At 36.0% G+C, this 72,089-nt stretch overlaps 1 long non-coding RNA gene across 1 annotated transcript; it reads left to right on the plus strand.

The window, feature by feature from the left end:
- Window positions 1-21,912: 21,912 nt before the first annotated feature.
- LOC129895906 (uncharacterized) lies at window positions 21,913-34,520 on the plus strand. The gene is made up of 3 exons (XR_008767878.1): window positions 21,913-22,000; window positions 28,331-28,393; window positions 34,298-34,520. It is a non-coding gene; the product is annotated as an uncharacterized LOC129895906 (long non-coding RNA).
- Window positions 34,521-72,089: the final 37,569 nt, after the last annotated feature.

Raw genomic sequence — 72,089 nt, forward strand, 5'->3', positions numbered from 1 at the left:
TTTGGATGGCCTGGTCACCAAGCCTAACTTCCGTACCATCCTCCTGAGGTATCTCACTGAACTTGCACTCTAAGTACTCTGTCTTGGTCCTACTCAGCTTAAACCCTTTAGACTCCAAGGTATGTTTCCAATCCTCCAGCTTAGCATTAACTCCACTACGAGTCTCATCAATTAGGACTATATCATCTGTGAAAAGAATATACCATCGTACCTCACTTTGAATTTGTTGCATCAGTCCATCTATCACCAAGGCAAATAGGAACGGACTAAGAGTTGAACCTCAATACAACCCTATCACAACTGGGAAGTGCTTTGAGTCCCCTCATACTGTCCTTACCCTGGTTTTGGTACCCTCATACATGTCCTTAATCACCATAATGTATGCCACAGATACATCTTTAGCCTCTAAATATCTCTATAGTATCTCTCATGAAACTTTATCGTAAGCCTTTTCTAAGTCGATGAATACCATCTGCAAGTCCCTTTTCCTCTCCCTATACTGCTCCACCAGTCTCCTCATAAGGTGGATGGCTTCTGTAGTTGAGCGTCCCGACATAAAGCCGAACTGGTTCTCTGAAATAGACACGCCTCTTCTCACCCTCATCTCCACCACTATTTCCCATACTTTTATAGTATGACTTAGAAGCTTGATACCTTTATAGTTGTTGCAGCTCTGGATATCCCCCTTATTTTTATATAGAGGGATCATTATGCTCAACCTCCATTCTTTGGGAATCGTTGTCATCTTAAAAATAACATTAAATAACCTGGTCAGCTACTCTAAACCTACCGAGCTCGTGCTCTTCCAAAATTCCTTAAGAATCTCATTAGGTTTGGTCTCTCTTCGCCAGTGCATCATATGCACAACGCTCTTAACCTCTTCAACCTTAATACTCTTGCAACACCCAAAATCATGACGCCTCCCTGTATGTTCCAAATCTCCCAACACAATCTCTCTATCTCCTTCTTCATTCAAGAGTTTATGGAAGTATGACTGCATCTTTGTTTAATGAAGGCCTCCTATACCAAGACTTTTCCATGCTTATCCTTAATGCACTACACTTGATCCATATCGCGTGCCCTTCTTTCCCGCGCCCTGGCTAGCCTGAACAATTTCCTATCCCTGCCTTTCTCTTCTAGTTCGGCATAGATGCATTCAAAAGCTACCATTTTTGCCATCGAAACCGCCGACTTTGCCTCTTTCCGTGCTATCTTATAAAGTTCCTTATTCTTCCACTCCTCCACCTCATCTTTTTTTTATATCAACTTCGCATACGCCATCTTCTTTGTTTCTAACTTCCTTTGTACTTCTTAATTCCACCATCTATCTTTTCAATACCGACTATGACTACCTTTAGAGACTCCCAACACTTCTCTTGATACAATCCTAATACAACTAGCCATCCTATCTTACATACTGTTCGCATCCCCACTACTATCCTAGGCCCCCATATCCTTCAATTTCTCTCCCATCTCCAGAGCGCTAGCCGTGTTCAAACTCCCCCATCTGATCCTAGGTTGTTCATCCCCGACCCTCTTCTTCTTCGTCATCTTGATACCTAAATCCATCACCAAGAGCTTATGTCGGGTCGTAGGGTTATCGATCGGTATGACCTTACAATCTTTGCACAGACCTTTATCGTCCTTCCTAAGGATTAAATAATCTATCTGAGTCTTAGCCACTGAACTACGGAAGGTTACCAAGTGATCTTCCTTCTTTGAGAAACTCGAATTGGCTATGACCAACCCAAAAGCTCTTGCAAAATCCAACAATGAAACTCCTCCTCCATTTCTTTTCCCGAAGCCAAAGCCTCTATTTCTATCTTTTAGGGGGATTTTGATAAAATTTTAGGGTACAATAATATGTCTCCCTTGAGATCATTCATCCTTGAATGATGAGTAAACCAAGGATGGACTCGAGGAATGAATAAAAAATCAAGGTTCAATCATTGAACCAATCAAATGTTCTAAACAATCAACTATTCAAACTCAAGGATGGACATACCAACAAACCCACGTATGTGGCAAAATATGGGGATGACTTGTTGCTAGGGGTGAAAGGGTACCTAGTGGTATGTCAAGATATAATTGGTCATGAACATCGTAAGGTGCTTCTTTTCACAAATCCCAGCATACCCTAGAACCTCCCTGCGATCATTGCTCTCTCTTTGCGTAAATGAACTACGATTCACATACTTTACCATTTCTTGGGTCCTTATCTCTCAAAAATTCCTTCTAGTAATAGCCAGGAGATAGAAAGACCAGTGCCTGGCCTACTATTATAGACCAAAGATTTATGCAGTCCTTGCGTGCTTGCTTTACATACCGACATAGAAGAATTCGATTGAGAAAACTCTGATAATTACTTTTATAGTAGCTCAATTAAAGATCTTCCTATGATCCCGATTCCCAAAGGAAGCAAGAAAGGGTTCTAGCCTCCGTACAATCTCCACTTTTAGGGGTTCCGGCAGAGGTCTAGGATTCGAGTCTTGCTGCCACTTATTAATAATGGAGGTAGGAGAGGACATTACCTTCAATATCCTCATCGATGGGCATGAATAGATGCGGATATTTGGTCTTCATATCTTCCTCAGCTTCCCATATGGCTTACTTAATGATTTGATTTCTCCACAAGACTTTGACTAAGGCTATCTATTTGGTTCTCAACTTGCGAACCTGACGATCAAGTATTTTGACCAGAATCTCTTCATAGGACATGCTATCTTTAACTTCAATACTATCAATGGGGACTACCAATGAAAGAACTCCCAAGCACTTCTTCAACATCAAGATGTGAAACACCAGATGAATAGCGACTAATTCTAAGGGTAACTCCAACTCATATTCTACATTACCAATCCTTCTCACAATCTGGTAAGGACAAATATATCGGGGACTAAGTTTTTCCTTCTTCCCAAACCTCATAGCACCCTTCATGGGTGACACCTTTAAGTATATCCAGTCATTCACTTCAAACTCCAAATCCCTCCTTCGTACGTCAGTATAAGAATTCTGGCGGCTCTGCACTATTTTTAGCCTCTCTCGAATAACCTTCACCTTCTCCATAGATTGGTGAACAAAATCAGGCCCAATTATCTCACTTTCACCAACTTCAAACCACCCAATTAGTGATCTACATCTCCTCACATACAAAGTTTCATAGTGAGCCATATGAATACTTGCATAATAGCTATTGTTTTATGCAAACTCTATGAGATGTAAGTGATCATTCCAATTACCTTTGAAGTCAAGTACATATACCCTCAACATATCTTCTAATGTCTGAATGGTGTGCTCTTCCTGGACATCTGTCTGGGGATGAAAGGTTGTACTAAGATTCACCTTTGAACCAAGTCTTTTCTGAAAAGATCTCCAAAACTAGGAGGTAGATTGAGCTCATATATTCGAGATAATAGACAAGGGAACCCTATGTAATCTGACAATATCCCGGATATACAATCTTGCGTAATTCTCTGCGGTGTCAGTTGTCTTAACTGCCAAGAAGTGTGATGATTTGGTCATCCTATCCACAATTACCCAAATCGAATCATGCTGCTTATGGGACCCCAAAAAAACTGTAATAAAGTCCATATTAATCATCTCCCACTTCCACTCCAGAATCTCTATATTCTGAGCCAACACACATGACCTTTGATGCTCAACTTTAACTTGTTAACAATTCAGGCACTAAGAAACAAATTCAACAATATCTCTCTTTATTCCACTCCACCAATAGACTTTTCTCAATTCATGATACTTCTTTGTAGAACCAAGATGAATACAATATCTAGAACTATGATCTTCGGCCATAATCCTTTCTCGACATCATCAACATTCGAGATATACAATCTATTCTGGTACCTCAACACACTATCTCCCCCTTTGGAGAAAACCATTACCTTCTGTTTGTGAACAACTTCTTTCAACTGAAGTAGGACAGAATCTTGGTCTTGTTTTTTCTTTCAGCTCTACCACTAGAGATGATGCAAACCTATTTTGAACATGAACTCCACCTTCATTAGACTCCATAAGATGGACTCCTAATTAATCTAAGCTATGCACTTCCTTGGCCAATTCTTTCTTTCCTTCCTCAACATGGACATTGCTACCCATAAGACAACCTACTAAGAGCATCAACAACAATATTAGCTTTACCTGGGTGATAGAGAATGCTCATTTCATAATTCTTGAGTAACTCTAGCCATCTCCCCTGCCTTAGGTTGAGCTTTTTCTGACTGAAGACGTATTGTAAACTCTTATGGTTAGTCAATACATCAACAAGGACTCCATATAACTAGTGGCACCAAATATTAAGAGCAAATGCCACAGCTGCTAGCTCAAGATCATGAGTTGGGTAACTTCACTCATGATTCTTAAGCTGTCTAGAAGCATAAGCTATCATTTTTCCCCTCTATATCAACACACAGACCAAACCAACTCTAGACACATCATAATAAATTACAAAATCCTTTGTTCCATCGGGAAAAGTCAAAATAGAAGCGGTGGTCAGTTTGGTCTTTAATTTTTTGAAACTCTCCTCACTAACATCGGACCATTGGAACGTAGCCTTCTTTTGGGTTGGCTTAGTTAATGGTTATGATATGGATGAGAATCCCTCTAGAAACCTTAGGTAATAGCCAACCAAACCCAAGAAGCCTCTTATATAAATTGGGGATGTGGGTCTGGGCCAATTCTTCACTGCCTCAATTTTCTAGGTATCAACCCAAATACCATCTCCAAATATAATGTGGCCTAGGAAAGTGACTGATGCAAGCAAAAATTCACATTTGGAGAACTTTGCATATAATTCCTTTTCTTTCTGAGTTTGGATGACAACTCTAAGGTGATAGACATGCTCTTCCTCACTCTTGGAGTAGACTAGAATATCATCGATGAAGACAATCACAAACATATTAATATATGACTTAAACACCTGATTCATGAGATCCATAAAAGATGTAGGTGCATTAATCAACCCAAAGGACATGACCAAGAACTCAAAATGGCCATAACGAGTACAAAAAATTGTCTTTGAGATTTCATAGTCCCTCACCTTCAACTGATGGTAACTTGATCATAGGTTTATCCTTGAGAAACAAGTAGCAACCTGAAGTTAGTAAAACAATTATCTATCCTGGGGAGAGGATACTTGTTCTTTATGGTGACCTTGTTTAGTTGCCGATAATCAATGCAAATTTTAAGGGACCCATCTTTCTTTCGCACGAATAGGACAAGAGCGCCCCTGGGTGAGGCATTTGGCCAAATGAAGCCTTTACCTAATAAATCTTTCAACTGTTCTTTTAATATTTTCAACTTAACAGGGGCCATTCTATAAGGCGGGATAGAGATAGGCTGAGTATCGGGAATAAGATCAATTCCAAAGTCAATCTCTCTATCATGAGGGACTTCGGGTAGATCCTCAGGAAAGACTTTAGGAAACTCATTAACAATCGGGACAGACTCAAGGGATGGAGACTCCATACTATTATCTTTAATTAGCACGATGTGATAAATACACCCTTTCGAGATTAACTTCTTGGCCCTAAGGTAGGAAAAATATTTACCCTTAGGCACAACAGGACTACCTTTCCATTCTAAGACAGGCTCATTCTAGAATTTGAACTTAACAATTCGAGTCCTATAATCAATAGAGGCATAACAAGCATAAAGCCAGTCCATGCCAAGAATTACATCAAAATCAACCATGTCCAACTCAACTAAGTCAGCCATAGTATCCCTATGATAGATTGATACAGTACAATCTCTATAGACCCTCTCAGTTAAGATAGACTCATTAACAGGAGTAGACACACTGAAAGGCTCAAGAAGACACTCAAGGGTTTTTATCAAATTTATTAGCCATATAAGGGGTTACAAATGACAAAGTGTCACTCAAATCCAACAAAGCATAGAAATCATGAGAAAAAATTCAAAGCATACTAGTGACAACATCTGCCGAGTTCTCCTAATCATGGCTACTACCCATGGCATACAAATGATTTGAACCCTCGTCTGTACCAGAAGTAGCACCCTTCTGGTTTCCTCAAACTGGTGGTGCTGGAGTAGAGGATTAGGCTTTGTTGGCCTACATCGGACAGTCTTTTTGAAAGTGACCCACTTGGCTACACTTATGGAGCCCATTCCCTCCCTCACGCATTCTCCCAAGTAAAGTTTTCCATACTTGCCACATGGTGACTTACCTCTAGAACCTTAAATCATATTAGCTTTTGACTAAGAACCTTGGACTCTCATGTTTTGGGACCCTTATTTATTTCTAATCCTAGGTACAGGTGCACTAGTAGATGATAGAGGCTATCCAGATTTCTTTGTCTGAACATGGATCCCATTCCCATTCCCTCTTTTACCAACCTCATGGCTGAATGTTTTAGCCCTCTTGCTCCTAAATGTTTCCCTGTCCTGCAACTTTTCCTCCTCTGTTTGTTGTACATAAGTCATCAACCTACCAATATTCATGTCACTAACTAGCATTGATCCTCTTTCCTTTTTCTTTGTCGAATGACCTAGTGCAGCCACATACAAACTTATCCTACTCCTCATATTAGTAACCATCTCCGGAGCATAGCAGGACAATTGTGTGAACTTCACACTGTACTCTTGCACCATTATAGAGCCCTATTTCAAGTTCAAAAATTCTCTTACCTTCGCCTTTCTCAATTCTCGGGAAGAAGAATTGCAAGAAAGCTTCCTCAAACACTACTCATCTAAGAACTGGTGCATCTTCTCCTGTAGCCTTCCTCCACTGGGCAAACCATAGTTTGGAAACACCCTTGAGCTAGTAGGAAGACAACTCAACCTACTCAACATCAATCACATGCATAACCTAGAACACTTTCTAAAGCTCATCTATATAATTCTTTGGATATTCATTAGGTGTGGACCCTATGAACTTAGGAAAGTTCATCCTTATGAACTCACGAATCCTGGATATATCTGGAGCATCCTGTCTACCTACTTCTAGTCAGAACACTAGTATGCTCACTGCTTGAGCCAAAGTATGAATGGCCTGTCGAAGCTCAATATTTGAGATGTCAGCCTATGGTGATTGCTTTGTAGGCATAACAACGTTTCCTTTCCCCTCAAGAACTTGCTATTGAGGTTCATTAACATTTTGCTGGGCTAGGCGTCCTCTGACCCTAAATGGTTCGATAGCTCCTTTTGGTGTCATGATCTGAAGTCAAAATGTGAACGCATGAATTAGAAGTCAAGTTTCATATAGTTAAACCCTATCGCACGAACTCAGAATGTGAAACAAGTGAAACAATTCCTAATTTCCTATAGCCTCGTGATTATATGTATGGTGCACAACATACCCATAAGCAAGACTCTACTAGACACGGCTTCATAGACTCTCTAGTACTCTTGAGCTTTAGGATCTGACACTAAGTTTATTACACCTCGAAAAGGTACCTGAGACATGGCAGGCAATCAAAAAATATTATTGGCTCCCAAGCAAACCGGTTGGCTTGGTCACACATTCGTTCATTCATTCAATCAATGGAAGATTTAAAATAAAAAGACAAATAGATGGACAATTTGAATCAACAATCTAACTTAAGGAAGAAAGGCCATAGACCAACAAAACAAACTTCAATCCATGTCATGAGAATAGTTTGACAAGAATAATTCAAGGAATATAAATACTTAATCAACTCATCTTTATATAGTCTATGAATCCTCTATCACTACTGTCTAAATAGTGCCAATGACAAGTTCACGGCTACCTCAAATTAAAATTAAATGAATAAACTCAAAATAAGAATAACATAAGTGGTATCCTTTAAATGTAGGAAAGGACTCATCAATCAATTGAATGTGAACAGATCCTCAATGGTGCACCTGTGGATGATCTCTAGAACCTGTCTCTACATCATGAAATGATGCAGGTCCAAATGGAGGTTAGTACATGAAATGTACGAGTATATAATATGACAGAATGAAGCATGAATCAAGGTAGGATAATATCAGTTTAGATATATCAAATCAAAAAAATGAGAAACTCAATCAGAATGTCATTAGTCTAAAGTAAGAATAAGGCTTAGACAGAGACCAATCATATACAATCCAATCCAATCATTAGAATACTATCAAGACCTATCTAGGAGTTTCTTGTATCCAAAAACCATTACCTATGAGCTGGTGAGGTACAACGAGCCGACGTCGTTGCTACATTTATCCAATATTTTGGCAGGGTAAGAGAAGAATCAACCAATCAAGGATCCAAAATCAATCAGTCAATTCCACTTTAGGTACAGTGAGGGAATTCACCCAATTTACTGTACAATCCTCACTTACGTTGACTGTGTAGTTATTGAGTTCGAGTTGTTAGTTATTCTTACTCAATTCGGTGCTCGATACTCCTCCCAAGACTCAATGCTCATAAAACTCTATCCAATCAGTTTATTCTAGTCATTTGACAAGTCTCATTTGGACTCTTATCAATTTATCAATTGTATCACAATCAAACCTCTCAACGAATCATACTATCCAATTGGACCCATTATTCAAGTGAAATAAAGATTTGCATTTATGAAGGCATTTAGTTCTACTTAGTTATTCATGCTCAATCTTAGATTTTTAAGAAGACCTACACGGTATATTAAAGTTATATTCATGTTCATTCTCACTTATATTCAAACATTCATACTTTATGCTTTCCAATCCATTCAACACATATAGACCTTCGATTATCGTTATCATTTAGTTAGGGTTCATGTAAGGAGAAACATAATCATTTATTTTAAGTGTTTAATTTATGACTAAAATAGGTCGTTTTTAGTCTCTTAAGAACGAAGTGGGATGACTAAAATACATTATAGAACATTTCTCCAACTTTAAATCATGTCTATCCCACCACAGTAGGACCATCCCGCTCTAACGGCCCCACTCTGACATCCCCATATTGGCGAGATTATTCCCTCTTTGATAGGATATGTTGATATAGTGAGCTTGTAAAGAGTTTCTAATTCTCTAATATCACAACATATTCTCACCCCAAGATGCCTTAAAATATACCTTTCAGGCCTTAAAATATACCTTAAAGTCGTACAAGATTTATATCATCTTAGCTATCAGCTAATCCAATTAAATTAAAGATTCAATCCACCATCCAACTACAGATCACCCTATACTTTCCTTGACTCAGAATTCGTCCAATTCTGGCTCTGACTCAATTTTTCCGAAATTACTACCCAAGCTTTTCTAGTGCAATTCTTTCTCTATTGGCTTACCCGTAATGACGGAAGTATGTCATTATAATATATACCAATTCACCCATCACTCATCCCCGAGTGACCAACTAGGAAAATAGGCTAAGAGAGATATGGAGTAGTACCTTATTTGATAAACAACTGGGGGTACTTGTCTCACATGTCATTTTTGGTCTCCCAAGTAGCTTCCTCTACTGGGTGATGCCTCTATTAAACTTTCACCGACTTAATTTCTTTGTTCCTTAGCTTTCAGACATCACGATCCAAAATTACCACTGGCTCCTCTTCATATTGAAGATCCTTGTCTAATAAGACTGAGTCTTATTTAATGATGTAATATCCATATCTATGGTACCTCTTTATCATAGACACATGAAATACTGGATGCACTCCAGAAAAGCTCGGTGGTAAAGCCAATATGTAAGCCACTGGCCTTACATGGTCAAGAATCTTAAAAGGGCCAATATAGTGAGGGCTGAGCTTGCCCTTCTTACCAAATCTCAGTACCCTTTTAATGGGTGATACTTTTAGAAGTACTTTCTAACTAGCCTGGAAGGTCATACCCCTTACCTTATGTTCAACTTACTCTTTTTGACGACTCTAAGCTGCTCGAAGTTTAGGTTGGTGCTCCTTACCTTATCTTGAGCATCCCTTACTAATTCAACCCCAAAGGGCTCTACTTCTCCAGCCTCAAACCAACCTATGAGAGACCTACATCCCCTCCCATAAAAGTTTTCAAATGGTTCCAGCCCAATGCTAAAGTGATAACTATTGTTATAGGAGAACTCACAGAAAATCAAGAACTTGTCCTAATATCCTCCAAAGTCGATCACACAGGCTCTCAACATATCTTCCACCACTTGGATGGTCCCCTCCTATTGTTAATTTGTCAGTGGATGAAAGGAAATATTAAAAGTGAGTTGAGTGCCCAACTCATCATGTAACCTTCTCCAAAATTTAGAGATGAACTGTGTACCACAGTCTGAAATGATAGAAAGGGGCACCCCATGCAGCTTTATTATCTCTTTTATATAAATACTTGCCAACTGTTGTGCATTGTAGTCCACTCTAACCAAAATGAAATGAACTGAATTTGTCAATCTATCAACTACCACCCAAATCAAATCATACTTCCCCAAGTTCTTGGGAAGTCCCACCACAAAGTCCATGGCTATTCTTTCCCACTTCCATTCAGGAATGGGCATTCATCGAAGCAAATTTGTAGGTCTTTTGTGCTCATATTTCACTTGCTGGCAATTCTAGCACTTAGCTACATACTCGACTATCTTTCTTCATACTCGACCACTAATATAGAAACTTCAAGTCTTGATACATCTTGGTCACTTTGTGATGAATAGAGTACCGCGAACCATGGAATTTTGACAAAACTTTCTAAATTATGCCATCTACCCGAGGAATACAAATCTTTTCCTTAAAGTTGAGCATCCCTCCTGCATCAAGGAATGCATCTTGGGCCTTGCCCATCAAAATATTTTCTCTAATCTTGTTTAAGTTCACATCCTCAAATTTTTTGGCCTCAATTTCTTCAATAAAGGTAGGCCTTAGATCAACATTGGCCATCACCCCACCCTTCTCTGAAATGCCTAGCCTCATGAATTTGGCCTCTAAGGCCTGAATCTCTCTAGCTAGGGGCCGTTGAAGGCTCCCAAATAGGCTAAACTACCTAGGCTAACTGGTTTCTGGCTCAATGCGTCTGCTACCATATTAGCCTTACCTTGATGATACTCAATGGTGACATCATAGTCTTTGATCAACTCCATCCATCTTCTCTGTCTCAACTTTAAATCTTTCTGGGTAAACACAAGTTGCAAATTGTAGTGGCCAGTAAAAACCTCACACTTGACACCATAGAGATAATGTCTCCAGATTCTTAGAGCAAACACTATCGCTGCCAACTCTTAGTCATGAGTCAGGCAGTTCTATATTCAACTTTTGTGAAGCATAGGCTATAACATTCTTATCCTGCATAAACATACCACCAAACATGAATGTGAAGCATCACAATAAATACTAAAGTCTTTATCTTCAACTAGCAGGGTCAAGATAGGTGATGTGGTCAAAAGAGTCTTGAGCTTTTAGAAGCTCTCTTCGCATTAATTAGTTCACTCGAAGGATACCTCCTTTTGAGTTAGTCTTGTTAAATGGGTAGAGATAAAAGTAAAGTTCCTCATGAACCGATGATAATAACTGGCAAGTCCCACAAAACTTCTAACTTCAGTCATAAAGCTAGGCCAACCCTAGTTTTTAACTACTTCAATTTTTTATGGATCTACCATTACTCCTTCCTTTGAAACAACATGACCCAAGTAGACAACTGAAGACAACCAGAATTCACACTAAGAGACATCACTAAAAACTCATAGTGTCCATATTTTCTTCTAAAAGTTGTTTTAGGCACAACCTCAGGCTAAATCTTCAATTGATGGTATCTAGACCTGAGATCAATTTTCAAAAAGACTGAAACACCTTGCAACTAATCAAAAAGGTCATTGATGCACTACAATGAGTACTTATTTCAAATGGTGACTCTATTCAATTTTCGGTAATCAATGCACATTCTCATGCTACTATTATTTTTCTTAACAAACAAGAACGAAGCACCGCATGGAGAAGCGCTAGGATGGATAAACCCCTTATCTAAAAGTTCTTAGATTTGATCCTTAATCTCTCTCAACTCTGCTGGAGCCAAGCGGTAGGGAGGGACAAAAATTAGGTGAGAGCCCGACTCTAAATCAATACAAAAATCTATGTCTCTATCGAGATGCATACCAGGCAAGTCGATAGGGAAACTATTTGGAAATTCACACACTATCAAAATTGACTCAATAGAAGGAGGCTCCACATTAACATCCCGAATATGGGCCAAATAGGTCAAGCAACCCTGTCCTACCATTCTTCTAGCCTAGAGAAAAGATATGACCTTAGTAGGCATAGGCTTCAACACCTCTTCCCACTCTAACCATTCCCTCCGCGGGATCTCTAGAATCACAAAGAATTTCTTTTCCTTGATACCTAACATACATAATGCATGAAAGGATCCTTGAATAACCTTAGCATTACAATTAAGCAAAACATAATAGGGGGACAACTAATTCATGCCTAAGATCACATCAAAATCAGTCATGTCTAAAATCACTAAGTTAGCCCAAGTTTGGAATCTCATAAACATAACAGAACAAGCATAATAAACATGGGTGACTATGAAAGACTCTACAATAGGGGCAAAAACATGGATGGAGGCATCAAGTACATCAAAACCCAAGGCATATCTCACTAACACATATGAATAAGAGGAACCCGGATCAAACAAAATAGTAGTCATCCAGTCACAGACAAGAATAGTACCTGTGATTACTATATTAGATGCCTCAGCCTCGGTCTTGCTCGGAAAGACATAAAACTGAGCCTTATCATCTTGAAGGATCACCTCCCCGCCTAGCTGCATTACTCCTTGACCTACATTACCATTACCTCGGCCTCCATGGCCTCTCAGGTTTTCTCCTCACTTATTCTGTGAATGTCCTCTACCATTTTCACCTCCACCCATGGATACCACTGCCCTGTCCTACTGGGGTATTAAATCTATCCCACGAAGGTGGGGACACTCCCTCCTGATGTGCCTCAGCTCTCAATAATTAAAATAATTATGCTCAAAGGATGGACTAATACCCAAAAAAGAAGCTCATTGCCCTTCTAGGTAGGATGTTGCTATGGAGTACCTGAAAAACTATCTATAGAAGTGGGCAGTGCTGACTGAATTGGTCGAGCTGTGATTGCCTGCCTGCCTTATCCTCTATAATTGATCCCTAGAAGTTACCAGTACTCTTGGGCTTCTTAAACAAGGCTTTGGCCTACCCATTTCTTCTCACCCCCTCTACTTTCTTCATAAAATCGATGACCTTATTGAAACTCTTGCCTGATGAAGTTAGTGAACCGATAAAACCTATAACTCGGGGTTCAACCCCTTTACAAATAACTGATTTTTCTTCTCCTCTATAGTTACTATCTGAGTAGCATACATGGACAACATATGAAATTTGGCCTCATAAGCGGCCACTGACATACCACCCTGCTCCAATGCGATGAACTCTTCCTTCTTGCGATCCATCAAGGTGCGTAGCACATTCTCCAGAAACAATACCTGAAACTGGACCCAAGTAAGTAGGTGAAACATCGATGAACGACATTCAACATAACCCCTCAACAACTGTTTGGCCTGAACCTGCAACTAGAAGGTCAAAAATTCCATTCTGTGTTGATGTACTATCCCCAGTTTATGCAACCTCTCATAGCAATCATGGATGAACACATAGGCATCCTCTTTCTCAAAACCATGGAAGACTGGAGGATTAAGTTTCAGAAACTTTATGAGCATGTCATGCTCAGTGCCAGTCATTATAGGGCTCGATAAAGCACTAAAGAGTGAAAGAAGTTAGATATCAATTTGGATTGTCAAATATCAATTGAAATCAAGTTATAGCATGAAAGAAGAAGAATATAGAGAGATTTTCTAAAGTCCTGTAGCCCCTTGAAAAAAAGTACAGACATCTCTATACCATTTTGCAAGGCTCTACTAGACCGATTTTAGTAGGACGAGATCAATGAACCTAGGGCTCTGACACCAACCTTGTCACGATCCTGACCCACCATGATTGAAACCCACACTAATTCTCTAGAGGAAAAACCACTATTACAACCCAACCATTTAGTAATCGCAAGGGAATAAGCAATTTAAGGTACTAAAAAGATTAAATATAAGAACAAAATGGTGTTAATTGCCCATAAACTCAGTCAGCTCAGCTAAACATGTGAAAATACCCCTATAATGTGAAAGTTGAAGTAACAAAACTCTAACAATTAACAATTCTAGAAAAAGGGGATGCAACCCCTAATAGTCGTAAGGAAAAAACAATGTTTGAAAGTTTAATCTTAGAAGAAGGTCTAGAATGAGGGTAGATCATGGCATCCTGAAGAAATTGGCTCACCCTTGAACTCTGGCAGCTAATTATCCTCTATTCTAGGTCTCTCAGCAGCCATTCGAATATGCCCTATACTCAACAAAGACAGATCAAATGTAGTAGCAGTACACAAAAATAATAGTGTACTGGTAGGATCACCCAGCTAGACAGTAAGCAAGACATGAACAAGTAAATACAACACCATAAACACATATATGCAGAACAGTCTTAACCAACATCATCACCTAACCAATACTCAACATTATCACAGTTCATCAGTCTTAATATCATGCTATCACGCCCCAGAAGGGTACCCTAGGCATGGCCAATATTTGAAGACCATTGCTGGTCCTCAAGCAAACCACTTAGTCCAATCACATAATCATTCACCAATCATTCTAACAGCGGAAGACTCAACTCATTAAGAAAATTAATCATAGGATAAGTACAAAGGCCAACATTATTTCTAATCAATCAAATTAACAAGACTACTAAGAATGAAACTAGCAAACAATAAAACAAATCGACAACATCAATAATCTAGTCTAAGAAGCCTCTATCCACTATCTAAATGGCACCAATGACAGGTTCATGGCTATCTAAAATCCAAAGAAGAAAAGTAAACTCAAAGCTAGAGAGGTAAATGTGGTATCTTCTGGAAGCAAGGAGGACTCACCAATTAGCTGAATGCAAATAGATCCTCAGCAATGCACCTGTTGATGATCTCTAGTACCTGTTTCTACATCATAAAATAATGTAGGCCCAAATGGACATCGGTACATAGAATGTACGAGTATGTAATATAGCAGAACAAAACATGCATCAAGGTAGAATTAAATCAACTCAGATATTGCAAATTGGGAAGGCGAACAACTCAATCAAGATGTCCTAAGTCTAAACAAGAATAAGATTTAGACAAATACTAATCATATACAATCCAATCCAATCTATTTCAAATCCAATCCAATCTAATCAGAGTACTATCAAAACTTATTTGGGAGTTTCTCTTATCCGACAACCATCACCTATGAGGTAGTGATAGTATAACAAGCCGACGTTGTTGCCACATTCGTCCATTACCTTGGCAAGGTAAGAAAAAATCAATCAATAATGGATCCAAACTAGTCAAGTCCTATCATGTCAAGACAATAATTTAGGAAACATCCGACTTAACGTTTTAATCCTCTTCTATGTTTGGTGATGTAGTTATTGGCTTCGAGTTATTACTTACTCTTACCCAATTCGGTGCTCGATACTCCTCCCAAGATTAAAGCTCATAAGACAATTAATCTAAATCAAACCAAATCAATAAGTTTCTTTTGGACTCTTTTCAACTCACCCATTCTATCAAATCAATCCTCTCAAACAATCAATTTTCCAATGATTTATTTTAAGAAAAATTTTAGACAATCATTTATTATAACATTCAGTTGAGACCATTCACTTGGACTCTATTATGAAAATATAATGGATTATCAGTTCATTAACACTATCATTATGCTCACATCCAAATCACAATCATATATTAACAAGTCCAAGGATCTAGACTCAATCTTTATATCTATATATACAATTCAATATCAATCAACATGCTATTAGGGCTTATGAAACAAGTAGTTCAAATCATATGTTCAAGGAATTCATTCGTAGCAAAGAAAGAACTTACTAATAATCATTAAAACGTGTAAGTTTTAGAAAATAAATTCTCAGGAACACATTAATGGAGACTCAATCCATTCACAATCAACCTATCACAATCATTGGCACATAAAGGAACAAAATCCATATTTTAGTTCAGCCTTACATACCTGGACTCGAAGAACAATCGAGAATTCAAAAACTCACTTGAAGAACTTGAACCCTAGCCTTTATCCTCTTCTTCGATCTTCGCTCATAATTAGTCTAAGTGTTTATGAGAGTGTTGGTGTTCAAGGTACTGTTAAGGGACTTAATTTAGTCCTAAAATGTCAAGGTTTTAGTTTGGAAAGGGTGGAAATAGACACGAATACCTTTCCTTAAAACTTGAAATTAGTAATGACGAATCGCAGAAACTCTAACTAATCATCATTTGCAATCGTGGAATTGGTATGAAAGGTGGTGTGGTCTACGACTCAGGTCTATGAGTCTTCAAAGACACAATGAGTTGTAGACTCAACTTGTCCTACAAGTTTCTCAAAAGTTTGAAATTCTGAGTCTTTAAAGTTTCTCTACGGGTCATTTGTACGACTCATCGGAACTTCAGTGACTCATCAACTCCACTTGTAGGATTGACATTCGAGCTCCAAAATTTGGTTAAGTGTCAGGTGCTTCTATGTGTCGTAGAAACGACTCATAGAAATCATTAGTATTCATAATGACTGTCGTAGGAGTGAACCTCAATACTTAGAATTTATCTAAGTGCAGGAAGGGACTATAGGTCATCCCTACGACTAGTAGAATCCTCTACGAATCGTAGAGGACACTCATGGTCCTCAGGGTCAGTTTCTTTCCTTAAATTTTCTCCTAGTCATCGAGCATAGTTTAGGTTAGGATAACACAAGCTGTTACACATGCAATTTCACATAAGGTTCCTCTTATGGGATCTACAACCACTTATTTATGTGTCAGAATATGACACCCGATTCAAATGTGGTTTGGAATGTGACACCTGATCCAAGCGTACAAGTCAGCCATAATCAGGAGAATTGTCAAACAATCTTATCTACCAAGAACAGGTTCATTAGAAGTCATGGTTAGTAAGTATTCATTTCACATTAATCATTGCATTCTTCCCTATTCATATACACATATGCATACAATTGAGTAATTTAGCAAGTACATGAATTACATATAGGAAACAAACCATTACCTACCTCGAATTTAAGCTTTTGACCACTCTAAAGTGTAGGAGGTTTCCTCTTCCGGGTTCCTTCAGATTGTTCTAAGTCTAAAAATAGTAATTACATACAAAAGATAAATACAAGTGACTAATTTGTATGAATTATAACATAACCCCCCCTTTTAGGCCAAACTCATGATCCTAACCCCATCTAGGGCTATTTTCCACCATTCGTTTCAGGCCAAAACCCTCTCCCAATGATCACCAACCATAATTTCTAGGTTCTAGGAATCAAAATATGAATTAAGGGAGTAATTTACTTACCTTTGGCATAAAATATGATAGAAATCAATAAGAATTCACCCTAGGTCGCTTCTGATGTCTTAAGAACAAAGTGGGATGACTAAAAACCATTTTGGGACTTTTTTCGACTTTAAGTCACGTCTGTCCTGCCACAGCGAGGCCGTCCTGCTTTGGTGTCCCCACCCTGGCGAAATTATTCTCACTTGATAGGCTATGCAGAGACAGTGACCTCGTAAAGAATCTCCAAGTCTCCCATATCACAACATGCCCTCACCCCAAGACGCCTTAAAATATACCTTTCATGCTAAGTCTAATTCTGAGAATTTTACTCACCCGAATGCTATTTCATAAAGTTGTACAAGCTCGGTATCATCTTGGATATTAGTTAACCCAATCAAATTAAAGATTTTCAATCCCCCATCCTACTCCGGATCATCCTAGACTTCTCCTAACTCATAATTCATCCAAGTTTGGCTTAGGCTCAATTTTTTTGAATTCACTAACCAAGCTTGTCTGGCCCAAATTCCTTCCTTATTGACTTACCCGTAATGACGGAAGAAGGCCGTTACATATTTAAGACATTTTAAAGAATAATTTAGAATAATTAAGAATTTAGAATAATTAAATGGAGATCTCTAGAATGAGTATTCTAGAGAGGAAAGTCTAAAAATATTCTAGAAATGGTAGTTCTAGAATTAAGGTGTTGGAGGAATATTCTAGAAGAGAGTAGTAAATATCTCTCACTAGATCTTTTCATCACCACCTATAAATAAATGTGGTCTATTTGAGTTGTTTATGTGTTCAAAGAAAGAAATTAAAAAAATAAGAGTGAGTGCTCAAGTAAACAATGTTGTTGAAGCAAGCAACAAGTGACTGATTAAGATTGTAAGATCGAAGTGGTTTACTTTGCAGTAGTAAAATTCAAGTTGTGAGCAACCAATTGTGCCTATAAAGAATATCCAACAAGTCATATCAAAGCCTGATGAATAGAGAAAGGTAGCAACTCAAAGGAAATGAGATTCTACAAGCCACTGTAGGAGACTACAAATCACGAAGCACTAATCAATGGCAGATTTTGTAAGCACTCTCAACAGTGTTGAGACGCTCAACACAAGAAACTATGAATTATAGAGCATGAGAATGCAATGTTGCTTACTCGGATAGGAATTATGGGATATCATCAGTGGATTAGACACTACACCACCAATAAATGCTAAAGCAACAAAATAATGGAAGTTCAAAAATAAAATGGCCATGTATGCTCTCACTGTAATAGTTGAGCATGAGTTCCAATAATAAATTAAGAATTTCAAGACACCCAAATAATCTTGGGATACATTGTCTATAATTTTTATTAAAAAAATGATGCGAAATTACAAAGGCTTGAAAATGAGATTTTGTCAGTGTCACAATAGAATATGATGATCAATACTTCTCAATAGTAAAAATTTTATCTGATGAAATATCAAAATTAGATTCAGAGAATATTATCACAGAGATAAGAATGAGAAAAATCATTGTTCATGATCTGAGATCGGAGTATAAAAACATAATTACGACCACACGCGGGTGGTCAGAAAACCAAATTTACGTGAGTTGAAAAATTTGTTGGCAAATGAAAAAGATTTGGGAAGCCATATTTACCAAGTCTTCATCTAGGCGTTTTTCAGCAAAAAATAAGACTATCAAAAAAAGATAAGGAGAGAAGTTCATGGTCAGAAAAATACTAGAATAATCAACATCAAAGAAGTCGAAGACATAACAAGCAGTTGAATCAAGGTTTCCAACACATGACAAATGAAGAAGTGTTATAATTATGGGAAAAAAGACACTATGCCAAAGCTTGCTGGTATAAAAAAGATGAAGATAACATAGCTATTTTTACACCCAAAAAAGAAAGATAAAGAAAACACTTAAAATTTTGAGATCTTTATACCGTTAAAGAAAGAAATCAAGACTTTGTCACCTATCAATCTAATAAAGAGGAGAAGTTTGTACTTGCAACGGTAAGTGAAAAACTGGTTGATGATGAACATGATTGAATCGTTGATTCAGTATGTTCTAATCACATGACTAGTGATGAGAAAAAAGCTTATCAACATGAGCAAATATAAAGACAGATCGAGTAGTGATGACTGCGAAGAATTCATAAATGTCAATAACTCATATTGATAAAATGGTGTTTGTGCCTCATCAAAACTCAAGAAAAGTAGAACTTCAAAATATCTATTATATCTAGGTATGAAGATGGACTTATTATATGTTTCACAACTAATAAATTCAAGAAACTATGCCTTGTGTAGGACAAATGATGTAAAAGTATCTCAAAACTTGATAGTCATAGCAAACCAATCATAGAAAGGAGAATATTAGAACCAATCTACACCATGTCAGCCAAGACGACTTATGTTGTGAAAAGTCATAGTAATGAAATAGTTGATTTATGTCATGTACGTCTTGGGCACGTGAGCTATAATAAACTAAAAATAATGATGTGATAGTTAAAATCAAAAGGTCTTTCACAGCTTGAGATTATAGAAGACACTATATGTGTTGGATGCCAATATAGAAAAGCACATCAACTTTCCTATGGAAAATCAAAATATCAAGCCAAGGTGCCACTGGAGTTGGTGCACTCAAACGTATTTGGACTAGTGAAATAGTTCTCCATCAGTGGTTATTGTTACATGTTAATATTTATTGACGACTTCTTAAGATACATATGGATTTACTTCTTAAAAGAAAAGTCTAAAGTATTTGAGAAGTTTAAAGAGTTCTAACATACTGTGGGGAATAATACAATTGGAAGGAGAATTAAATGTCTCCATATGGACTATGGGGGAGAATACATGTCCCGTGAGTTTAATAACTATTTTAAGGAGAAGATGATAAGGCGACAATTGACTTTCCCAACAAAATGAAGTAGCTTAAAGAAAATATCGACACGTGACAGAGATATGCAAAAATGTATTGCATAGTATGAATGTACCAGAAAGATTTTGGGTAGAATGCATGAAGACTGTTGTTCATATCATTAAGTTGGCCATTTTCAAGTTGATTCCTGACGTTGTTGCCCTAATTCTGCTAGAGAGTATTTCGACTATGGTCCTTTGCAAGCATTCAAACCTTTCCTCTTGGGCAGCAATGTGGTCCATTAGGGACCTTTGTTGGTTCTCTAGGATGTGCACAAGATGCTCGAAGTCATGTAGGCTTCTGCTCGTTATCGGCGATTCTTGTAAAATATCAATGTTTTCACAAGTAAGAAAGTAAGGTTCATTGAGTTAAACTAACACACAATTGTCCTGAACCTGTGGTGGGCACCAAATCTTTCACCAAAAAATGGTTTATTAAAATTTTATGAAGTCAAGGACACATCTTAGTTTAACTCATTGATACAATTATTAACAGTTAATATTATGAGTTTAATAAGTAAAAAGCAAGTAAAACGAGTAACAAAGTGAAGCTTTGAGCTTTGATGTCGTTGCCAGTACTGAATTCGGAGATACGTCTTATTTCTGATAACTCAGGAATTAGGAGTAAAAATGCTTAAATGATAAAGACTGAGTAAATAAAGTAAACTTGGAGCTCAAAAATAAGAGTGTTATTTTTGTATTGCTTGGAATCTGAAATGAATATCAAATGGATGAAGTACATTATTTAAAGGTTACAAGGGTGGGGTTCCGGTCAATTGGAAGGCTCCACTTGATCCCTACTAAAACCAATGGGTGCATGCCACGTGGTGATGCCATTAGTGATGGTAGATAATATTTCTGCCACACAGAAACAATATGTCTGACAATGCCCAAGCATTTGTCCTTTTAGTCTCTTTGTCCATGTTACTAGGAGACGAGTCCTTCCTCTTCGACTCTACATCCCTTCCTAGTTCATAGTGAAAATCATTTTTATATGACTGAACGTCTATTTGGAAGATCGAACATGTTGACTCCATGTTCACCCGTACACCTCTCCACCACGTGTCCTTCATTCTTGCTGCCACATTTTCATTGTTGATTTCACCCAATACAATATTATATTGTTATAACCTACTTAGGACTAAATAATACTTGAAGCATAAGTTATGCATAATGTAGACTTTATCGGAAAAGAGTTCAAAAAATCAAAAAATTCAAGATTAAATAACCCGACTTTTGATTTGATTTAATAATTTAAAATTTGATAAGATAATTAAAAAATCTGAAGCAACCTAATCTATATATACCCTAATTATAAATTGTTATACAAAGTAAAAATAAAAGAAAAATTGGAATATTGCATGAGCCAGTAGGTAGAATTCGTACCAACTCATTTGGTCTAGGATTCAAGAATAACATTATATTTTATACAGAAGAGTGAGTTGGTAAAGGTGGTATCAACATGTTATCTTAATGGCATTTAAGTTCAAATTGAGGTTATTGTAGACTTTTTGCATACCCAAACACAACGTGGCTATTCCTGCTGGACACAAGTATCTTTAACACTTATTTCTCAATATCTCATCTTCAGCTCTTCTTGTATTGCTACTCTGCGGTGCTATGGGTAAGTCTTCGAATTCAGAATTCTCATAGGCGTGCAGTTCAAAGATTTGATTCCAATGGAAAGTAGTAAGAAGAAGCAAATGGGTTTATCAATATTCGATCTTTCTGCTCCCACCAAACAGCCATCCAATTCCATGGGTATTTTCTCTTCAATTTTTCCACCATCATCTAAAGTATCGTTTTATTTTCGACTATTAATCTGTATTGCCATATGATGTTATTTGATCGAAATTAGTTAGTAGTATATCTGATTTGACTTAATGTTAAAATTTAAAATTGAATAATTTAATGGATTAAGAATTTGGAAATAGCCCTAAATTGAGAGAGATAAAATACTTTCTTCAACATGATGAGTATGATTCCAAGTTTTTGTTATGTGTCAAACTTAAAATAGAAGTGGAAATAAGATGCAATTCCTTAATTGAAGTGGTTTATGGATTTTAACAAAATTGCATCTTTATGAAGTGGAAAATAGAAGAACACACAGAAAATTCATATTTTGAAAAATTGCATCGTGCAACATGTTTTGAAAGATATGGATTTTAACAAAACTGAAATAGAACATGGAGTGGAAAGATGGATTTTTGGAGAAACACGCAAGAAAGGAGGAATAGAAAGGGGTGTGAGATTTGTAACATTGATATTTATAATGCCCACCAAATTTTTGCAAAAATGTCACCATTAGAAAGTCAAAGACTTTCTTTGCACAATTGTGTAGTAATAATTTTGATTTTTTATATCTTATAAGTTGTTCCAACTTACATTCTGCAATGTATTCTTTGCAGGGGAAAAACTCCCAAGTATTTTCTTCAAGTTTTATATTTCGGCTGTTGTAAGTTTAATTAAAGATGCAACTCTTTAAGAAATAACATCCACAATATAAATGCGTGCCGCTAAATTCATGTTAAATGGATATAGTCATGGCTGTGATTGGGAGTATGAACAAGAGCTAGACATGTCAAATGCAGTGTGATTTTTTTTTGGACAATATAAAATTTGAAATTATTTTTTGGGTCCGTATAATATAGCTTTTTATGACAGATAGTACTATAAAAACTTAAATTATTCATATGGTTAAGAGATCATAACAAAAAATTAAAATTTTTTAAGTGATCTAATTAAATTGTTGGGCCCGTGCGCAAGTTGGCACGTGGATCAATCTTGATCATCATTATGTGCATGATGTAATATACTTATGCAAAGGAATAACTAGTTAATGGTCCTAAGGCCCAAGCTATCATGAGAAAAAGAAGAACCTTCCAAATAAAGTAGCACTCCATTAAGGCACATATAGGATCATGAAAGAAGAAAAGACTAAATAAATTAATGCATGATCGACTGTAAAAGTTGTAATCAGAAGGCTAGCTACGAGTTCAAGTCCAAGTCGTGAAAAGCTATATCAAAACATAAAATAAAATTATGTATAACAAATTAAAAATATAATTTGACCATATATATATATATATAACATATCACTAAAGTTTTCTTTTAAAATTAAGATTTGGAAAGTGTGAGGAGTTCAGTGCAAGAATTATCTTGAATTCACGTAAAGAAGATATTTAATTTAGTGCACCAGCACCACACTACCTTTTCTTTTTCATATAGGATCATTAATTGATTAGCAAGATATATAGCGTGCCTGTTCCAAAGGCTGTCTTTGGTCAGATTAGGAATGATTATTATATATAAATAGTTAACTATTTGCAGAAAACTTGATCTCTCTAAGAGTGTTTTTGGTGTGCTATGCAAAGCACATGCATTCCACTGCTAATTGGTGTGGTCCAAATTCTTGGATTCAAAGATGGGATTAGTATTCTGTCTCACCATCATGTCATTCTCAATGAGAGATTGGATGGACCACAAGCAAATACTTTTTATGCACTCATCACTTGGTCATGATTCTCTCATGTTTTGATTCAAGATATTGGAGTGACAAATACAACATTTGCGCAGTGGCTACGACTCATACTTCCTTCATATAAGTATTATAAATGCATTACTCCGTCCGTCCCATTTTACGTGACACTCTTTAACTTAGCATGGTATTTAAAAAAAGTAAGACTTTTGAAACATGTTGTCTAAAACAATCCTTATATATTTGTGTAATTGAGAATCATTTTATTTAGGAGTCGTTTGGTGTGAGGTGTAAGGTATAAAGACTATTTTATCTTGCATTTGATTGGAGGTATTAAGCAGTCCTAGAATTATTTATCCCACCATTTATACCTTAGTGATAGGATAAGTTATCTCATATACATGGTGGAATAACTTATTCCAGGATAATTTATTCGGGGATAATTAATTCCGGAATAACTTGTTCCCTACCAAATGACCCCTAAAGATAAAAGAAAAATTTTAAAGTTAAATTGTTTCTAATTATAGTAAGGTGACATTCTTTTTGGGATGAACTAAAAAAAAAAAGAGTGCCACTTAAAATGGGACAAAAAGAGTAGTTTTTTCATTTCTCATTGAATGTTTGATACTGGCCGATTTAGTTTCACATAGCTAATTAAGATTTAATAAAAAAAGGGAAGCAAGCATTCATATAAGGATATATTTTTCAGGAATTCAAACATAAAGACCTTTAATTTAAGTAATTTTGTTAGGAATCCTATAGTGTAAGGAGCAAATTACATCTTATACCTGCCCTTTTACATTATTCAAAAATCCCTTCAAATTTGTGCTATCCGAATACATTCCAATCTTTCTGATACATTACAGCTGATACATTAGAACAAATTTCTATTATGATTAAAAAGGAAAGAAAACGTAAAATTGAATATGAATTCCACAAATCATGCAAATCGTGTTGCTGTCAATCTCTCTCAAATTGTATCACTTTATACAATTCAAAATTCAAAAATTCTTCTCTCAAATCTCTTTCAAATCGTAACAAATTCAAAAACTTTGAAAGCATTATCTGATACATGCTGAATATATTTATTCTATTAAGACATTCAGGAATTTGGAAAAAATGAAGTGAGTTATGAATGACACAAAAGTGATGAAATAGTTGTTGGACAAACTATTTCTTTTGTGTATTTCAAATCTGCCATTGCAGCTGAATTGGGGATCGATAACTTTAGAAAAAATTTAAAAATTCGATAAATCGTAGAAGCTAATTCACCTCCGTTGATTATCAGGAATGACATGGGACTAAAACTTTACTTGGAAGTAAGAAAAATGAGTCTGAATTCGCAATGTATCCACTATGTATTGATACAACGGACAAAAAGGCTGGGGAGATATATTGCTTTGATTTGTGATCTCGAGATGTATGTATTAGTCATGATACATTGTTGTTTCTAAAATATCTATTAAATTGTTAAATACTACATTAAAGTAGTAAAGTTTGCTTGTAAGGTGTTTGGTTTAGATCGATATTATTGTGTGGTAGTTATTACGTATCAAATACATGTAGTTTAATTTTTATGAATGTATCATGGCCAAAAGATTTTTTGATTTGTGTTTTCGATCTGGATATATTAGTTATGATACATTACTATTGCTAAAAATATTTAGCACATTTATAAGTAATGTAATCCTACCGGATACAATAGAGAAGTAAAGGTTGCCCCTAATATGTTTGGTTTTAGATCTATGCATTAACGTGTGGTCGTTAGTAGGTATCAGATACATGTAAATTAATTTTGTGTGAATGTATCATTACCAAAAATTGAGTATTTAGTAGTAATTTGTATGAATGTATCATGGCCAGTAATGTATATTTGATACATGTAATTCAAATTATCCATTAATATGTATCATATATATGTGGTATTAATTTGAATTTAATAATTCTAATCAAGAAAATGGGCATGATACATATCATTTATCTATCTTGGTATGTTTGTGAATTACTGTAGTTTATTTTTGAGTGATACATGAGATGGTGCTGATTTGGAATGTATCTGATATATATAAAAAAATTGATAAACAAATTATGCAACTATGCCTTAAAATGTTATTCAAAGGACTGTGCTTGAAGTATGAAAATATTTTGTAGGAAAATTAAAATATATTTAGATGTGTTTGATAAATGTTATCTTTGATGGAAGCACTGTTTAAAGACAGAATGTTATGTATCTGGTACTTTCTGTTGCGTATCGGATACATGATTTAATAAATGTATTACTACATTCCATATTATTGTATTAGATACATTACTGCAAGTAGTTCACATTTACCACAAACTAAACAAACTCCTGATAATGACACTTATGTATCACCATTTATGTATCTGATATATACATACTTGTATTTTAAAATATGACATTAATATGTATCAGGTAAATTATCATGTATCAAGTATACTTTTATGTGTCAAAAATATTATTATATAGTCATGACATGTTGTTATATGTATCATTTCTTTAGTTGTCCATCTATAATTACAAAATACACTATGGAAAAAATACAACAATGTGGTGTAACTAATATAAGATATTCAAATTCAAAAACATTAGACATTCGTACAAGTTTTAAGAGTAAATACTCTTAAACATAAGCAAAAGTATCTTATAAAAAAATATTAAAGGTATCATGACTACACAACTATGATACATAACTATTCTACATTAACCAAATCATCTTCAGCTGGCGATATGAAATGATCGTTAGGCTTTGGTGGATCATCCTTTTCTCTAACATAACCTCATTTGACCTTTTTGCTATCATATTTTCATAACAGTGTTGTTTATACTGTATGAGGGTAATTAGATTGGAAACTACCAGATAGGATCGGATCACATAGATAAGGTACTCAACAAAAGCAGCTACAAAAAAACCCCTGCTTCTGTAAAATAATGTATATTACATTAGAAAATGAATTAAACATAAAATTAAAAACAAAATGATACATATACATATTATGGGATTTGATATTGTAATGATATGTTTCGATCGTTATGGATAAGCCAATGGAGAAGAAATTTGGGACAAGAAACTTCTGGCAGTAACTTGGAAATTTTGAGTCTAGGCCAAACTTGGACGAAATTAGAGTCAAGTGAGATATAGGGTAATTTGATAATGGAAGGGGGGATTTAATTATGAATTTGATCACTTGAATTGATAGCCAAGACGTTAAGGAGCTTATACGCTTTAAGGAATCAGATTCGGGCGAGTAGTACTCGCAAAATTGATCTCATTTATCCTCCTATTCAACTACCCATCCAAGAGCATTTGGCTTCAGAATACTGACGTAAAACGTAGTGTTAGAACATCAAGGTTTGAATGTGTGTTTCAAAAGGGAGAATGGAACTCAAATTCCTACTCTATGTCTCTATGCAACCTGCCGTGGTGGGGCTATTTTCGCCAGAGAACGTCAAGGTTTGAATGTGTGTTTCAAAAGAGAGAATGGAACTCAAATTCCTACTCTATGTCTCTATGCAACCTGCCGTGGTGGGACTATTTTTGCCAGGGAAGGGCCGCTGTGACGGGGATGGGGTCAGCCGTGGCAGGCCAGTCGCGACTTAAATCGGGAAAAAACCTAAAACATGATATTTTTCTATAAACTTCATTTTTGAGAGATAAGGGGCAACCTAAGGAAGTTTCTTATCAGTTTTTCACAAATTCTCGCGCAAAATAATCAATTACTCCCCTAATCCATATTTCAATTCTTTGAACTTAGAACCCTTGCTATTTATTGTTTAGGAAGGGTTTTTTCTTGAATTGAATGTTGGAAAAAGTCCTAGTTGGTTGTTAGGATCATGAACATGGATAAGGGCTGGTGTTTAGATATGATATGGGTAAATGAGGCCACTTTTATTGATCCTTTGCATGTATGTAATTATTTTAGACTAAGAACAAGCTGAAATACTTCAAAATGGGAAAGCTCAAGTCCTTTGATATCATTCAAGTTTGATTTTGAGGTAGGTGATGATTTATTTTTCCATCTGTGATATATATGCCTGTTAACTTTCCTATTGTATGCATGCATGTATGTGAATAGGGAGAGATGGATTGAAAGTAATAAAAAGACTATTTGTGATCAATTACATGAAATGAACGTGTTACTTGCTTGTGTAACTATGTGGGACTATTCATTGTCATTGTGATTGTGATTATGGTTGATTGGATAGGATATCACATTTCGATAAATAATTGGATTGGGTGTTCCAACACATAATTTGGATCGAATGTCACGTTTCCACACAATATTGAACTAGGTGTCACGTTCTGACACATAATTGGAGCGGGTGTCACATTCTATCACAACTAACAGTTTGGGTGTGGATTTTATGAGCGAACCATTCTTTGACCATTGCTTTGAAATTGAGATTTTTAACCTATATATATGTATATGTACTGATTATGAGATAATAAGTGGTAAAGTACTTTGTACATGTGTGTCTACTGTGTTGTGGTTACTTGTATATATTTCACTTACCTTAATAGCCGCGTGATCCTACTAGTACATCATTATTTTATGTACTGATATTGCACTTGCTCTTTCTTTGTTGAGTACAGGGCATCTTCAGGCAGCTACTAACAGACCTCAGTTAGGAGATCATTGATTTGCCGGATTCAAGAGTAAGCCAACTCTTTTAGGCTGCCATAAATCCATCTTAGTTCTTAGTCCATCCTTTCGTACTTAGACTTTTATTTAGACTTATTATAGTATGGTTTTCGGGGTTGTATCCCCTTTTCTTTAGAATTGTTGGTTAGTAAAGTTTTGGTACAATGACTTTCAGGTTTTAGAGGTTGAAATTCTGCATATTTATGTTTTGTTTTGTTAATTTACCGATTTTTATGGGAAATCAACTTTTAAATTGATATTTAAACATGTTTCCACATGTTTAAATGCATGTCTCTTGTTAATATTGCTTAGTTGGATTATAGTGATGGTTCTTCCACCAGAGGATTAGAGTAGGTGCCACTCACGGCTCATTTTTGGTTGTGACAAAGTTGGTATCAGAGCCCTATATTCGTTGATCTCGTTGTACCAAAACTAGTCTATTAGAGTCTTGCAGAATGGTGCGGAGACGTCTGTACTTTTCTTCGAAAGACTATAGGACTTTAGGAAATCTCCTTATCTTTTTCTTCCTTCGTTCTATGACCTAATTTCAATTGGTATCTAGTGCTCCAAATTAGTATCTAACTTCTTTCACTCTTTTGCCCACAAATGGATAACATGCGCTACCACGGTGTTTGGCCTGTAGCTTTTGTCGAACTAGAGGAGAAGCCAACTGTTAAGGGGTGAGACTGAGGTTGGGGAAGGAGAAGGAGATGCGACAGAGGCTGCGGAAAGGAGGCACCCTTCAGGGGTGAGGCTCAAGCTGATAATGTTCCTCAAGAAGAGGCCTATCCTGCACACTAGTCAGAGGTAAAAAAGGATATGGAAGTGGAGGTTGAGGAGGATGCTGAGCAGGAGGTGAATGCTGAAGCCGAGGCTGGAGGACTTCCTCCTCTGGACCCAGTTATAGCCCAGCAGATCCTGACTTTCTTGAGTGAGTTAGTTATTACTAGAGCCATTCCCACAGTGTCCGTAGCCCAAGCTCTAATTGCTCATCTCGTTACTGCTTCAGTTCCTCAGATGGATGAAGTATTGGGCACTGATGCCTTTTTCTATTTCCATCTAGGCCCAGTGATGACTAGCACTAAGAACGTGATATTGATTAAGTTCTTGAAGTTGAAGCCTTCATTTTTTCAAAGTTCAGAGAGTGACGATGCTTATGAGTTCATGCTGGACTGTTATAAGAGGCTTTACAAGTAGAGCATAGTTCACCAGCATGGAGTTGAGTTCGTGACCTTCCATCTTCAGTGAGAATCCAAGCAGTGGTGGAGGGCCTTTGTGGAATGTCAATCACCAGTCTTGCCTTCCCTCACTTGGGTTCAGTAGTAGCTTTATTCCTGGAGAAATATGTACCCCAAACCTTGAGGGATCGCAAGAAGGATGATTTCATGGCTTTGTTGCAGGGTGGTAGACAGTAGCCGCTTATGAGGCTAAGTTTCATGCTTTATCTAGATATGCTACACAGTTGGTTACTACAGAGGAGGAGGGGATCCATTTTTTCGTGAAGGGATTGAATCCCGAATTATAGATATTGTCTGTCCACATGACCTCTGTAGTTAAAAGTTTTAATGAAGTGACAAACTTTGTGTAAAAGGTAGAAGGAATTTGAAGGGGTGGGTAGACTAAGGCTTTGGCTAAGAAGCCCAAGAATACAGGTAACTTTAATGGCTCTTACTCTAGATGTTTGGGTAGGCCGGCAATTGCAGCCCAGCCAAATCAGTCAACTATTCCCACTTCTATGGGTGGTTACTCAGGGACTCCACAACAAAATTCTACCCAAGAGGGTCAGAGAGCTTCGTTCACTCTAGGAAGCAGGCCTTCCCTTGACCGCAACTGTTTTAATTATGCAGAGCCAAGGCATATGAGGAGAGAATATCCCCACCCTGGCATGACTGATCCGGTGCAACAGCAGACCAAAGTAGTGGTATGAACGGGTGGAGGTAATAATGGTAGATGACGTCTATAAGATGGGAAAGGAGGGAACTAGAGAGGTCGTGGAGGCCAAGGAAATGGTAATGCGAGTAGAGGAGTAGTACAATCAGGTAGAGAAATTGCCCGTCAGAATGACATGGCATAATTTTATGCTTTCTTAGGCATGACGGAGAGTGAGGCATCTAATGCAGTGATCAAAGGTACTATTCTTGTCTGTGACCAGATGACTACTATCTTATTTGATTTGGGTTCTACTTACTCTTATGTGTCAGTACAATTTGCCTTGGGTTTTGATATGATTTGTGATATGCTTGATGCCCCCATCCATATTTCTACCCTAATTGGAGAGTCTATTATAGTCACCCATGTCTATCATGCTTGTTCTTTTCTATTTATGTGTTTTCATACTTGGAATAATTTGGTAATTTTGGACATGGCTAACTTTGATGTGATTATTATGTTGTTCTTAACTGTAATACTAATACTGTGGCTCTAGAGATCGCGGGTAGGGAAAGGTTAGAGTGGAAAAGGGTGTACAAGCCTAAGCCGGCTAAAGCCATATCTTTCATCTAGGCAACAAAAATGGTGGGGCAGGGATTTTGGCATATTTGTCTCATATTCAGGAGGTTGATGTAGAGTCTCCCTCTATTAAGTCTATTCTTGTGGTATCTGAGTTTAAATAAGTGTTTTCTACCAATTTGTTTGGTATGCCTCCAGATAGAGATATAGATTTTTGCATTGACTTGGAGCCGGGCACTCGCCCAATCTCTATTCCTCCTTATCATATGGATCCAACAGAATTGAGAGAGCTTAAAGTTTAAATCTAAGAACTTCTTGATAAAGTTTTTTCCATCCTAGTGCTTCCTCGTGGGGTGCTCTGATCTTGTTTGTTAGGAAGAAGGGTGATTGTATGAAGATGTGTGTAGATTACCTGCAGCTGACTTAGTTTACCATTCAAAATAAGTACATGTTGCCTCGCATAGATGATCTCTTTGACCAGTTGTAGGGTGCATCAGTCTTTTTTAAAAAATGATCTAAGGTGTGGGTACCATCAGCTGAAGATTATCCCTGAGGTTGTTCCCTAAACGGTATTTAGAACTAGAAATGGGCACTATGATTTTAACCTTCACGAGTTTGATGAATAGGGTGTTCGAGATGTTACTGGATTCCTTTATAATTGTGTTTATAGATTACATTCTGGTCTATTCGAAGAGTTATGAAGAACATACAGACTATCTTCGTATTGTTATAGATGTCTTGGGGAAACAAAAATTATATACAAAATTTTCTAAGTGTCAATCTTGGTTATTTTCAGTTGCCTTATTAGGACACGTGGTTTCAAAAGAAGGATAATGGTAGATCTTCAAAATATTGAAGTAGTCAAGAACTAAGACCGGCCTAGCTCTATGAATGGAGTTAGAAGTTTTATGGGACGTGCTAGCTACATCGCTGGTTTGTGAGGAATTTTACTTCTATCACCACCCATTTGACAAGACTGACTCAAAAGGAGGTACCGTTTGAGTGGACTAATAAATATGAAGAGAGCTTCCAAAAGCTCAAAACTTTTCTGACCACGACACCTATTCTGGCCTTGCCAATTGAATGTAAAAATTTCATTATTTATTGGGATGCTTCATATTCAGGCTTGGGTGATGGGTTGATGCAGGATAAGAATGTCATAGCCTATGCCTTGCGACAATTGAAGGTTCATGAGAGGAACGTTTTGACGCATGATTTGGAGTTGGCAGCAATAGTTTTTGCTCTAAAAATTTGGCAGCATTACCTTTATGGTGTTAAGTGTGAAGTATTTACTGACCATCACAACCTACAACATGTGTTCTCTCATAAATACTTGAACCTGAGACATCGATGGTGGATGGAAAACCTCAAGCAAGAAACCGGATACGGCTCTTGATGCAGGTGGCGTGCTTAGTTTTAGGGGAAGGATTTATGTTCCCCGAGTGGATGACTTGATTCAGAAAATTTTGTCTGAGTGTCATGGTTTGCGGTACTCTATTCATCCGAGTGTGACCAAAATATATCAAGATATGAAGCGGCTTTATTGGTGGCCTAGCATGAAGAAAGGCATAGCTGAGTTTGTGGCTAAGTGTCACAACTATAACAAGTGAAGTATGAGCATTAAAGGCCTATAGGGTTACTTCGAAGGATGTCCATTCCTGAATGGAAGTGGGAAATGAAAGCTATGGATTTCATGGTGGGTCTTCCCAAGACCTTGGGGAAGTTTGATTCCATTTGGATTGTGGTTGACAGATTGACAATGTCTGTCCACTTCATTCCATTAAGAGTAGACTATAATGCACAAAAGTTGACGAAGTTTATGTGAAGGAGGTAGTAAGGCTACACAGGGTGCCTTTTCTATCTCTGAAAGCTAAGGACTAAAGAGATTAAATTCGATGAAAGTAAAATGGAAGTATCATTCAGTGGAGGAAGCTACATGGAAAACTGAGAAGGACATGCGAGACAAGTATCCCCATTTATTTGATGATTCAGGTACTACTTTTCTTAACTTAGCCAGTTTTTCCTAGTTTTGTCACTCGGGGATGAGTAATGGGTAAATTGGTATCTATTGTATCGACATGTTTCCTTCATTATGGATAAGTCAATGGAGAAGGAATTTGGACTAGGAAACTTCTAGGTAGTAACTTGGAAATTTTGAGCCTAGGCCAAACTTGGACGAAATCTGAGTCAAGTGAGATCTAGGGTAATCTGGTAATGGAGAGAGGATTTAATTATGAATTTGATCATTTGATTTGATATCCAAGACATTAAGGAGCATGTATGTCTGTACGAGATCAAATACGGGCAAGTAGAACTCCCGAAATTAATCTCAGTGTGAAAGGGTGGTGTTAGAATGTCAAGGTTTGAAGCTATGTTGCAAAATGGGAGCTTGGAACTCAAATTATAACTCTTTGTATTCACGCAACTCGCCATGGATGGAATACTCCTGCTAGGGCAGGGCTATTGTGGCGGGATGGTGCCTGCTGTGATGGGGCCAGTCGCGACTTAAACTGGAAAAAGTCCTTAAAATATTGTTTTTCTACTGACTTCGTTTTTGAGATCTAAGGGGCAACCTAGGGAAGTTTCCTATCAGTTTTCCATAAATTATCATGCAACAGGTAGGTCAATGACACCCCTAATCTGTATTTTGATTCTTAGAACTTAGAACCCTTGTTATTTACCGTTGGTTGGAAGGGTTGTCTTGAATTGAATTGTGGAAAAAAGCCCTAGTTGGGTGTTAGGATCATGAACTTGGATAAGGACTAGTGTTTAGATATGATCCGGGTAAAGGGGGCCACTTTTATTGATCATTTGCATGTATGTAATTGTTTTAGACCAAGAACAAACTAAAACACACGAAGGAAAAAACTCAAGTCCTTTGAGAGCATTTAAGCTTGATTTCGAGGTAGGTGATGATTTATTTTCCTGTCTGTGATATATATCCTTGTTAACTGCCCCATTATATGTATGCATGTATATGAATAGGGAGATATAGATTGAACTTGATGGAAAGACTATTTGTGATTAATTACATGAAATGAATCTATTACTTGCTTGTGTAACTATGTGAGACTATTCATTGTCATTGTGATTTTGGTTGATTGGATTTGATATCACGTTCTGACACATAATTGGATTAGGTGTCACGTTCCAACACATATTTGGATAGGGTGTCATGTTCTGACATAATATTGGATCGGGTGTCACGTTCTGACACAACTAACAATTTGGGTGTGGGTTCCATAAAAGAATCATTCTTTGACTGTTGCATTGAAATTGAGATTGTTAACCTGTGGATATGTATATATACTGATTATGATATGTTAAGTGGTAAAGTACTCTATACATATGTGTCTATTGTGTTGTGGCTACTTGTTTATATTTCATTTACCGGAACAGCCGTGTAATCCTACCAGTACACCATTGTTTTGTGTACTGATACTGCAGTTTTTTTTCTTTGTTGAGTATAGGGCATCTTCAGGCAACTACTGACAGACCTCAGTTTGGAGATAGTTGATTCGCCAGATTTAAGAGTGAGGCAGCTCTTTCAGGATGCGATAGATCCATCTTAGTTCTTAGTCCATCCTTTGGGACTTAGACTTTTATTTAGTGTTATTATGTTATGGTTTTAGGGATTGCATCCCCATTTCCTTAGACTTGTTGGTTAGTAGAGTTTTGGCAATGACTTTTATGTTCTAGGGGTTTAAATTCCGCATGTTTAAGTTTTGTTTTGTCAACTTACCGAGTTTATGGGAACTCAGCTTTTAAACTGATATTTAAACTTGTTTCCACATCTTTAATTGTTGTCTCTTGTTAATATTGCTTATTTAAGTTGTAGTAATGGTTCTCCCACCAGAGCGTTAGAGTGGGTGTCACTCACAGGCCGGTTTAGATCATGCCAGATACACAGTGCTTCAGTTATAGTACATTATGATTTATGCACCGAGATTATTATTGGGTAATCTTGATACATAACACACAACTGATTTGAATAATATTGAAGATACACTTTCTAAATTGATGCATGGTAAATAATACATTATGTATTATTTATGTATCAAGTACTTTTGTATGAGCATGATAACCACCAGTCGAATAGTCAACAACATTAGGATTTATGTACCAATACGTTAAATATAAAATATGATACATTATATAAAACAGAGGCTATTGTAGCAGTGATGTATTAAAACATTGATACAACTAACAAAGACTAATTTAAGAATCAAAATAAAAGAGATACATTGAAAATATGTAGCTTTGGTAGAGATGAGCGTGATAAGGTAGATCCAATTTTTCTCCCTTTTGGGGGTGTTTTTTTTGTAACATCCCTAAAAACGTTGTATACAATGTTTTAATTCTTTCCAAAAAAAATAATACAACTTCTATATTTTGGGCATAACTTTAAGTGTGGCAAGCTGGGCCACCATGCTAAGGATTGTAGAGATGGTGGTGGTAGGCCTCAAGGCCAAATTGCTCATGGTTAACAAGTTTAAGGAGGTGTCCAACACACCAACCGCTTTTACGCCTTGCATGGGAGACGAGAGGTTGATGATGCACTCAATGTTATTACCGGTATGTTAAAGGTCTTTTCTTTTGATGTGTATGCACTATTAGATCCGGTTGTAAATTTATCTTTTGTTACTCCATTCCTTGCTAATAGATTTGATATTTTACCTGAAATGTTATTAGAGCCCTATTTCGTGTCTACCCCTGTTGGTGAGTCGATTATTGCTAGAAAGGTCTATAGGGGTTGCCTTGTGTCCATCTTGCATAAAGTTATTCCTTGTGATCTCATTGAGCTTGACATGATAGATTTCGATGTCATTCTTGGGATGGATTAGTTACATGCATCTTATGCTTCCATAGATTGTAGGACTCGTCGAGTCAAGTTTCAATTTCCAAATGAGCCTGTTATTGAATGGGAGGGTCGTGATTCAGTGGTAAAGGGTAAGTTCATTTCTTATCTTAAGGCCCAAAAAATGATTTCTAAGGGTTGTATTTACCATATTATGAGGGTTAGGGATGTCGACTTCAAAAGTCCTCCTCTTGAGTCGGTTCCTATAGTCAATGAATTCCCCGATGTCTTTCTCAATGACCTTCTTAATGTCCCTCCCGAAAGGGAAGTTGATTTTGGTATCGATCTCCTCCTTGATACCTAATCTATCTCTATTCCTCCTTACCATATGACCCCAACAGAATTGAAAGTGTTGAAGGAACAATTAAAGGACTTGTTAGAGAAGAGGTTCATAAGACCAAGTATTTCTCTATGGGGTGCTCCCGTTCTATTTGTGAGAAAGAAGGATGGGTCACTTTGAATGTGCATAGACTACCGGTAATTAAATAAGATGACTATTAAGAATAAGTACCACTTCCTAGAATAGATGACTTGTTTGATCAATTACAAGGGGCAAGTCACTTCTCCAAGATCAACCTTCAGTCCGGCTATCACCAACTACGGGTGAGGGAGTGTGACATTCCAAAAATGGCCTTTGGAACAAGGTATGGTCACTTTGAGTTTGTGGTGATGAATTTTGGGTTAACGAATGTACCGGCAGTATTTATGGAATTGATGAATAGGGTGTTCAAATCTTACCTTGATACTTTTATGGTGGTCTTCATTGATGATATTTTGATTTACTCTCGGGGTGAGGAAGAACATAAAAATCACTTGAGAGTTGTGCTTCAAACATTGAGGGATAGGCAATTGTTTGCAAAATTTAGTAAGTGTAAATTTTGGTTAAAGGAGGTGGCATTTATTGGTCACGTAGTGTCCAGTGATGGAATCAAGGTTGATCCTAAGAAAATAGAGGCAGTCAGGAATTGGCCTAGACCATTGTCTCCTTCAGATATTAGGAGCTTCTTGGGTCTAGTCGGGTACTATAGAAGGTTCGTCAAAGGTTTTTCTTCCGTCTTATCTCCTATGACAAAATTGACCCAAAAGAAAGTTAAATTCATATGGACGGATGAGTGTGAAAAGAGTTTCCAGACCTTGAAAGATCGACTTACCTCCACTCCTATTTTGACTCTCCCAGAAGGATTAGAAGGGTTTGTAGTTTATTGTGATGCTTCATAGATTGGTTTAGGTTGTATCTTAATTCAAAATGGCAAGGTCATAGCCTATGCTTCTAGGAAATTAAAGGTGCATGAGCGTAACTACCCTACCCATGACCTTGAATTGGCGGCCGTTGTTTTTGCTCTGAAGATTTGGAGGCATGTGGATGTGTATACTGATCATAAAAGTCTTCAATATGTATTCACCCAAAAGGACCTTAAGCTAAGGCAAAGGAGGTGGTTAGAACTCCTTAAGAACTATGATATGAGTGTGCACTATTATCTGGGTAAAGCCAATGTGGTTGCTGATGCACTTAGTAGAGTGTCTATGGGGAGTGTGGCCCATGTGGATGAAAGGAAGAGGGAGTTGGTGAAAGATGTTCACCGGTTGGCTAGATTAGGGGTGAAGTTGTGTGGTACTAATGATGGTGGTATGGTTGTTCAAAATAGGTCTGAATCCTCTTTGGTGGTGGATGTTAAATCAAAGCAAGATCTTGACCCGAAGTTTATCGAGTTAAAGAAGTTGGTAAAGAAAAAGAAGATAGAGGTCTTTTCCAAGGGGGGATGGGGTGCTATACTACCAAGGTCGGATATGTGTTCCGAATGTTGATGGCCTAAGCAGTTTGATCTTGATGGAGGCTCATAATTCTACATACTCTATTCATCCCGGTTCAACGAAAATATACCGAGACTTAAAGGAGTTGTATTGGTGGGGTGGCATGAAAAAGGACATAGCAAAATTTGTGTCCGAATATACGAATTGCCAACAAGTGAAGGCCAAACATCAAAGGCCGGGTGGCCTAGCCCAAGACATTGAAATCCCTACTTGGAAGTGGGAATATGTGAATATGGATTTTGTAGTGGGTTTGCCTCATACCCGAAAGCGTCATGACTCGATTTGGGTAATTATTGATAGAATGACTAAGTCAGCTCACTTCCTACCGATGAAGACTTTCTATAGTGCCGAAGACTATGCCAAGTTGTATATTCGGGAGTTGGTGAGGTTGCATGGTATGCCGTTATCCATTATTTTGGATCGTGGTACCCAATTCACTTCTCACTTTTAGAGATCGTTTCACAAAGGCCTTAGTACTAAGGTAAAGTTGAGCATATCATTCCATCCTCAAATGGATAGGCAAGCCGAAAGGACGATTCAAACACCAGAGGATATGTTAAGGGCTTGTATGTTGGAGTTTAAAGGAAATTGGGATGATCATCTACCGCTCATCGAGTTTGCCTATAATAATAGTTACCACTCAAGTATTGAGATGGCGTCGTTTGAGGCTTTGTATGGGAGACGATGTAGATCACCAGTTGGTTGGTTCGAAGTAGGCGAGATGACCTTATTGGGCTCCGATTTGGTAGTTGATGCTTTAGAGAAGATGAAGATCATTAGAGAAAGGTTGAAGACGGCTCAAAGTCGTCAAAAATCCTATTCCGACACTAGAAGAAGGGATTTTGAGTTTAATATGGACGATTGGGTGTATCTAAAGGTTTTACCCATGAAGGGTGTGGTTCGATTTGGTAAAAAGGGGAAATTGAGCCCTAGGTATGTAGGGCCTTATAGAATCGTGAGACGTGTTGGCAAGGTTGCATATGAGTTGGAATTACCATTGGAAATGGCCATGGTTCATCCGATATTTCATGTGTCTATGTTGAAAAAAAGTGTAGGTGATCCTAGTTCCATTGTACCTATGGGAGTAGTGAATATTGAAGAAAACTTGACCTATGAAGAAGTTCCTGTCGAAATTTTGGACTGGCAAGTTAAGAGATTGAGGAACAAAGAAGTTGCATCTGTTAAAGTCCTTTGGAGGAATCAACAAATAGAAAGTGCAACATGGGAAGCGAAAGCGGATATGATTAAGCGATACCCTTATATTTTTCCCTCTACCCAAACCTAAGGTATTAAGTTGTCCTTGCTCAATTACTTGAAATCTTTGCATCTCAACTTTTCTAGTCATATGCTTGCAAAATTATGAAATATATTTCAAACGATGTTTTAAATTACACTATTGCATTAATAATGGGTTGCTGGTTTACACACTACTCTACTCAAGCTAAATCTTTCCTCATTCGAGGACGAATGTTCCCAAGGGGGATATAATGTAACATACCCTAAAAACATTGTATACGATGTTTCAATTCTTGCAAAAAAATGATACAACTTCTGTATTTTGAGCATAACTTTTCATAACATGGTCCAAATTAGGTGATTCAAATTTTTGAGTAACCTCAGCATCATTACCTACAATGTTTGTGAAGATCATATTTTACGTTTCAGAGGTTAAGTAGGTCAAATAAATTAATTATTGTAAGACAGGATGTTGTGACGGAATAGAGTATTTATAGAAGAAAAATCATATTTCACTGTAGGATGCTCCAAATTGGTTGATTCTTGAACGACCTAAAACTAGACTATATATGTACAATTCTTATGAGACACAAAATTCTAATAAGGAATTTATCTTATTCAAACGCAGCTCCGAAAAAGAGTATTCTGTTAAAGAGAACTCATCTCACCTACCATGGAAAGATCTAGAACCCTTTGACATCATCCGTGACATCAAAATCCTCAATTGAATTTTCAAGATCATCCTTTGTAATTATTTTTATTTATTGTTAGGTCCCTCTTCTACACCTATAAGTACCCTCCTTATTTTCTCATTTTATTCATCAAGTTTTCTCAAGTAACTCTTCTCTCTATACACTTTTTTACTCATTCTCAAATATAGTTTTAGTTCTTAGTAGTGAAGAAATACTATTCCGGTGATTCATATACTCTGGGTAGTACACAAAATATTCCATCGAAAAGAAAAACTAGGACTCGAGAGTGTTCATTAAATCCTTCGATTACAACTAAAGCTTCGGATTCTAGGTATGTAAGGCTTCAATGAGAGTATTCTTTCCACTCTCATGCCTAAAGTATTTTAATTATATGATAAATTATGTTTATTTTCGTTAAGCTTTACTCTAAATTATGTGGTGTTTATCCATGGGTTCTTCCACCCATGTAGTCCAAAAACTCTTTCAATTAAATCTCGTGTTTCAAGTAATATTTTCTTATGGAAAATTCTTATTTATTCTTAATAGCATGAATCATGGTTAAACTAATGATTATTGATCTATTTTGATGCAACATGATTTCATATGTATGAATTGATGGATTGCAAGTAATTTATCTATTTATCTCTTTAAAGGTTCTTAAAATTCATGGTGGGTTGGTTAAAGCATGATTTTTAATTAATGGATTTCAATGTATTTATGCATATTTATTTACATACATGTTTGCAAGTTGAAGTGATTTTAACCTACCTAGTTTTACTATATTTTTAATGAAGTTTGACTTAAAAGCTTTGACTCCAAATGAATATTTATGAAAGCAATGTCTATAATCAAAAGGGAGTCTTATGAAAAAAAATGATGAAATGATATGAATAATGTATTCTTTATGCATTAAGGAAAATTCTTGCATATTTGAATTACCAAATGTTTTAATGAGCTATTCTACCGAATATGATGTTTTGAATTCTCAAGCTATATGCTATGACTATTTTGAAGTATTAAACTATTATGTGGGATTGACTTAGCACCGAATGGGTCATTGAGGTGGAATTCGGTAAGGGAATCCTAGTAGCAACCCCTTGTCTCATTAACTATGTGCCAACATAGGATCCCTTGTAGGCTTAGGCTAATGGATCCATGAAAGCCCTTTAAGTTAAAGTTAAAGAAATGAATGAAGTTAGCGGAGTTCTACCTGGCAAGTAGTCTCCCCGGCCAACGTAGGGGGTTATGTTGGAATTCATGTAATAGTTCGCATGGTCTTAAATATCGGTTATGGTCATTTTCCCACAAAATGAATGTTTTAAAGGATATCTATATGATTTATTATGCATGCATTACATTATATTCCATATTACAGAAATATTTTAATATTTCCTCAATGTTCATGCATCCTTACATACTTAGTACATTCAAAGTACTAACGCATATTCTTTTGCCTACATGATATCACCATGTAGGGACCAGTGCTCCTCCTCATTCTCCTCCACGTGGCTAGTTGAGATTCCGTTGAAGACTATTTTTGGTGAGTTCCCATGTTTTGGGAACAATACTCCTTTATCTTTCTAGCTTATGATATGTTGAGATATTTTATTATGGAATTTCTTCTATTATGATTGAGGGTGAGCTAGAGACTTGTCTTAGCCCCTATAAATCTAAAAGTTAGAGGTATTGTTGGACATATGTAAGTTGAAGATTTACTATTATGATTTTCGCTTGTTTATTTATCATCATTACCTATGAAAGACTAAAAGAATGCTAAGAGGCTTGTTTGAGATACTTTCGGGTTCCTCATTCGCCATGTCACGTCTAGGCCCTAGGCTTGGATCGTGACATTTTTTCACAATAGATTTAGAAGGCGAAGATGCATACTTCTTTGACTTTAACTTCTCTAATCTCAAATTCTTCATGAATAATGTATAGTTTCTTTATTAAGATATATTTTAAATAAAATCTTCAGCAAATATACGACGTACATTATCTTCAGTAGTTGAAACTAATTGGGCAATTGCAATACTAAAAGATGGAGCATCATCCATATGTATTAGAAATTTATAGATGAAAAAGCTAAAAAAAATTGAAAAATCGACAAACTGATGAATTGTAAAGAAAAAATGGGTATGAAGAAGAAGATGAAGAAGAACTTAATAACTTGCAATCTATTAACTGGAAAGAGAAAATATTTGAAATTCAAATATAAAGTGATAGAGGTAACTGGTGATACCATGGAGTGATTTTAAGCGTGAAAAAGGAATAAAAATCGTGTAGGTGAGACGGTTCTCGGTAATGTATCTGGAAAAGGAAAGAATGTGAGAAAAAGAGGAATTTTTGTAATATTTTGGAATGATAGGGAATAATAGATAATAGGGTAAAGAAGAATGTATAATTAGATAATTTTTCCTTAATTTAATGTGTAAAGATTCTATGATTCTATCTATTCCACTATAATAATTAGTTTATTCCAATTTGATTAGGAATATATGTATCGATGAATGAATTTAGCCAAAGATAAAAAATACGCATAAAAAAGCTAAGGACTATTTAGGCTACCTATATAGCTCAAATTAGCCCATAAAAGAAATTATATTTAAAATAGAGGCGGGGAGGGTGGGGAGTTTGGTTCTGTTAGTTGAATATATTTATGTTTCTAAGCTTTCTCATCCCCTCTCTCACCCACACAAAAAAGGGGATGGCTTTTGGGTTATTAAGCAAATTATATCAAAACAAACGAACAAAAAGTTTAACGATTCTGTATTTGAATTCACGATCAAATTAAAAAAAATCATATCTCGAAGAAAATGACACATAAATTAACGGTTAGTAATAATTATTTTCACGAGTAAATTTTCTGAACAGTCACCCATGTTTGGGAAATTGCCTAGTACTATTATTTTTGTTTCTTTTATAATTTCAATATCACCCAATTATTCTTATTTGACTCAAAAAAAACTTGACACAAAAAAAATATTTTTCTCTCTCCTAATGAGATGACATGTCACATTATTTTTTGTTTTGTTTTAACAATACAATTTTTAACTCTTTAAACTATCCATAATTTATACCCAATAAAAAAATATTACTTTTTCATATTATAAAAAGAATGCAATTTTGTTTATTGTTAAAAATGTCATGTCACAATTTTAACTCCGTTTACTTTTAATAATTAACTTTAATGCATGTTATTATTAATTACAGTCACTTGTCAGCACATTTTTTAAAATATTAAATTTATTATATTTAGAGAGTGATATAGTAAAATTTATCATTCTATTTATTATTTCTTAAAAAATATGTTAAATTAATACTGAACAAGTAAAGATGTATCCCATATGGATGGTAAATTTCCCCTACGAAGAGATTCTATAACTAAAGTAAATATAACAAGCTCAGTTAAAAAGAAAAAAAATTATTGTTAAAAAAAAAAGAAGAATAATGTGAGATGACATCCGATTAAGAGTGTGCACTTTGCACATTCTTTAAGAACTTAGAGAATGAATGATATGAGAAATGATTTAGAATAAATAATTAATGTTAAAAATAATAATAGAAAAATTAATTGTATTTTTTTTTATATGCTAAAATGAACAACTAAAAATGAGAAATAATTTAGAATGAAAAGTTAATACTAAAAGTAAAAATAATTTTTTTTTTATTTTTCTCTTGATATGATAAGATATATAAATACAAATGCAACTTTATTTTTAATATAATAAAAAAAAGTAAATTTATTAAACGTTATTTGAGTTGAAAATCTGACATTACATCTTTAACAATAATAAAATTCTTTGTTTAACAATATGAAAAAGTAATAATTTTTATTGGGTATAAAATATGAATTGTTTAAAAGAGTTAAAAAATGTATTATTAAAAATAATTTGACATGTCATCTCATTAAAAGAAAGAAGATATTTTATTGTGCAAGTATATTTGGAGAAAAATAGAGACAGTTGGATGACAATATAATCCTAAAAGAAACAAAAATAATATTTTTAGACAATTTCTCAAATATGGGTGACTGTTCAAAATATTTACCCTTATTTTCACATAAAAAAATATTTACGTTAATGGTTAGTCATCAGCATAAGCACCAAATGAATGTAGAGTCAATCATATACCACTCCACTTGGCCGATCTAATTTTGGTTTTTGCTAAGAAGCAAATCTCAAACTTTCTCTTCTATGATACTCAAAAGGGCAATTTACATAAATAATACATTGTATAACTTTATTTACTAATTATAACATATATTTTACTCTTACACAAATTAACTTTATTTTTCTTACCACAAATAGATCTTTCTCTTTATTTCTCTCTCTCTCTCTCCTTTATTCTTCCGTCATTTTTTCTCTCTCTCTCTCTCCTTTCTTCTTTCATCATTTTCTCTCTTTCCTTCTTTTCTTTTCTTCAATCATTTTTTTCTCTCTTTCTTTTTTAAATTTCATTTATTTTAATGTTTAAGGATGTTTGGTGAAGATTAATGTTGTTTTTTGAAAATATGAGGATTTTTTTTGACATTATTAATGAAATTAAAAAAAATATAAATTATACTTGTAATACATTTTAAATTTAATACATTATACACTTTATAGATATTTTTCAATGCACACTGTGAATATATAACATATATATTTTTTATACAATAATATAATTTAACTTCATTAATACGAGAAAAAAATAAATAACAATTGTAACACATGTGAATTCAATATATTATACATATTATAGACATGTTTCAACACATATGGTGAGATATATAACTAAAACATTTTTATATAATGCATTTTTAACACAATAAAAAAATTATAAATGATACGTGTAATACATTTTGAATTCAATATATTATACATATTATATGCATGTTTCAATGCACGTGGTGAATATATGTAACTAAAACATTTTTATTACAAATGTATTATAAGTATTATGTGTGAATTTCATATATTCTAGTACTATTCAAATTAATTTAGGTTGTTAGAAATATATTATATTTGTTGAAATAACAATAATTGAATTCATAACAATGTATAATATTGAATTGTACTAGTAATACATTTTGAATTCAATATATTATACATATTATAGACATGTTTCAATGAACGTGGTGAATATATAACTAAAATATTTTTAATACAATAATACTTCCATTAATAAGAGAAAAATAAAAAATAATTATAATAGATTTTAAATTCAATATATTATATGCATATTTCAATGCATGTGGTGAATATATAACTAAAATATTTTTAATACAATAATATATTTTAGCACCATTAATAAGAGAAAAAATAAATAATAATTATAATATATTTTGAAATCAATATATGATATATATATATATATATATTATAGGCATCTTTCAATGAATGTGGTTGTAACGATCCGAATCATCGTTAATTTAGAGTAGAAAAAATCACAAGAAAATTTACTTAACTGGGTCCCACCATCCCGCTCTGGCGGGATGGTCCTGCCTTAGCGGCACTGGCAGAGTGAAAATATGGCCGCCAAAGCGAGAGAATATGGGACAGAACTTAAGTCGCAATTTTCTTATTTCCCCCAGTTCTTCCAATGAGAGTTTAGAGGCGAGGGTTACTGCAAAAATCCTCCAAAAGGTTGTTCCTGGCTTGGGAAAAAGAGGGGAAGGAATCTCAACGTTGGAAGGCTTTCAACTGGTGGAATTCAGTCCTTCCCTGCCCATAGGACATCTGGAACCAAGGATTTCAGCGACATTATCTCTCTTTGATAGCTGGGCGTGTAGGTAGTCTAGGCTTATCTTATTTGAGTAGTTAAATCTATACCCATTATGTAGTATAGAAAGAAATTTAATGAGAAACCGTATAACTAAGCTAAGGGTCACGGGTTCACGGGCAAAAATTCCTTTGTCTTGGTTGTTTAACTCGAAGTGACCTGGGTAGGAGGTTGGTGTAATGATTAGGTTAGTTATTGATTATGATATTATTGTACAGACGGGTGAAGTTGTAATGGACATAGTAATATGTACAGATATATAAAATACGTGCATAATGGGGATAAACCTTAGGATTTGGTAGTGTAGGTGATGGTTTGGATTCCCGGGTGTGTTTCATGTTCTTGTTGAATTATTTTGATGATGTGCCTTTGTGTATATGAATGGGGAAACGTGCTAGACTGTATATAAAATGATCACTTGCTGGCTTATTTGTAATGAACCCGTTCTTATAATATAATGTGGTCTATTGTTGATAGTTGTGATTGAAATGGATAATTGAATTGGGTGTCACATTCTGATACATAATTAGATCAGATGTCACGTTTTGGCACAAATTTAAATCGGGTGTGATGTTTCGACATGTTCTTGAATTGGGTGTCACGTTTCGATATATTTATGGCTGAATTGGGTCCCCTAAGATGGCCAAGTATATATGTGTGGATGGTCCCATGAGAGGACCCGATGGTATTTGTATTTTGGTGTAATAGTGAGGTTAGTTGTAAATGAGCCAGGGAAAAAGGACTTATAAAGGAACCCTTGACTTGAGGCATGTTAGTTATAAAGAACTATGAGCCTGTATAGACTTAATTGTGGGTAAATGGTGGATCGTGTTAGACCTCAATATGACATTTGTGATATATGCATTAGTCTATATTTATAGGTTTAGAAATGGAGGTTGCTTGTTGACAAGAAGTCATTTTCATTGAGGTTTCCACAAGTAATTATGGTAGTTACCTAGAAATCAGGGTTGGTTAGGAGGTGTGGTTATGGAAGGGCTAGGTCCCTATGTCGTGAGACAACTTGATCAATAGCAATGGTAGTGGGGTGGAACCTTTGAGTGGCCAAGGTTGTTGAGTGGTAACTATTAAAGTTAAGTGATCAGTAGTATAGTGGGCCTATAACCCATATGTCTTAGGTTTGTAAATTAGAATTGGTAGTGGATCCGTAGTTAGTAGAGTGGAGAAGGCAATAAGTGTGAGAGTGAGGAACTTACTAGCAGGTTGGGTAGATAGGTTTATAAAGTTTAATTGTTTATGATCTCTCTTATTTTTCCTGTTCATATATTATGCGGTGGGTACCAGATTGATCGATGATGCCTACCAGTACATGTTGTTTGTATTGGTACTATTCTTTCAATGTCACTTGGTATAGTCTGGTTGCAGGATCAGTTATGTCTCTTAGGTGAAAAGAAGGCGGTCCTCCAGCAGCTTCTATTTCTCTTTCTTTATAGTGGGAGCAGGCCTGGAAGACTATGAGCCCCACCTTCTGCTTGCGTCATTCTTCATTTATTATGTTACTACTCTTAGAAGCTCTTATACCTGATTTAGACTAGTATCCTTATTTTTTTTGTATAAATGGTGTAAAATGGATTATTGCAGATTACTTGAAATTTCTAGCTTAAATACTCTAGTTTTGATATAAATTCCATAATATTTTTCATATAAGGGGTTAAGGGTTGTTCTTCTACTTAAGTTATAGAGTGGGTGCACTCACGGCCCAGTGGATTGGGCTGTGAAAATTTGGTATCAGAGCTCAAGTTATTGGTCTCCCAGTACAAAAGCAAGTGTGGAATAGACTCCTGTGGATTGGTGTGTTGACGTCCACATCTAATCTTCAGGAAGCTATGAAGCTTTCTAGGAAGTCATCACATTTCTTCTCTCTTATTCGTGTTGTTTGTCACTTGGGTATGGGTTGAGTCTATTTAGTATCTCTGGATTCCAATTGGTATCTCAACGAAGTAAGTGTATGCCATTGACATGGCTGAAAGGACACAAACAAAGAAAATTAGAACCGAGAAGGTTCCAATTGGTATCTTGCCTTAGAGGCTGTGTAAAAGCCTAGATGATCAACTAAGGGTCATCTATGAAGCGGACTTAATTAATAGTTTTGAACTTGCTTGAGTTATATTGCTGATATTTTGATTATGTACGTAGTAATTCTTGATTTAATGTGTGAAGTACCCTTGTCTGTGTGTTGAAATTATGTGATATACATTTGCTAGTAATTTTGTCAGTTAGATGTCACAAAAGAGTCATAACTGGATTATGTGCATTTGTCTTTTTGTAAGACACAAGGTGATTAAAGAATAGGTTGTGACATGTTAAATGATATACTTATATGAGGGAAGGTGGCCTAGAAATGTGCATAGACTTACCATTGGTAAAATTGGTAAGGGAAAAAGAACAAATTGGGACTATAGAGAAACTCTAATTTTAGGACTGTTGAATTTTATTTGGGAAACGGGTGAGAAATGAAGCTAGTGTTGTACATTAGTGTAAGGGTGGTTATGAGAGATTTCCTTAACATATTTCATAACTGGACTAAAATAATGTGTTGCTAAATTGTGTCTATCTATCCTAATGGGAGGAACTATTAACTTGAGCTAATAAGAACTCGGTGATATGAGTGTTCTAAATTGTGCCTTATTTTTCTTGATGTTATTGGCCTAATAGGGGGTAATGAATGGACCTCAGTGGTGTGCCTAATTATTGTGATAAGGTAATGGGAAGTGGTAATCTCCAACGTTAGTACTGGGTTTGACTCTGGATAGTTCGTATTAATATGCTCGTGAAAAGAAAGAGTTAAAGAGGCTAAGTTTAACTCTGAGAATCTAAGGGGGATATGGGGAAGGAAACATATCAAGGGGAAAAAGTTTCCTGAGGTTTTGTTCCAGCGAATCCCACCACAGCAGGAATATTCCACCAGAGCGGGAATTATCCCACCAAAGCGGGATCTCGCGAGATAAAAACTCTAGGTGAAGTCCCTTGTTTTTCCCTTGATTTTAGCAATGAACTTCGAAGCATGATTTGACTAACTCCGAGATCAATATAGTGCCTAACAATATGTGGAATGGACCATAAAGTGATTGTAATATATGAATGGCGATGTGAAGAAAGTAAATAGCATCCGTGTGCTTACAAAAATTATGAAAATCGGTAAGGAAAGCGGTAAATTATTTGTTACATTCCCAAACAAGGCAAACCAATCAAATAAAAAAGTCTAATGGGAAGGAAGGGGAGTGTCATCATCTGAATCCATCTTCTTGAGAGGTTACTCTCTTGTCCAGGCCTTGTTCAGGAAGTTAAACTCTTGAAATTCCCTATCTCATGTTAGAAATCTCCCTCTGGGAGCGACATAAGAGAAGATGACCTTAATCGTCTTCTACATCCTCATCATGAGGCAGTCTCTCTCTACGCTCTTCCTCTTCTCCCTTTTCAACTAATGATGAAGCATCTCCACCTCCATAGTAGTGGCCGATGGCACAGGGGCAGGGGTCTAGGAAAAGAGGCTTCATAATAGCCTCCAAACTGCAGCTAAGTCCTCGTCCAAGAAAGGGTCAACTGGTAGATGTGACTGAGTGGGAGAGGAAGCATCCTCGTCCTTTTCCTTTGCTGCTGCTGCCAGAGTACTCTCGACCCGTCTGTCTTCCATTTCTTTTGTTCTTGAAAAGAGGTCCACCTTATAAGTTAGGGGTAAAAAGGAGGGTCCATAGGAAGTACCTCGTTAGAATCCAGAAGCGGAAGCCCGACCATCTTGCACATGGTGGAAATCAGACCCGGTAGGAAGAATGCCTTCTTGTTTCCCTGGTAGAATATTTTCCACTCTGACATAATCTGGGCCCCCATATTCTGGACTCTCCCTTGAATGGCGCAAGACAACACTAGTGCTCGTGGGAAAGTCACATCTGTGCAGTTGTTGGAAGGGTAAATCCTCTTGGATACCAAGTGTAGCCACCTCTTAGTATCATCAGACCAGTTAGCGCTCGAGATGCCCTTTATGATAGGCCAATAGATCCTATTCTGTCTCTCTGGACCTTCCAGAGTGTCTCGTAGCCACTCCAGATCCATCTCCCTCAATTTAGCCTCATAGTCAGCATTGGAGGCGTCAGGACCTCTACTACAACATTTATGAAGTAGGGACTCAGTGGGATGTCCATCCCTCTGATGCGGATGGTAGGGTCAGGGTCGTCCTAGCATATTGTAGGGAGTATAGCATAGAACTCTCTCACCCATCTAGTGCATCCGGATGGAGGGGATTCAATCAAAGGGCCCCACCCAAACTCCTCCAGCCTAGTATGAAAAGTGGGTAGCTGGTCCGCCACCCCCAACATATAGAAGCCTCTCTCGGGTAGGAACTTATTGGTCTGATAGTTGTGATGCCTCTCCCGGATAGCGTCATCGGGAAATTGGATGAAGGGGAGGTTGGCATCGTTGTTGTGAGCCATAGTGCGATATACACAAAGTTTTATAGAATTTCAATTAGAACTCAATAGTATAAGTGTAAAAACAGAGGTTAGGGGGAGGAAAGGACCTAAACTGTAAGGCCATTGCCTGGAGAAATCCCGCCAGAGCGGAAGGATCCCGCTAGAGTGGCCCCGCCAGAGTGGCCCCGCTAGAGAGGGATGAAGGCCGCTAGAGTGGGGTTCATAGGGAAGACCACCAGGCGCATTGATGGCGCCTCCCCACCTCTAAATCACTTATTTATTCAAAAAATTTGTAGATCAGTTTTCCTAAGAGTCCTAGAACTCTTATTTACAAAAGAAGTTGGTCCAAAAATGCATAGTTGGCATAACCAAGGTTTGGTCCAAGAAAAACCTTTCAACTTCCACCCCATATTCTAGTCTGATTTGGGTGAAATTTGTTGCTAACTTACCCCCAAGACATTGTGAAGACACTGTGGATGTAAGAGGAGGCTTCATGCTACGTTAATCTACCAATGCAAGTAATTTATTTCGAAAAAGGTTGAAAACTACTCTATGGGCCTTTGATTCTACTATTTCTTAGCATGTTATCATTAGAATGTGAATAGTAACATTAATTTAAAGTTAGGAACAAGGTTCTTACCAAAGAATAGATGATCGGAGTGAGGACTTTGAGAGAGTTTTAGGAGAGTTTGAGTGTGGGAATGTGAAGAATGGAGAGAAACCATTCTTCTCTCCACTCTTTACTAGTCGCGACATCCCGCCAGAGCGGCAGAAGAGGCGCCACTCCAGCGGGAAGAATCCCGCCAGAGCAGGATGAGGTAGGGTAGTGTGGTTTGAAAAGTAGGTCAAATTCTCTTTAAGTAATCCTGGTCAGGCGTGTATTTAAGGTATTTCCATTTTCCCCTAGATCATGGACAGTGGTCGTTCCTTCAAGCGTGCCCTAACCGGTTCGTGTCCTCTCTTATGTATCATTCGAGTATAAATGAAGGGTAAATTTGTATTTATTATAATGACCCAAATCATCATTAATTTAGACTAGAAGAGATTGCAAGAAAATTTACTCAACTGGATCCCCCCATCCCGCCCACCTTAGCGGGAAGAAGTGGGTAAGGAATCTCAGTATTGGAAGGCTTTCAATTGATGGAATTCAATCCTTTCCTGCCTATAGTACATCTGGAACTAAGGATTTAAGTAACATTATCTCTCCACTATGGTTGGACACCCAGATAAGCTAGGCTTCTCTTATCTGAGTAGTTAAATCTATATCCATTGTATGGTATAGAAGGAAATTTAGTGAGAAATTATATAACTAAGCTATGGGTCATGGGTCACGAGCAAAAATTTGATTGTCTTGGTTGTTTAACTTGAAGTGACCTAGGTAAGAGGTTGGTGTTATTATTGGGTCAGTTATTGATTGTGATATTATTATATAAAGATGGGTGAAGTTGTAATGGACATAGTAGTATGTACAGAGATATAAAATACATGGTTGTTGGGGATAAACCTTAGGGTTTGGTAGTGTAGGTGATGGTTTGGTTTCTCGGGTTTATTCTATGTACTTGTTGAATTATTTCATGATATGCCTTTGTATATATGAACTAGGAAACATGCTAGACTGTATATAAAATGATCACCTGCTGGCTTGGTTGTAATGAACTCATTCTTGTGATTCTTGTGATATAATGTGGTCTAGGTCCCTATGTTGTGAGACAACTGGATCAATAGCAATGGTAGTGGGGTAGAACCTTTGAGTGGCTAAGGTTGTTTGGTGGTAATTGTTAGAGTTAAGTGATCAGTAGTATGGTGGGCCTATAACCCATAGGTCTTAGATTTGTAAATTAGAATTGGTAGTGAATCCGTAGTTAGTAGAGTGGAGATGGCAATAAGTGTGAGAGTGAGGAGCTTACTAGCAAGTTGGGTGGGCAGGTTTATAAAGTTTAATTATTTATGATCTCTCTTATTTTCCTATTCAATATTATGCGGTGGTATCAGATTGATTAATGATGCCTTCCAATATGTGTTGTTTATACTGATACTACTCTTGCTATGCCAGTTGGTATAGTTTGGTTGCAGGGTCAGTTATGTCTCTTAGGTGAAGACGAAGGCGATCCTCCAGTGGTTTCTCTTTCTCTTTCCTTATAGTGGGAGTTATGTCATTCTTCATTTATTATGTTACTACTCTTAGAAGCTCTTGTACCTGTTTTAGACTAGTATCCTTGGGTTTTTTTAATGTATAAATGGTATAAATTGGATTATTGCAGATTACTAAAAAATTTTGGCTTAAATACTCTAGTTTTGATATAAATTCCGCAATGTTTTTCATATAAGGAGTTAAGGGTTCTCCTACTTAGGTTATAGATTGGGTTCTCGCACGATCCGGTAGGTTGGATCGTGATAGTGGTGAATATATAATTAAAATATTTTTAATACAAATATATTATAAGTATTATATGTGAATTTCAAACATTTTGGTACTATTTAATTTAGTTTTAAATTAGGATAATTAATTATTATTTTAAAAAATAAATAAAGAGAAAAAATAGATAGAAAAAAGGAGAGAAAAGCACGTAGAAAGAGGGAGAAAGAGAGAAAAAAAGAGAAGAAGCACGCAGAAAGAGACATTACTAGAAAAATGACATACAACAACAATTCATTTTCTATTGCAGTAGATAGAAATTTCGTTGCAATAATCCTATTGCAACAATTTCAACAACCCTCCCAACAGATTGCGTTGCTAAAGATCTATCGCTACGGTTCGTAGCATCAGTTTGTATGATCATCGAAATAGAAGTTTCTATTGCAACGGTTCTTACTTTTGAGGTATTGCCATGATTTGAGTGGTCTATTGGGACGGTTGCTATAAAGTCTCATGCAACATTTATGTGCTTTTGCTATAGTTCTTATTTATAAGTGATAGCAACGGTTTCACCGCTCTATTGGGACGGTTTCCAAACCATTTTTATAAAGTCTTATGCAACACTTATTTTATCATTGCAACAGTCATTACATTTAAGGATTGCAACGGTTTTAGCACTCTATTGGGTCAATTTACAAGCGTTTCTAAAAGGTCCTATGCAACACTTATTTTATCATTGCAACGTAATAATTTAAACGCTCTATTGGGATAGTTTTTAGACCATTCTTATAAAGTCTTACGCAATTTTGAACAAATATTATAGGCAATATTGCGTAAGGAAATATTTTTATATGATAACAAGAAAAACCTATTGATAATCAACATTACAATTCAAGATCCAAGGTCAAGTAATATCCATAAAAGTAAAATACACAATAATGTTTGATCATTCAAAAGACTTGCTCGTATAACACAAGATTTTAGTATCCAAAAATATAAGACTTGTATAACACATGTTCAATTTCAAAAAGATACCAACTAAATCATCCTAAGGCGTGCCTTCATTGTTTTCATCCCCTTATTCACTTTCATTACCTAAAAATGATTATGAAAAATAAATTAGTACATTTTTTAAAAGAATATAATTAAAAAAAAAACTCAAAAATGTCCTTTAACCCATAGAAAAGAGTAATAAAACTTCCTCTATGATCAAACCCTATAGAAAGAGAGAATAAAAAATCTTAAGAATAATTGCGTGACTTAAAAGAAAGTTGCAACTTTTCTAAAGAAGTACCAAAGTTGCGCGTACTTCCACATATCCACTCAGAGTAAGGTCTTTAATACACAAATAATCAGGAAATCATCTTTAATTTTACTTTTACATATTTTAAAATAACTTTTTTTTGCTCATGCGATACTTATTATAGGCCAAGTCTTTTTCATTTTTCGAATCCCATCCTGTAAAAATTTCTTTTTTATTGACTAATAGAAATCACAAGTCACTATAAGAAAATAATTTGGCAATAAATTAAACTTGGACCCACCAATTTTACTTAGTAGCATAAATATGACACCGTCATTCTTTAATTTAATCTAATTAGTTACAAATAGACAATAACATGAACATTTTGATGGCTGTTCACATCAAATTTGACATTTACCAACCAAAATTGACTGCTTAATTAATGCAATTACCCAACAAAGGAAGCTGAGTCCAAGGCCACTTCTTTTTTCCTTTAATGAAAGATTATAACCATCACAGAAGAAGGATGATCAACTTTATATAAAGGAAATAAGAGGCAATTGAAGCAGTCAAAAAAAGAGAAAACCATAATCCTATAGCTGAAATTGACCCTGTGGTAAGCTCAGCCTCAGTCCAAGCAATGGAGTTCCCATCTTACTCAGTTATAATCTCCATTTAGTAACCATACACACTCCACTCCTGATCCTATCTGAGTTTAATGCAAAGGCATTCATGAGAGGATTCAATTACACGATTTTGTCTATAATTAAGTACATGAATACTGTTGGAAGTTGGTCACTAATACACTTAACAACAAGAAAATAAGTGACACTAACCTCGATAATTGCTACTTGTAGATGGCCAACAAATTACTTCATTATATTGTGGCACAGAAGTTTCTCCAACTGAAGAAACACAGTGCTGCCAATACGTCTGCACTAATTAATTCGACACGTTGAAGTTGTGAAATTATATTTGCAGTAACATCTTGCTAAATGATTTTCCTTTGTTCCTCCATTTTTTGTATCCTTTCTTGCATTTGTTGCACTACATCATTTGTGACATTTAAAACTTGTTCAAAAATTCCTTGCTTTTCTTTTCAAAGAACTCTTTGTAACCGCCCTTCCATAGAATCTTAGACGTCCTGGATGTTCATGACCCATGAAAGTAGAAAATGCATCAACAGACCCACTATCATCTGCACTTTGTTGTTTTTCAATTTCCTCCATTTTAGCCTAACGAAGCAAATTCATTACCAGGTTCAGTAAATATAAATTACGAACAAATAAATGATATAAAAAGAGGTTTCAAGTAGATAATATTCATACAATTTTACTAATGGTGTCTTCATTCAAGCTCTTGTACGAACGTCCAGGTTTTCTTGCTCTTGTGGTGACAAATAGCTCCTTAAGTTCTATAGTAGTTTCTTTTTTTTCTCCTTCTCACATAAAAAAAATGGTATTAAATATCTATTTAACATAACAAGTTAATATTTACTAAAGAAGCAGCAATCACACCAAATCATTGCGAATGAAAAAAACTTATTTTGCCGGAAGTGAGTGGATTCTTCAATTATTTTCGATTTGCAGTATTGGTTTTGGTCATTTTCTTCAAATAAATGAATCAATAAAATACATCATATCTAAAAACTAGTTGAACACATAAAACTCCACCATAAATGACGTGCTCATTCACTAAATCGAGAGAAAAAATAAAAGAATTGGCGAGAACAAAGGAAAAAAAAGGTGGCAGCAGCATCAATATCAATATCACAATAGAAAAGAGAGAGAAAAAATATTATCCAACAGTCATATCGCAATATAAAAGAGAAGTTGAGATTCCAAAATTATATTTACCTTGTGTTTATCAGGAGTTCCTTAAGTTGACATTCTGGAACATAAGGAGGCCTTTTTGCCATTAGAACATCATTACTAGCACATGGTTTGTAACATAATCTCTTCAAATCATATTTATGCCTTCTCCAAGTAGATCCAATTACTTCTAAAGCCCATTCTTTTGTAGCATTAGCGATATCATATTTCTCCTAAAATTTGGTTTCATTAGGTTGATAAAATATGTAAAATAATTTTAATAAATAATTGACATTAGTAACTTCAAACCTGTGTATATGCCCATAAATCATCTTTTGTGTCCATATATCTCCAATTTAATATGTCTAGAGGGAAAAGGGTTGCATTCCTTGTCAATGTGCCAAGGAAGCTACTTAACTCTACAACATCTTTGGTTGGTCTAACAGGTTGATTGTTGTTGTTAAGTAGGATCAACTTACGCTCATGTCTTGCATGTACAGCATGCATTCGTGTTGTACCTCTCGTATTTTTTTGAGTGAAAGGGTCTGTATCTATAATTAAAAATACATATAATTAGAAGTAATAAATGAGTTTAGTAAGTTTCTAAGCTATATGTACCTTGTTCTTTGGATTGTTAATTTGTTGGAATAGTACTTGTAGAATCCATTTGCACTTGCTCCTCTACAGTTGGTTGCTCCTCGATGGATTGCTCCTCTACACATTTTTCATTTGCTTCTGCCTATAGTGCTACTTGTTATTGCTTGGAAATTGGTTGTTCTTTCTCAATTAACTTTAATAGATTCTGTTTCTCTGACCTCACAGCTTGAAGAGTTTCTTATGTTGTCAAAAAGGATCATCTTTGTTGTACCAAGGATGATAATGTTTCAGGTTTAACATATGTCCTTCTTTTTTTTGTTATTTTGATTCTTTTTGAACGCCCTTGTTGATTCATGACTGTCACAATCTGCATAAATTTATGACTGAAAAAGTTAGAAATACTTAATGTAAGAATCAATTTCTCATCATTATTAACTAGAATTGAACTATAAGAAAATTTCAGAAAAGGACATATATTGCTCACTACAAAACACTATGAATGATATAAATTTGAACAAGTTCAGAAACCCTTCATCAATCATCCTCCTCCATCCAATCCCAATAGGTATCATCAAAGTCATCCTCGTCTTCTGATATTTCCATTGCCATATCTTCTGAATATTCTGCAGGGGAGGAAATATGAACAATATCAACAGGTAGATCTTCTCTCGACCATCTGACATCAACATCGAGCAATTTATCTGATGAACTAATGTCATCATTAGGCTTCCTTCAAAATATTTGATTAATATTAGAACATTCCTCTTCTTCCAAATCATACAAATCAACAGGAACTTTTTTTATTGCATAATAAATATCTTTCTCAATTGGATTTCTACATACCAAACTTGACGCACTTGAGATGCTAGTACAAAAGGATCATCTGTGCTACATAATTTATTGAAGTATATCCAAATCAATCTATATTTGTCGACTTCATTATGAAACCAATCACATCTAAATAGTACAACACTAAAACAACCATAACAATCAATCTCAATGATATCCTGAATAAATCTATAATAGATAACCATTCCATCAACAGGATTTTGGTCCCTTTCACTAGCAAACTATCTGTTGTTGTTGACAAAGTCACTCCACTATTTTGAGTCTTGTATGGAGCATCTCATTTTATTGTATGAAATCAGTATCCATTGATAAAATACCCAGTATATCTTTTGGTCACTTTATTAGGCCCTCTAGCTAACCATCTTAAATAACTGGGCACTTCAACATGTTTAACTTTATCTTGCAATCAATTGATGAATTCTCGACTATGAATCTGTGCTTTTTCCCATGCATTTCCTCTAGCACTATTATCAATTAAATTTTTATGTTCCTTGTCAGCATTATATGTAAAATTTAAGTGTTGGGTATTTATAAATGAACTTTAAAACATATATTTAAAGAAAATAATTATTTTATCTTACTTTATAAATGCCTTTACTTTATCATCCCCAATATTGAACAAAGCATATCGATAAGCTTCACACCACTAATGAATATCGATCTCAAAAGTCTTGTCTCTCTTTTTCTTCTCACTTCCGATTGGATGGCCTATCTAAGGAAACATATGTGAAAAATCATCTCCCTTTGTTTGAATGTCCTCATCATCCTCTGTTTGGTACCTACTGAATCTTGTCTTCACACCAACATATAGGTACCTTGAACAAAAACTCAAACAATCATCAACCACAACACCCTCTACTATGCATCCTTCTACATTAGATCGATTACGAACCAACCCCTTGAACTTGCACATGTTTCTCTCAGAAGAATACATCCAACGCAAATAAGTCAGACCGCCAAGCTTAATTTCATTTACCAAATGAGTAGTCAAATATATCATTATATCAAAAAAACTTGAAGGAAAAATCTTTTCAAGAACACATAATATATCTATGATTTCAGCTTGCAATTTATCAAGATCACTTCTTCGTATAGCCTTACTACATGACTCTAAAATAATTCCCCAACATAATCAAGGCCAATGACACTTCCTTGGGTAACACTTTCCTAACTTCAATCTGGAGCAAGTACTCCATTATGACATGAGCATCATGGGTCTTATAAACATCAAACTGAAAGACACGTAATATACCAATCACCATATCGGGAGAATCTTCCAACTCCTAATGAGTCTGAAGAGCATAAAATTTATTTTGCCACTGAATAGTGGAAATAGTAGAAGCACTAGGTTGATCATGATGACAATCTCTACCCTTTCCAGAAGTCGAAGGGGAATCCATCACTTTGCGGCCCATCTTTCCACAACCAAAATAAGCATTGGTACTGGCTAAGAACTTTCCCAAATGTCTCTTGCCATATTTTTGGTGAGTAGGGATAGAAGATCCATTAGAACCACCTCTTGAGTTTTCGGGTTAGACACCCTATCTTTGTTGAAACTTTGACCCAAAGTATTGGATGGATTCAGACCAAAGAAATTTTTCCAAAATTGAGACCTTCTATCACCACCGGCCTAAGAGTGATAAGAATCACCACCCAACCTCTTATGAGAGTAGCCACCACTATCCGTCTGAGCCCTCTTGGACTCTCTAGCCTTCTCCTTGAGCTTTTCTTCCTTAATTTGCTCGGCCTATGTCATCAACCTTGAAATATCCATCTCTTTGATCAACATGGCAGCTCTACATTCTTTGACCACTAGATCCAAAACATATGAAATAAACTTGCTCATACGAGCTCTAGAGTAGGCAACCATGAATGGAACATATTTAGACAATTGAGTGAACTTCAAAGCATAATTCCTCACAATCATATTACCTTGCTTCAAGTTGATGAACACTTAGATTTTAGCCTCTCTTAACTCAAAGGGAAAGAAATGGTCAGGAAAGGCATCCTTAAATTCTTCCCGATCCAAGGGACCCATATCCCTAGGTTGTTTTTCTTTACATTGCTCAAATCAAATTTGTCCAAACCTTTTAGTTGATAATAGACCAAGTTTGACATTTCCACCAGTGTCACTCCCATTATGTTGATAATCTTGTGGATACCCTCTATGAGGTCTTATAAATCCTCATCCACCTTTTAACCAAGAAACTCCAAAGGGTTCATCCAAGTGAAGTCGCACCCTAGTAGCCATCGTATCTCATAGGATCCACTTTCTCGTGGTTTTCTTGCATCACCATAGCTTGGAAAAGTACTTGGAAAATCTCTCTAAATTCAGCATGAAAGACTTACTCGAGCAAGGGATCATTAGGAGTCTGTTAAACTTGTTGCTCCTTAACGATGTTCGTATTTGTATTCCTTCTAAAATAGGTACTTCATGGAGACATGATTTTATAATCGCAAGGAACAAGATTAGAAGGAAAACTTAGAGAGTTCAACTCTATTGCACAGCGTAAGAATGATGAAAGAAGTGAAAAATCCTAAATGCCTCATAGCCTCCTATTCATAGATGTGGAGCACTTCACACCCATGAAAAAGACTCTAGTTGATGTGGCATGTTATTGTAAAGACCTATTCCCATTATTATGGATAAGCCAATAGGAAAGGAAATTGGTCCAGAAAACTTCTAAGTAGTAACTTGGAAAATTTGAGACTAGGTCAGACTTAGATGAAATTTTAATCAGGTGAGGTCTGGGGTAATACGGTAATGGATGGGTTATGCCTGTATCAATTTGATAGTTGAAAGTGATTTCCAAGACACTAAGGAGCCTGTACGACTTTACAAAATTAAATTTGGGCAAGCAGAAATCATGTAATTGATCTTTACATGGAGGGTTAACTTTAGAACGTCTTAGTTTGAGGGCATGTTCCAAAATGGGAGTTTATGTCCCAAAAATGTTATTTTATTCTCGTGCAAAATGAGGGCATCTTTCTTTGCCATGGTGGGATAGACGCTAATTTAAAAGGGGAAAAGTCCCAAAAATGTTATTTTCTACAATCATTTTTGGAGAGTAAAGGGAAGAACTAGGGATATTCCTTCCATTATTGCGCCAAAAGTAAGTAAAATATTCTCCTAATTTGTATTTTGATTATTAGAACCTACAATTCACGGTAGATATCTTAGGGGACGGTTCTTGGCCTAAATGTAATGGTGGAAAATAGCCTTAGGTAGTTTATAGGATCATAGAAGTGGCCAGGGGTTAGGATTATGATATAACCCGGGTATTGTAGGCCAATAGTTCATTTATTTGTGTATTTTTTAAATTTAATTTTAGATCAAGAACAAGCTAATAGACTTCGAAAAGAGAAAGCTCTAGCTATTTAGAGTTTCAGGGCTTGGTTTCGAGGTAGGTGATGGTTTAACATTCCTGTTTGTGCTACATGTGCTTGTTATTTTGATGGATAGAATTGCCCGTATGTGTGTGAGTAAGAAAGATGTAATAAAGTTGGTAAAATGACTAATGTGAATAATTACTTGCAATGAACCTGCTACTTGATTGAGCAAGTACGTGAACTATTCATTGAAGACTGTGATTGTGTTTGTGACTATTAATTACATGTTGGATAGGGTGTAATATTCCGACACATATTGTAACACCCCTAAAGTTACTAGCCTAAACTAAGCTTAAAATGATCAGAGAAAGATGAAGTTGCATATCAGGGCTTTTCACGAGCCCTTTTCATAGATTGTGGAAAGCATAATGAGTCATGAAGGGAACCCGTGGATTTGAGGTCAGGTTGAAAATTTCCAAGGGAGGGTCCACACACTGTGGTAGTTTCCATGAGTCATGGATTTGACCCATGAAACTCTCTTTCTCCAAGACATAAGGATCCCCCCCCCACCTTCACATGCACTTACATGGTCTGTGAAGGTGTATAAGACCCATATAGTGTTCCATGGAAGTCAGCCTTCAAGAACCTAGTTTTTCCTCATCTTCATGGAACCCTCCACGAGTTGTGAAAGTCTTAACAGGCCATGGAAGTGTTCCATGACACCATGACCCTCGAGCAGTTTTTATAGCACCACTTCAAGGATGCCTTCACAATCTGTGAAGAGTTATACCACCCGTGTAGGGCCTCTCATAAATTGTCCCGCACAGTTTTAATGAGGGGCATTACAATTTTTTTCACTTTTTCCAAACTTAATTCAATACATTTTAGGACCAAAATCCATACCTTATCAATACCCAATGGTTTTTTCCCTCATTAACACTTAAAATTTTTAGAGAGCATGAATTGAAAAAAAAGAGAAGAACTAGGGTTCAAGAGTTTCAAACCAAGCTTTTGATTTCGCATAGATTAAATTCGTTCCTGGTATGTAAGGCTAATCATAGTGATGATTTAGTTCATCCTCATGTCCTACATCTATCTAAATTTAGTAAAAGAGTAATCTAGGGTTTTTCCCTTAGTTTTTAGTATTCTAGGTATGAGTAGTATCGTTGAGTTTTGAATTTTTATCCCCAATTAGTGAGATAATATATATTGTGCACTTGAGATTCTTGAGTTGAGTATTGATGTCTAAGAAGAAAGCGATGACTTTAGCCAAAGAGGGAGATGGATTATTGAGATATGAAGGCAGGTTATACGTTCCAAGTGTTGATGGTCTCCAAGACCGAATCATGACAGAGGACCATAACTCTTGACATTCGATTCATCTGGGATCCATAAAGATTTACCATGACTTGAGAGAATTTTATTGGTGGAATGGAATGAAGAGATATATAGCCAAGTTTGTGTCTAATTACCCGAATTATCAGTAAGTCAAAGTTAAGCATCAAAGGCCTTATGGTGTAGCTCTGAATATAGAGTTGTCAGAATGGAAGTGGGAGATGATCAACATGGATTTCATTACAAGATTATCGCGATCTCACAAATAGCATAACTCTATATGGGTGATTATGGATAGGATGAATAAATCTACCCACTTCTTGCCCGTAAGACTAAAGATTCAACAAATGATTATGCAAGGTTGAATATTCAAGAGATATTCAGATTGGATGGAGTTCCCTTGTCCATCATCTCAGACAGAGGTACTTAATTCACTGCACAGTTTTGAAATCATTTCAGAAAGGCTTAGGTTCAAAGGTGAATCTTAGTATTGCTTTCCACCCATAGACAGATGGATAGGCAGAGTATAATATTTTGACTCTCGAGGATATGTTGAGAGCCTATGTTATCGATTTCAAGGGTAATTGGGATGACCACTTGCCACTTATTGAGTCTGCTTATAATAACAACTTTTATTTAAATATTCAAATAGCTCCATATGAGACTCTTTATGAAAGGAGATGTAGATCGCCAGTTGAGTGATTTGAAATTGGTGAAGCTGAGTTGATAGGGAAAGACTTAGTTCATCAAACTATGGAGAAAGTAAAGATCATCCAAGAAAGGTTGAAAACTACACAAATTTTTCAAAATTCCTATACCGATGTTAGGAGAAGAAACTTGGAGTTTGAGGTAAATGATTGAGTGTATTAGAAAGTTTTACCCATAAATGAAGTTATGAGGTTTGGGATGAAATGGAAATTGAGTTTGCATTACATTGGTCCTTACTAGATCGTAGAGAGAATTGTTAATGTTGCCTTTGAGTTAGAGCTTCCACCATAGTTAGATGTTGTTCATCAAGTGTTCCATATCTCCATTCTTAAGAAATGCTTGGGAGATCCTTCACTCATTGTTCCTACAGAAAACATTGAGGTGAAAGATAGCTTGTCCTTTGAGGAGATTCCTGTCCAGATTATTGATCATCATATTCGTAGATTGAGAACTAAAGAGGTCACTTTAGTCAAAGTTCTATGGAGAAATCATTTTGTTAGTGAGGCTACATGGGAAGCCGGAGAGGATATGAAAGCCAAGTACCCATATCTATTCATCCCTCATAATGTTATTGTTAAAGGTAATATTCTTGTCCCTATCTCTGATGTTAGTTCCTTCTTGAGTTGAGTAGTTATCCTTGAGTTTGTTTGTTTGAGTCTTGCATTGTATTCGTGCCCTGAGTAAATTCCTATATTGGTCATCATTTAAGGATGAATAATCCTAAGGAGGAGATATTGTAACACCCCCTGAAGTTCCTAGCCTAAACTAAGCTTAAAAATATTAGAGAAAGATAAAGTTGCAGATCAAGGCTTTTCACGGACCATGGAGGGCACTGCGAGCCATGAAGGGAGCTTGTAGAGTTGAGGCCAAGTTAGAAATTTCCAAAAGAGGGTCCAAGGGCCCCGTCATGGATGGTGGTGGTTTCCCGAGTTATGGATTTAACTCATGAAACTCCACCTCTACAAAACATAGGTAACCCCTCCCCCCATCATCAAGGGCACCTACACTATCTGTGAAGGTCTATACGGCCCATATAGTTCTTTGTGGAAGGCAGCCATCAAGAGCCAAGTTTTCCCTCATCTTTATGGAAACTCCACAAGATGTGGAGGTTTCCATGGGCCATGGAAGTATTCCATGGGACCATGACCCTTAGGAACATTTTCCAACACCACTTCACGAATGCCTTCACAGTCTATGAAGAGTTATACGACCTGTGAAGGGCCTCTCGTGAACTGCCCTGTCCAGTTTTAAGGAGAGGTATTCCGGTCTTTTTCCACCTTTCCAAAACTTAACTCAATATATTTTGCAACCAAAATTCATCCCTTTTTAGTATTAAATGGGGTTTTTCCTCATTAACACATAAAATCTTTAGAGAGAGAATTGGAGAAAAGGAGAAGAACTAAGGGTTCAAGAGTTTCAAGCCAATTTTTTGATTTTTCCCATAGATTAACTTCGTTCCAAGTATGTAAGGCTAATCATAGTGATGGATTGAGTTCATCCTCGCGCCCTTCATCTATCTAAAATTCAGTAAAAGAGTAATCTAGGGTTTTTCCCTTGGTTTTGAATATTCTTAGGATGAGTAGTATCATTGAGTTCTGAATTTCTATCCCCAATTATTCAGCTGCTATATATTGTGAATTTGAGATTATTAAGTGAGTGTTCATGTCTATTTTTATAGTATGAACCTGTTATTTGAGTATTCATTGAGTTATTATTGAGAAGGCTTTTTCAAAGCAAATATAATATTGGAATTGAATTATGAGGAGAGAAAAGATGAGTTTTAAGAAGGAGTTTTTAAATAGGCAATGAGAAATACTATAAGGGAACTAAGTATTCCCAAATGGGTCACTTTTTACATTGAGAAAAGAGAAACTTTGATTTCTAAATACCTTATGTGTTTAGAGAACTTCAGAGCTATACCTCTTTTAAGAGAATCTTTTGAGTAATTACCTCAATTGAGAAACAGAATATTTTTATACATTGAGCATGAGTATATAATTATTGGAAATAGTATTGAGTACCGATATAAAGACGAATTCAAACAACTCATAGTCCTCATAAACTATGTAGCCAACATGGGTAAGGAATTCATACTTTTTAGATGATTTCCTTAGTACCTTAGGGCAAAGCTTAGTGGATCCACTTAGTTGAGAGGTCTTATACCCTGGCAAGGTATAGGATGGTTCTGGCAATATGGGTGAGATGATGTATCATCACGTAGCTCATAGTGATGATTGTCGATTAAAGAATCTTCCAAATAGAGTTAGAAAATATATTTACCATATTACTTTATATTGTTGAGTTCAGAGATGAGTAAGTATTTTATAAAGATAAATAATTTTATTTCTTTATCTCTTTACATCCAGTTGAGTACCTTCTATCTATTGTAGTGTCCCCTTTCAGCTATTTTCACTTTGGCTATATTACATGTTCGTACATTTAATGTATTGACGTTATTCGACCTGAATTATTTTATGATGTAGACACATGTTAGAGATCACATACAGGCGTACCATTGAGATCATTTTCTATCCAAATTGTGATGAAACCTCGTTGCATTCAAAGGTGCTATGGAGTTCTTATTTTCATCTTTTATTTTGATTTTAGCATTATATTTTAATGTAGCTATGGACGTCCTAGTACCTATTTCAGAGTCAGAGTTAGAGGCTTCACAGACTAGTTAGACAGACTTTTAGTTATTTGATTTCATTTATTGAGTTATGATAAGACTTTAATTAATATTTCACTATTTATATGATTAAAGTATTAAGACACTATTTTGAGAAGCCAAATTTATTTATACTTGTTGTGTCCATCTGACTTTTAATACTTTGAGTAAGTCTTCCACTTAGTGAGTCAGCCAGGCCAAGGGTTCTCTTAGGAACCAGCAATGGTTTCTGAGTGCTGGCCACACCTAAGGTGTAGACTCGGGGCGTGACACACACACACACACACACATATATATATATATATATATATATATATTGGATTGGGTGTCACATTCTTACACATATACATATTAGATCGGGTGTCACGTTCCAACACATATATAAATATATTGGATCGGGTATCACATTCTAACATATATATATATATATATATATATATATATATATATATATATATATTGGATCGGGTTTCACATTCTGACACAAACTAATAGTTTGAGTATGGGTACCATGAGAGGACTATTGTTGACTGTTGTTTAAGATTGACATTATGAACTGAAGAATGCTTATGAATTGTTAAATTGTAATGTGTTTCATATATGCCTGTTTTTACTATATTATAGTTGCTTGCATATGTTTCACTGACTGGTTTGGCCGCGTGATCCTACCAATGCACTATTGTTTATGTGTATTGATACAACACTTGCTATTTTCTTATTGAGTACAGTACGGCTTCAAGCGGCTACTGACAGACCTTAGTTAGGAGACCACTAACTTTTCAAAATTCAAGGGTGAGCCAGCTCATTCACGCTGCCATGGATTCTTCTCAGATCTCAGTCCAACCTTTCAAACTTAGACACTTTAGACTTATTTTTATACTATTATTTTTGGAGTTACTTTCTCTTACTCTTAGACTTGTTACTTAGTAATTTTGGTACAATGACTTTCAGGTTCTAGGGGGTTGACTTCCACATGTTTTATTTCACTATTTATGCCTACATTGAAATTAATTAATGAGTTTATTAGAATCAGTTTAGACTTATAAAAATGATTGTTTTCATATCTCTATGGTGATTTTATGTTAGGATGCTAGTTGGGGTGTAGTTTTGGTTCTTCCATCGGAGGGATTGTGTGGGTTCCACTCACGACCCAGTTTGGATCGCGAAGTTAGTGTAAGAGCCCTAGGTTCTGTAATACCCTAAGCATTTAAAGGTTGAAATATGATATAATAAGGTTAAGCATTGCAAAAAAAGGCCTCAGTGGATTTTTAGTTCACGTATTTCGGAAGATAAAATATTTTAAGAAATTGCACTTCCAGTAGGGTGCACGACAGGTCTGTATCGTGGACTTGCTCCCCTATTTTGCTATTTCTCCCCAAGTCAAAAGCTGGTCAAATTCTCATTCGCTCAAAATTGGCCTATTAGTGAACAAATCCGCATCGCGGGCCTGTGTATGAGTTTCCGTCCAAATTTAGTTTTTAAGTGGGGACACTTTAGAAATTTCCCTAACTATTAATTAATGAACCTGGACTTAAGACCTAATTCGACCTTATAAACTACCCTAAACCTTTATTCTTATTCATTCTACCACAATTCATCTATTCAAACAATTCTCTCTCTACAAAAGTTCTTAAAAACACCATTGAAGATCTTCAAGGAATTCTGTCAAGTTCTCCATTAAAATTTCAAATTTCTTTGGCCTTCTCATTCAATATATGTGGGTATCTCATTCAAAGTTACTTTCTCCCCTGGAGCCCAATAAATTTTATCTTTTTCAATAAATTCAAGTATGTATTTTTATGTGTTTGATGATCTTGATTTCAATTGCATGAATTATGTTGTAAACTATGATTATGAATCTATTTTAATATGAATTAATGATTATTGCATGGAATTGATGGGTTTCTTATGAATATTCCTACATTACATTTTAGGGTTCATGACATGGATGATGGGCATTTTCAATTATACTTTTAATTGATCTTATTCTCATGAATTGTGTATGAGTCGATATTTATTATATGACCATGCATGTTTTCAATTCGATTTTATTATTTCCAAGTCAATTGATCATGTATTCATGTTTCTACCTTAATTTCAAGTATAAGTCATGATCAAGAATTTTGAGTATTCGAATACGTTTTATGTAAGAGGATGACCTAAGACCCTAATAATGCGTTTATGAAAATGATTCTTAATGATGGAAGGCCTACACCCACATTACATGAATCACATAATAATGGGCTATTCTTATGAATAAGTTTTATGAATTATGATTATGGAATGCTTATGATCTATCAAAAGTATGATTTATGATATGGTATGTATTCCGTGGGATGTTGACTTAGAATTGAGAGGACTTTGAGGTGGGGACTCAATCCAAGGTGTCCTTAGTAGCAATCTCTAGTCCCTTAACTATGTTTCCACCGTAGGATGGCCTTTATGGCCTAGCTAGTGGATCCACATATAGCACATATTATTGGTATGGAGTCTACCTCGACAAATAGACTCCCCCTTCTCGATGTGAGGATTAGCAGATTCCATGTAATAGCTCGCATGGACTTAATGTCGGTTACAGCTATCTCCCATATAGGTATAGTCCTTATGATATTTTATAAGACTACTCCTATCCTTTACTTTTATATGATACTCTTATGGTTTATGGTGCATTAATTCTTCTTATGCCTACTTATGATTCTACTACTTCTTTGTCATGCTATTTGAAATGGCCATTTGCATAACATGGTTTTATTATACATTTCATTGCCTACATACTTAGTAAGTTCAAACATACTAACGCATACTTCATTGCCTATATTATATCACAATGTAGGATGGACTCTCCATCATATTCTTGTGTTATTTTATGATTCATTTGAAGATTGTGTGGTGAGTCCTTATGCTTTAAGGGCAAACCCAGTTATTCTTTCCTCTTAATGTCATTTCTACACTATAATGATGTTTTGAGACTATTTCATGTTGCTTCTTTACTTTCATTGAGGGTGATCTAGGAACATGTCCTAGCCCTCGCCTATGTAGTCATGCAGAGGCATGTTTGACATATTTGTATGGAGTCTATGTTCTCTTGATTCACTCTAGTTATGCTATGTCTTCTTGGACTTTTATAAATTTCCACTTATGTATCACCTTATGTATGCATATGATATGCTAAGAGGCTTGGTTGAGTTTTCTTCGGAAATCCTAATCACCGTGCCATGCCTAGGCCCTAGTTTGGATCGTGAAAAACTTGGTATTATAGCATAAGGTTTTGAAGCATCCTAGGGAGTTCAACATGCCACATCAAGTAGAGTCTTATTCATAGGTGTGAAGCGTGCCACATCTATGAGTTGGAGGCTATAAGGCGTATTAGAAAATCTTCACTTCTTTTATGATCTATGTCGTATGATAGAGTATACTTTAAGTTTTTTTCCTCTAATAATTATTCTTTGCAATTTTTAGAAGATACCTACAAGAGGAGCTCCACATCAAAGAAGGATTGATGCGAATGAGGGACAAGCCCCTCAATCTCCTAATGATCCTCTATCAAGTTACTCATGCCGAATTCTGGATCATTATCTCTATGCTAGCCCAAGTCATGACTACTCAAGTGAATCAAGGAGTAGTGGATCCTCCAAATATGTCAACACCAGCTTCAAGGGTTAATAACTTTACATGGATGAACCCTCTCGAGTTTCATGGGTCCAAAGTTGATAAAGATCCCCAAGATTTTATTGATGAGGTGCATAAAATTATTGCTATTATGGGGGTGTCTTTGGAGGAGAAGACGGAGTTGGTGATCTACCAACTCAAGGGTTTTTCTCAAGTGTGGTGCACTCAATGGAAGGCCGAAAGAGTTGAAGGAGGTCCTATAGGTTGGAAGAACTTCAAGGTTGCATTTCTTGACCGCTTCTTCCCACTTGAATAAAGGGAGGTAAAAGTGTTAGAGTTCATCAATCTCAAGCAAAGTATATGAGTCTGGGGGAATATGCCATCAAGTTCACAAAATTGTCCAAAATATGTTCCTTCTTTGGTAGCCGACTCCCGTGCCCAAATGAGTAAGTTTATTTTGGGTGTTTTGGACTTGGTGATAAAAGAATGTCAAACCGCAATGCTTATAAAAGAGATGAATATTTTGAGGCTCATGACATATGTTGAACAAATTGAAAGGGAAAATCTTAAGGAAAGGAAGGTGACAGAGTCCAAGAGGGCTCAATTTGAAGGTGGATTTTCGCAATCCAAATCTGGTGGTGATAATGGTCATTTCCAACAAGGCCAAAGGTTTCAATACCAAGGTTCTTCAGAAGTTTCAGGCCAAAGATTTGACAAAGATAGGGTGTCCAACCCTAAGGCCCAAGGTGGTGGTGTTAATGGGTCTACTCTTCCCAAGTGTTCCAAGTATGGTAAAAACCATGGAGATAAATGTTTGTTTGGTATGGGTGCTTGTTTTTAATGTGTTAAAATGGGGCACAAGATTCTGAATGCACTAATAAGGGGAGAGAAGGACATCCTCAAGTTCAAGCTACTCAAGGTGGACAAGTTCAACAAGGTAGTGGCCCACACCAATATAGGTTCTATGCACTCCAAGCTAGGCAAGATGTTGAGGAGTCTCCCAACATGGTTATGGGTATGTTGTGGGTCTTTGAATTTAATATTTTTACTTTACTTGATCCAGGTTCCACATTGTCTTTCATTACTCCTTACCTTGCTATAAGATTTTATATATGTCCCAAAATCGTGCTAGAGCCTTTTTTGGTTTATTCTTCTGTTAGTGATTTGGTTCTAGATAAGAAAGTCTATAAAGATTGCCCCGTGTTGGTCTTGCATAAAATAATCCCTTGTGATCTTGTTGAACTTTACGTGAATGATTTTTATGTTATTCTTGATATGGATTAGCTAGATACTTCTTATGCATCTATTGATTGTAGAACCTGTATGGTCAAATTCCAATTTCCTAATGAGCTGGTTCTTGAGTGGAAAGGTAATGATTTGATGTTTAGGGGTCGATTCATATCATGCCAAAAATCTCAAAAAATAATTTCTAAGGGGTATATCTATCACCTAGTGTGGGTTAGGGATACAAATTCAAAAGTTCCTACTATTGAGTCAGTTCCCATTGTAAATGAATTTCCCAATGACTTACTTGGTATTCCACTAGAAAGGAAAATCAATTTTGGTATAGATCTTCTTTCCAACACTCAACCCATCTTTATTCCTCCTTATTATATGGCTCCGGTGGAACTTAAGGATTGAAGAAACAATTGAAAGATTCGTTAGATAAGAGTTTCATGAAGCAAAGTATTTCACCATGGGTGCTTCCATTTTGTTTGTTAGAAAGAAGGATGATTCACTTCATATGTGTATAGACTACCATAAATTAAATAAGGTCAACATAAATAACAAATATTCCATTCCAACAATAGATGATTTATTTGATCAACTCCAAGGTGCAAGTCACTTCTCCAAAATTGATGTTTAATTCGGTTATCACCAATTAAGGATGAGGGAGTGTGACGTTCTCAAGATGGTATTTCGAACAAGGTATGGCCATTTTGAGTTCTTGGTTATATCATTTTGGGTTGACTAATCATCCATTTTTTTCATGGACTTGATGAATCGGATTTTCAAACCGTACCTAGATATGTTTGTGGTGGTTCTTATTGATGATATATTGATTTATTTTCAAAATGAAGAAGAGCACATGGGTTACTTGAGAATTGTGTTGTAAATTTTGAGGGACAAGAAATTATTTGCCAAGTTTAATAAATGTGAATTTTGGTTGAAGTTCATGGCATTTCTTGGTCACATTGTTTCCAGTAATGGTATCATGGTTGATCCAAGGAAAATAGAGGCGGTAAAGAATTGGCCTATACCTTTTTCTCCTTCGGATATTCGTAGCTTCTTGGGTTTGGCCGGATATTATAAAAGGTTTGTATAAGGATTTTCATTTATTGCATCGCCTTTGACTAAGTTAACCCAAAAGAAGGTGAAGTTCCAATGGTTGGATGAGTATGAAAGAAGTTTTCAAATATTGAAGGATCGTCTTACGTTGGTTCCTATTTTGACATTATCGAAAGGTTCGGATCGATTTGTTGTATATTGTGATTTCTCATAGGTTTGATTGGGTTATGTTTTGATGTAATATAGCAAGTTTATAGTATATGCCTCTAGGCAACTAAAAGTGCATGAACGAAACTATACGACTCATGAGCTTGAATTGGCGGCGGTTGTTTTCGCGTTGAAAATTTGACGTCACTATCTTTATGGGGTACATGTTGACATATTACCAACCATAAAAGCTTGAAATATGTGTTTAGTCAGAGGAACTTGAACCTTAGGCAAATGAGGTATTAAACTATTAAAGAAATATGAGTATATTGTACCATCTAAGTAAAGCAAATATTGTTGCCTATGCTCTTAGTCCGTTATCGATGAATAGTGTTGCTCATGTTGAAGATGATAAGAAGGAGTTGGTTAAAGATGTGCATCGATTTTCCCATTTGGGGGTAAGGTTGAGTGACTCTAATGAGGGTAGTATTCTTGTTCAAAATGGTTTGGAATAGTCATTGGTAGCGGATGTAAAGGCACAACATGACATGGATCCAACTTTAATTGAATTAAATAAATTGGTGGTTGATAAAAAGATTGAGCTTTTCTCATAAGGCAAAGATGGAGTGCTTAGTTACCAAGGTCGGTTATGTGTTCCTAATTTGATGGACTAAGAAAATCATATTGGGTTAAGCCCATAGCTCTCAATATTCTAGACATCCAGACTCCACCAAAATGTATAGAGATTTGAGGAAAGTGTATTGGTGGGATGGTATGAAGAGGGAAGAGGGACATAGCAAAGTTTGTGGCAGAATGTCCAAATTGCCAACAAATGAAAGTTGAACATCAAAGATCGGGAGGTCTATCCCAAGATATAAAAATTCCTACTTGGAAGTAGGAAGATGTGAACATGGACTTCATAATGGGTTTGCCTAGTACTCGAAAGAAACATGATTCAAATTGGGTGGTCGTGGATAGAATGACCAAGTCAGCCCATCTTCTACCGGTTAAGACTTCTTATAGTGCAAAGACTATGCAAAGATGTACATTCGGGAATTGGTAAAGTTACATAGTGTTCTATAGTCTATCATTTCAAATCATAGCACTCAATTCATTTCTCACTTTTGGAAATCTTTTCAAAAGGGTCTTGGAACCAAAGTTAAGCTAAGTACCACATTTTCCCCTCAAACCGATGGACAAGCTGAAAGAATAATCCAAACTCCAGAAGATATGTTGAGGGCATGTGTGCTTGATTTCAAAGGAAGTTGGAATGATCACCTACCATTAGTTGAATTTGCATACAACAATAGTTACCATTCAAGTATTGGAATGGAACCATTTGAACCTTTTATGGAAGAAGGAGTTGATCACCTGTTAGATGGTTTGAAGTGAGACAGGGTGCCTTTTTAGGGATCGAGTTAGTGCTTGAAGTCATCAAAAGTCCTATTCAGATGTTAGAATGAGAGAACTTTAATTTGATGTGAAAGATTGGGTTTACTTGAAGATTTCACTCATGAAAGGGGTAATGCATTTCGGAA

This window comes from Solanum dulcamara, chromosome 7, assembly GCF_947179165.1.
Source record: "Solanum dulcamara chromosome 7, daSolDulc1.2, whole genome shotgun sequence".
NCBI classification, from domain to species: domain Eukaryota; kingdom Viridiplantae; phylum Streptophyta; class Magnoliopsida; order Solanales; family Solanaceae; genus Solanum; species Solanum dulcamara.